We start from the raw sequence: 72,089 nt of genomic DNA, 5'->3' as shown, positions 1-72,089 counted from the left end.
GGGAAAAAGGAAACCCACACATAAGGCTTAAGTGTCCAAAGGAGATTTATTAAAGGATATTCTTTACAGCCGGCTGGAGACAGGAATGGGGATGCTGTAGGCCTCCAGATCTTCATCCAGAATGGGGGGGGGAGGTGGCAGTTCCCCAGATGGGGGTCATGTGGTGGCTCCCTCCAAAATGACTTCCCAGCTTTCACTGTTTGGGATGCCCCATCTCCAAGGTGTTAGAGACACTCCCCAACTTTTCTGAAAGATGTTTCGAAGGGAGCAAGATGTGTTAACCCATTAGCTCTGTTTCCAGAGCGAGGCTTCGGAATCTTTGAGCACAATAAATGGTTGAGGAGAATGAGAAGATGGGACTGATGTGCTCACAAGGGAGATGTGGAGGGTCTTATGTATGATGCTTTCTGAGCCCAGGTGAGTCCTTCATCTATAGAGTTACTATTAGGAAAAAAGGGAAAGACTTTCACAGCTGATTTTAGGGGTGAGTTTAAAAATAAGTGACTATAGTTACACTCTTATTATAATAATACTATAATACTGGATACATGTCCATTTCTATTAACTGTCAAAAGCCAGAGGAACCACCTTTGGTTGTTCTTTCAAGTGAGGAATCAAAGGCCTCCAGAAGTGCCGATATTTTCCACACTTTGAATGATTGAGTGGGGAGTGTGTATGTCAGGCGGTATAGGATGGGAACATACAACACATACATCCCAACATACAAAGACCCTAGTAAGAATACAGGCCTTAATTTTTAAGATGGCTTTATAGAAATGTGTGTCTGCATTATTGATTCATTTGCATTCTTCAGAGTGAGGAGGAAGAGCACTTAGAGTGACATTTTATGAAGAAACGCCAAATCCTCATACACGTCATAAGAAGAACAAAACTACAGAGAGCAGATATTATGGAAAACATCAAGAGATAAAGCTTCTTGCCCAGCAACAGCGTCAAATGTAGAAGAAAGATTTGAGCAGGATAAGAACTGAGGAAAGACCATCAAATACAAAGTAGATTCAGGACAGAGAAGAACATCAAGAATTAGGAGATCAGAAAAAAAGACTTTCTGAAGGAGACGGTCCCTGAGCTGAGCTCTAAAGGCAGCTCTGGATTCTGCAAAGAGGAGGAGAAGAGGGAGAGCATTCCATGCATGGGGAACAGTCAGTAAAAAGGCTGGAGAATGAATGTCATGGACAGTATGGGGATCAGTTTGATTGGAATACAGAATGCAGGAGTTCAGGCTTGTTGAAATATCACACGGGGAAATATGTAATCAGCCCAAAAGGATAGGTTGGAGTCAGAAGAGGAGTTTGAGTTTTATCATAGAGGGAAAGGGGAGCCACTGATGCTTTTTGAGCAGAGGAATGACATAGATGGATGTTTCAAGAATGTCTATTTAACAACTATTTGAAGGATGGTTTGGAGAGGGAAGAGACCAATTGGGAGGCTATTGCAATAATCTAGGAAAGTGGTGATAAGAGCTTGAACGAGGGTATTGACTGTAAATGGAAAAAAGGAAACTGCCCCTTTGATCACTACTCTTTGAAGCAATTTCTTATGCCTGAGCACAAAGGCAGAGGCTAGCCATTTCCTCCTCTGTTGGAGGGTATCCAGGAATACCACATAACTACCTTGTAACTCTCAGTGCCACCACATTGGGAGACAACATGTAAACAACTATGTACAAATACGATATCGATATCGATAGAATAAACTGGAGATAATCAACAGAGGGAAGGCATTAGCATTAAGGGGGATCAGGAAAGGCTTTTTGGCAGAAGCCTTAGGTCCTTGGGGGAATTTCCTTCTCAAAAGTTGTTGGGATCAGCTTTAGTCTACTCTATGAAGGAAACTCTTTAACTAGCATCTGGTCAACTGGACCCAGGTAGAGGGAATTAGCTAATTTCATAAAATCCCCAAATGCCCACATTGGGACAGCTCTCATTGTTAGGAAGTTCTTCCTGACATCCAACCTAAATTGGCCTCTTGGCAGCTTCCCCTCACTGATCCTAGGCCTGTCCTCTGAGGCCAAACAGAACAAGTCCAATTCCTTTCCCATATGGCAGCTGTAAGGATACTTGAAGACGATTTTCATATAATACAGCCTCCAGACCTTTCCCCAAGCAGGTTACACTCTTTTGGACACTCACCAGCCGATCTAAATTTTTGTGCCCAGAACTGGACCCAAATTCCATATGTGATCTGACAAGGTCAGAAGAGAAAGAAACTCTTACTCTTCATTCCTGGAGGCTGTACTCAATGCAGTCCAAGGTCTCATTAGCTTTTTCTGAGTTGACACATCACACTGCTGACTCATATTGAGCTTATAGCCTACAAAAAGCCATGAATCTATTTCAGAATGCCCAATGTCTAACCATGCCTCCCCCATCTTGTGTTTGGGAAGTTGATTTTTCTTATCTAAATAAAAGACTTTACATTTATCCCTACTGAATTACATCCTATTTGCTTCAGTCCAATGCTCTCTAGTCCATCAAGGTTCTTTGGTATTTTGACTCTGTCATATAGTGTGTTTGCTCTCCCTCCCAGCTTGGTGCCATCTTTAGATTTGGTGATAATACCATCGATACCTTTATGACTCTATATGCCTGATTAAAAAATGTTAAACACAGGCAAAGGATAGGTCCTTGGGACCCTTCACAAGAGGCCTCCTACCAAGTGGACACAGAAGCATTAAAAACTACTCTTGAGTTCAGCCATCCAACCATCTTGGAATCCATTGGATTGTCTTATTGTCTAATCTATATGCTTCCATCTTCTCCCCAAGAATAGCATGATACCTAATCAAAAATCTTGCTAAAATCTAGGCAAACTATATCTACATCCTATCCCTCACACTAACTTGTAATCCTGTCATTATAGGCAATGATATTGATTGAGTTCTTGATGAAGTCACATGGACTCTTTGTCATCGCTGCTTACTCTAGAGAGTCACCAACCATCTCTTTAATGATAAAATTTTCCCAGAAATCAAAGTCAAGCTCACAGGCTTGGAGTTTGGGGACTTTGATCTTTTCCCCAATCCCCTCAGCCCCACTTTGAAAATCAGGCTATTTTGCCCTTCTTTATCTTGTGGTTTCTCTCCCATTTTCCACAACCTTTCATATATTCCGGAGAGTAGCTCAGCAGTCACACCTGAGAGTTTTTTCAGGCCCCAAGGATGCAGTTCATGTGGGCCAGGTGACTTGAACTCATTAAGGGCAACCAGGCTCTCATACTTGTTACTCTTGGCCATCAACTCCCTGTCATTTTTGTTCTGTCATTTTTTTCAGTGCAAAGGTCATTCTCATTAAGTAAAGGTCCTATCTCTCCTTTGATTCTCCTATTTCTCCCAATATAGCTAAAAAAAAATCTTTGCTTCTACTCTAATCAATGCAATGATCCAAGACAATTCCAAAAGATCTGTTATGAAAAAATGCTATCTACTTCCCCAGAGAGGATTAATGCTGAGAGCAGATTGAAACACACTTTTTCTACTTTTTTTTTCTTATATTTTCTTGTTTTTTAACCATGGCTAATATGGAAATATGTTTTGCAGGACTTCACACATACCTTCTCAAGGGGCAGGGGAGGGAGGGATGAGAGGGAGAGAATTTGGAATTCCAATTTTTTAAAGTGAATGTTAAAAATAAATTTAATTTTTTAAAAAATCCTTTGCTTCCTTTCCTCACCTCTCGCCAGATCATTCTGAGCTTTTACATTCCTCGTACTACTACAGAATTGTGTCATACTTTTATATTCATCATCTGTTCCCTGGCTTCACTTCCATTTTCCTCACATTTTTCTTAAAAATCTAGTATGATTGGTGAGTTCCCAGCATGTCCAAATCCATATCTTTAGACAAATCCCATTTTCCTCTTCATTGGAATCATTTCCCTCTTTGTCTTCAGAATTTCAACTATGGGCATCTTCCATCTTTCCTGGCTAACATCAACTGTAGAATTTGAATAAATGGGATCCTACCTATTTTTCCTCTGAATTCTTTCCTGCTTCCCCCAACCACTAGTGCCTTCATTCTGTTGATTATTTCCAATTTATCCTGAATATGTACACATGTGCATTTTTTATATATTGTCTTCCTCATGAGGATGAGGACTATGAACTTCTTCCCCTTGCCTCACCAATCCTTACTTTCCATCTTAGAATCTTGTGTGTATAGGTTCTAAGGCAGAGGAGTAGTAAGGGATAGGCAGTGGGGGTTAAGTGACTTGCCCAGGATCACACAGCTAGGAAATGTCTGAGGCCAAATTTGAATCTAGGATCTCCCATCTCGAGGCCTGGCTCTTAACCCATGGAGCCACTTAGCTACCTTCCAGCTATGAACTTCTTGAAAATAGGAACTGTTTTTGCTTTTTCTTTACATCTTTGACCTCAAAATGGGCCCTGTCCTCAAGGGGGTTATGTCCTAATGACAGACAACATGTGCATAAGTCTTTCCAACCATGTACAATGCAGTCCTCACATGGACTTTGGAGAATGCCCAGATCTTTTATAACTGGTTTCAGTCTGCTAACCATATAAGGAGGCACCTTTTGGGTTGGCCACATAGCTGAACCTGGGGAGTGAATTGAAAAGGTACTCTTTCACCCAAGCCAGTGCTTTTTTAGCTTATTCTGGCATAACTGGTAGCATTCTGATGAGAGAAGAGAGACAACACCAGGAGGAGAAAGCCTTCAGGAGGGTGGGCAGTCCATGAATATGGATCTTGGTTCTTTGTCTTGGCTTCTATTCTTCCCAAAATTTCAGGTGACGTGTACTGAAGATGGTTATGAACTTGAGAACTTCCAAGAGTTAGTAGAGTGATTTACCCAAGGGTCAGAAGTGGGATCCTTGCTGGGTTTTGCAGCCAATCTAGCATAGATATCATTGGGACCCAGCCTATTGATAGCTGAGACACAGATTCACCCAGTAGCAATGCCACAGTTGTACAATGACCTTGGTGGAACCAATGCCATACAAAAAACATTCTCCTCAGAAGCTGAGGATAGTAGGCAAAGCAAGGCAAGGCAATAAACATTTATTAAGTGCTTACTTAGACTATGTGCTGAGCAAAGAGACAGTCCCTGCCCTCAAGAAGCTTATGGTCTAATGAGGTAAGGAAACGAGGGAGCTAAAAAGCAAGGAGGTGGAAGGGAATGGTGCCAAAGTCCAAAAAGTCAAAATTGGGGCCAAGAAGGGAATAAAGGTGGGTCTACCTGGCACCCCCTCCAAATGGAGGCCCCAAGAAGAATTTACCAATAGAAGAAGGGGGCCAGCATGGTAGAGGAATGTGCTGGGATGAGAAGGCAGCTGAAACATCACAGTTCAGAAAGTCAGAAGCAGAGCTGGGAGGGGGATCCACCAATCAATCAACTCACATCATCAAGCAGCTGACAGGATCTGAAAGATCACACAGAAGAAGCTGGTGGGGTGTGTTATACAGATGTTGTGCAGAATGGTGGCATAGGGGTGGATGAGTTCCGCTGCAACAAAGATATAGAATACGCCCTACATATGACAGATGACTCCAAATTCCATTCTCATGAGGATGAAATTTCCTCAATCAGAACTTATCCAGAAAAAGCACCAGCTAAATCTATTCCTAATCTAGGTCCAGGTTATGGGGCCATGATTCTCCACTGCAAAGCAGTGACTCCCCAAACTATAGCTTTCTCTTTGCATCATACTGAAACTCTGTGTGTGTGTGTGTGTGTGTGTGTGTGTGTGTGTGTGTGTGTGTGTGTGTGTGTGTGTGAACTGACTCTATAATCCAAATGGACTTGGGAAATTTTAAAAATAACTTTTTTTAGAAAGGAAAAACTACATACCATGAGAATATAGGGCAGAATGTGCCCTCCTACTCACTTCAGGAAGAAAAATATTTGTAGTCCTCTTCTTGCTATATCTTCAAAAGAAATATCCATTTGTAAAAGATAATTAATGTTAATCGGTTAAATGGAAGTGGGGAATTAATCACTGGCAGCCAAAAGTTGGGGGAGGGAGGCACACTAGAATGAGTCCTTAAGCCAATAACTTTAGAGAAAAATATCCCCAATCCCTCAGACAGTACCCCTAGGACCTTGAGGAAAAAATCTAGCTGGCCTCATTCTTGGAGTGTGAAGCCAGAACAATATTTACACATATGAGATAATATTTGTAAAATGCTTGACAAATCTTAAAACACCATATAAATGTTAGTTACTGCTATCATTATTATTATCATTATTAATATTATATATCTACACAAGATACTGAGAGAAGTAAGATAACCTTAGATGGGAGAGTTCCAGCAGTTGGAGTATTGTAGCAGAATTCCTCTTGTGGGTGGACCCCCTTGACCTCCAAAGAGTAGTCCTTGAAGAGGGTCCAAGTCATGCCCCTAAACACCAGTTCTACAATGACTGATAAGGTGAGATCATTATTCACACCAACACACCAGTGTGTAATGTGCCACAGCCCTTCTACAAAATATACCATGACCCCCTCACAAAGTCAGCAACAGGACTTCAACAAAATATGCAACATCATATTAATGCAAGTATAGACTGCTTTCCTAAATCAAAAGACCTGGATTGCCAGTATGATTTACACTGGAAAAAATCCTGCTGCCAAATAACTGGAGATTCTGAGGGGAAAAAATTCTCAGCGCTACCAGGATAAGCAACTGGAGTGATATAATTTACTGCTCCTTGATTTTTACAGTAGCAAAAAGAAGAAAAAAAAGCAAAGAAGGAAAGGGAGAATGGCTGAATAAAAGTTAATTAAATATTGATATTAATGCCATGTCATATTATTCCATTCCATAAGAAATGACAGCTCTGAGGAAGTCAGAGAAACATGGGAAGATCTATATGAACTGATACAGTGTGAAATGAGCGGAACTAGGAGAGCAATAAACATGGTGAAACACGTCCCCTGCCTTCTCTATGGTTAGATGGGAGAATTCAATGGGGGCATATTAGGAAATGACTGATATAAAAATAGAAGTCATTAATAAAGATGCCTTAAAAGGAAAAAAGCTATTGTTACTGGCATCAACAATTTATAATGAAAAACATTGATGTAGCCAAAACCTCCCTCTCCCAGCTCCCCAGTGTCAATGGATCCCTGGAAACTATCTGATACAATGCATTGAATATTCAACTAATGACATGAATGTATGGCAGAGCCCCCACAGATGTATGGAGTCTTCCATTCAGTCCTACAATCTCAGTACTACTTTGGTCCAATGTGGAAACTAATACTTTGTTTTGGCCTCTATCCATTGTATTCTTTCCCAATATGACTAATCAAATAGCAAGATATTTCACTGGAACAGAATTATGCAGGGGAAAAAAAACAACAGAAAAAGAAAATCAAGCAATAGAAACTTGATTAGTTCCAATACCTAAGCGTTCTCTCTTCTAGGCTCCCCAAATGTTCTAGTTTAATCATCCTTGGATCTCATCTACTTTCCTCCCACATTTGAGGGAAGGAAACAATTGCTTATAAGACCAGCACCCAGTGGGAAAATGCTAAGGTTTCAATGCTTTGAGTGGTGGCTCCACCTTGGGAACTGGCAAAGGCATTTGGCAAAGCCTCTATCTTGGCTCCTTCTGGAGTTCTGCAGGGACTGCTGGGTCTGGGAACACCATGGCAGCCTTACTCCATGCGGCTCCTCAGGCCAAAGTTTGGTTTGGATTTTCTGTGCACTCTGCTGTGTTGGCTGGTCCACCTTCCAACCCCCTGAGGTCTCCTAAGACTTCCTCCCAGTTGGAGTCTGTGACTCACTGGGCATCCACTTGCCCCCCACACATATAGCCCTCTGGGAAATGGAGTCCTGGGAACTCTTCCCGATGAGAGTTGCTCTCCTAGCATTATGGGGGATGTAGTCAGATGGGCCGGTCCCATCTGTCCCTTCTGTTAACAGAGCCATAACAAGCAATTCCAGAACCTAGAATGCATAAAGTTGAATTGAGAAGGAATGGGGTGCAGGGTGGGGGTGGGGTGCTGTGTAAGATCTAGATGCCCTTTTGCACGGTGGAGACTGACTGGAGGCAGACATCTTTTGGGAAGCTTTTCCTAGGACCTGGGTGGTGGAAATGGGGCAAAGTGTGGACTAGCTTTAGTCCTTGGAAACAGACTCAGTGAGTGTTCATGGAGCTCTGAGCTAGCTGGCACTAGAACTTAAAATGGAATTCAACTTCAATGTCTACCAAGGAAAAGAATGGGGCTGGAGCTGCAGGCATGAGGAGAGAGGAGAAAGTTTGGAGCAGCCACATTAGGAATGTGGCAGGGAGACAAAGATGAAGAAAACAGTTATTGTAAAGCAATGAGGAGCCCGCTGAGGTGAGAGAACAGGAATTTTTAGGGAACCTCGTCAGTATAAGGGCATGACTTCCTTCTTTGAGAAATGTTGAATTAAGGTTCTTTTCTTTTTTTATACCTATCATTATCTTTCCCCACCGGCTCTGTTCCTCCCTCCCAACCTCCCCCCAAAAAGAAGGATCCCTTGAAACAAATGATTGCCATCAAACAAAACAAATCCACACGATCATGTGCACAAGTTTATGCCTAGTACTATACAGAAGCCCACCAACTCTCTGCCAAGAGATGGCAAACCTGTTTCTGAATCAGTTCTCTGCAGTCATGATTGTCCATTGCCTTGATCAAAGTTCTCCAGTCTTTTGATATATTTTCCTTTGCCTTATTGTGGTCTTTGTATAAATTGTCCTGTTTCTGCCTCCTTTGCTCTGGATCAGTCTATCCAACTCTTCCTGAATCCAGTTTCTCTGAATTCTTTACTTGTGGCAAAGTAACATTCCATTATGTTCAGATCTCACAATTAGTTCCACCAATCCCAAATCAGTGGTTGTAGACTTTCCTTCTAGTCTTTTTTGCAACTTCAAAAAACAAACAAACAAAACAAACAACTTCATGACTCTTGTCTAGCTGGGAGTATTGTAGGAGCAGAGAAGGCACATGATGGGAGCATCTCAGGACTGGTATTTGCAGAAGCTCTTTTTAAAAGGGAAACGAAATTACCATTAGTGGCATAAACACTACATTGAAAATATCCATGTGGCCAAGGCTTCCCTTTATCCCCTCCCCCAATTTCAAAGGACTAAAGGACTATGGGATCACAGATTTAGACCTGCAACTTCTAGAATTGGAAGAGATCAGAAAAAATCTAGTGGACTATGGGATCATAGATTTAGACCTGCATAGTTCTAGAACTGGAAGAGATCAGAAAAGATCTAGTGTGATCCTTCTACTATATCATAGTACATTCCTGGTTTAAGGGTAAAGGACAGTGCCTGATTAAAATGGGTAATTATAGTGTCAACAATCAAGATTGTGAAAAGAATGAAGTGAAACCTGCCTGGAAGAAAGAGGAATTGACCAATCAGTCAATAAATCAACCAACATGATTAAACTTTTACTATATACTAGGCTCTAGAGATAGGAAGACAAGCAAAGTAGTTCTTAGCTTCAAGAAGCTTACATTCTAATGGGGGAGATAATATTCAGGCATACAAGTATATAGGCAATGCATAATAAGCAGATCCAAGGTTACTTACTGTTGGAGAGAGAACAGAAAAGCTCCAGTGGAATGAGATGGTGGAAGAGATGGAAGGCTGGGATCACAGGGATACATTTCAGAATTCAGTATCTCTTGGAAGTCCTTAAAGACAGAGAATGTTTTTTTGTTTGGTTGGTTGGTTGGTTGGCTTCGCATCTTCTCTCACAGTGCTGGCACATAACAGGTGATTAGGAAATGTTTGCCAGGCTTATTAAGTCAGTGGTGAAGCAATCTCAGTTGTGGCAAAATCTAAGATATTACTACTCCTATGGAAAGCCAGGGTGGAGTGGAGACCAAGGTCCCAGGATTCAAAGAGGCTGATGATCTGAGGGTTTGGGTTTGGGGTGGGGGGAAGGTTCCAGGGCAGAGAGTCAGCATGGTACAACAGAAATGGCACTGGATTCAGAGGCAGAGAACCTGGGCTCATATTCTGTCTGGACCACTTACCATTTGCATGAAATAGACCTATTTCATGTCTCTCTGACTGTTTTCTCATCTCTAAAGTGAGGTGGTTAGAGGTAGGATCTTATGATGAAGGCTCATCATAGTGTTAAAATAATTAGCTTTTTAAAGCCTAAAGGCCAATATAATGATCTTTAAGGTCCATTTGGTATCATTCTCTTTGGCTTTGGGGGAATTTATTATTGATGAAAAATTCAGAATTCAGTCCCAATGATGCCAAGCCCCTAATTAGGAAAATTTCTAACACCTACGTAGAGGCTGGGCTCTCTGCTTGGCCTTCCTTTTATGTTTCCTGGCCTCTTTGTGGTTGAGGCAAAATTGAGATTACTGGAAACATCTGGGTAACAAAATAGTGATTCTATTATGATGTCTATAGATAACAGACATCGGCGTGGGTCACTGGAGTACGAGCAGTCCTTTTCTTGGGACTTGCTTCAACCTAGATCCTCCTCTCTGGGATAGCCAGCCATAGAGCCAAGAAATCTCCTCAAAATATCCCTTTCTGCCATGGCTTAGTCTTTCCTTTGCTCCATGAGCTGCTCCAAATCTCTTCTTCCCTGATTCTGAAATAGCTTCTCCCTTTAATACAAAAGGCTCAGGGTATGACCTAGTCTCTCAAACAATGATTTTGATTGATTGAAGAGATGTAGGGGCCCAGTTTGCACTTTCTTACTCATTTGATTGCATTAAAAAAAATTCTTATCTTCTATCTTAGAATCAATGCTGAGTATCTGTTCCACTGTAGACTTGCTCAATAAGTGGCCAAGGTGCAAGCTGAATTCAGATCTTCCCAACTCCAGGTTTAGAATTCTATTTCCAGTAAGAATACTGAAGTCATCCAAATGATGGGGTGGAGATCACTTCACTGCCAAATGTGGGAACAGGGTGGGAGAGTGACCTGGAGATCTGTTGATAGCAGCATCAAGTATTGGGACAGAGCAATATAATTGGATAGTATAAACTTGAAAGTCTACGTAGGGATGGGGGAGGTATCTAGAAGTGGATGGAGAGAGCAAGGAGTCTGTTGTCCCTTCCCTATCTTCATCCCTTTTCCCCATTGCATGTGGTGTAGCCAGAAAGAAGCCCCAAGAGAAGGGAGCATGAGATGTGGAGTCTCTTGGAAGGAAAACCAGGTTTCTATTGGTGCCAACACATGGAGAGATGGTGAGAGGGAGGGCTTCAGGATAAAGGAAGGTCTATTAGTGCAATGGGCACTGTCCAGGGATCTATCTTCCTGACCCAAGGATGCCTTCTGACCTGATTGGGTCAGAGATCCTGAGGCAAGGCTCCCCTTATACTACCAAGATAGGACCAAAAGAGGAAGAAGAGTTGGATAGGGATGAGAGTTTAGGGAGAGTTTGTCAGGAAAGTGACTTTTGCCTAGACAGGTGGCATTTCTGAGTGACAGGGATTAGAGGATCAGAAGGATTTGCTGGCTCTGGGGAAAGGGAGTACCAAGGAGTCAGAAGCTTGTAGCTTAAATGGACCGAAAGATGCCAGCTGGAATGCTGGCAGCCTGAGTGCTCTTGCCAATGGTTTCCCTATCCCTAGTGGAAGTCCCTTAGAACAAGGTCCTCCACATACATAATAGGAGGTCAGATAAGGGTTATTTCATTCTCTGCACTGTTCCCAGTTCCTAACAAGGCCAGACACATAGTAGACACTTAATATGTTTGTTGATTGATTGATTGAATTCAAATATTCCAGGCTCTCAGAGGACTTGGGTCCCATCACCCACCAGAGTCTCTTAGCACAGGGTTCTATCAACACTCCCTAAATTGAATGTGCTCCAAGAACTGCAGCTAATCCACAGTTTGCCTTGTTTCCCCTACCTTGGTAGGAGTCAGAGGAAGGGCTTGAAATGTCCTCTTCCCAGAGACAGATGAGGCAACGGATGCTGCCAATTTGGCCTAATTAAGCATAGTCATAGAGACCCCAGGGCCATGCTGAGCTCAGAAACACACCAAAAATTGGATGGAGACTTCTTTGAAAATAGAGAGCAAAGCAAAAACAGGATGAATACTAAATACTGTAGAAGAGGGTTCAGTCCAACTGCCAGGCACTGTGCTCAGCATTAGGGATACAAAGACAAAGATGCCACAGCTCCAACCCTCAAAGAGTTTACCTTCTACCGGGAAGAGAGAGAAACAGCATGCACACAGAGAAGATGATTCAAAATATAGGATTGATAACAGTTGAGGGATCCATTAGAATTAAAGAATGTCAACTTAGAAGGGATCGTAGAGATCATTGAATCTAATGCCTTAATTAAACTAGAACTAAGTAAAGGGGAAATGACTTGCCCATGGTCACATGGCAAATTAGTGTCCTGTCTCTGGATTCCCAGGCTTGACCTCTTTCTACTAATACTTTGATTTAGGTGAAAATGTTGAAAGGAAAGACCTTCAGGACTGGATGATGTCCATCTAGAAATGTGTCTTTAGTAAATATTTCCTTTGATATTTGAACTGGGTTCAGTATTTTGGAGCAGGCAAAGACAAATTAGGCAACAGTCAGTGAATAAAATCTTAAAGGACTGAGATAAGTTGGGGAAACAAGACATTCCAGGATCTTTGAGTTGGAAGGGACCTCATAGGCCAAGCTAGTACTGTCCACATCAAAACACAAATCTCATCAACTTCATCCAAATAATCTACCATCCTGCACTGGAAGACCCCCAGTGATGGGGAGCCCAGGACCTCCTGAGGGAGACATTCCATTCCATTCCATTTTGAGACAACCTTCTTTGTTGTGGGAAGTTTTTCCTTACATTGAGCCAAAATTTGCTTCTAGGCATCTTCCCTCTATTGTTCCCAGTGCCCTCTGGGGCCAAGCAGGAGGCTGATTCTCCTTTCACATGACAGTCTCTTCAGATACTTAAAGAGAGCATGTTCCCTCCTTCCTCTTCCCCCACCACCCAGGAGTCTTCTCATCCCCAGACTAAACACCCCCAGCTCCTTCCCTCAAAGTGGCAAGTCTTTGCATCATCCCAGTCACCCTTCTCTGGACATGCGCCATTTTGTCAACGTCCTTCCTGAAACAGAGCAACTCAGACTCCATCCATTATTGGATATATTCCATATATAATATTCCTACCATGGTCTGATTAGGGCAGAGCACAGCAGAATGGCCGCCTCTCTAATTCTGGACGCCATGCCTCTCTCAACACAGGCTGATTAAATGAACTACCCTGGCTGCCATATTATACTTTTCAGGAGAACTAAGCCTGCCATCCACTCGGCACCCCCCAGATTTTTTTTTTTTTCAGATAAACTGTAATCTAGCTCTGCTTCCCCCAGCTGTGCTCTAAAAATCAAATCCACGGTACCATTTCTGAAAGAAAAACTTCCCTTCTGAAGTCCTTGCTTTGGATGAGCTTTGCTGAGGAAAAGAACTCTTGAAAGGCCTTCAGGTTCTCATCCAGGGCTTACCAATGCTTTCTAGATCACAAAATTTGAGAGCCAGAAAGGGACCTCAGCAGCCATGCAGAACAAGCAACCACACTCTCAGGAAGCATTCAGGCAGGAGCGTTTATGCCCATGTGAACCACCAGGAGCGAGTAGATTATGGCCATCTATTCACAAACATATATATCAGGCCCTTGGAAAGAACTAGAGTTTATGTAACACAAGGTCCCTGAACCTTGGAGCATATAGCCCCGTCCTGGAGACATTGAATGGTTATCTGACCCAACTTCTTTCACAGATGGGTAAAAAAAGAGTCTGGAAAGGTAAACAGTGTTCCCAGATGAAGAAACTGGGGCTGAGCAAACGGAATTAACTTGTGTGGGTCTGTTGAATGAATGAATGAATGAATGAATGAATGTGATTTGGCCAAAGCATACAGTTCTTTCATCAGTACTCTTAAAGAGACAAGAAGAGAGATGTGATTTCGGATCCTGGACCACTAACTAGCTTAGTGGCCTTAAGCAAATAATCTCTCTGGGGCTTAGTTCCCATTTCCTCCTTCTGTGTCCCAGTTTTCTCTTTTGTAGAATGAAGAGGTCAGACTGGACCATCTTTAAGATTCCCGGCAGCACTCCTCTTCTGTATTCTATATTCTAATACTTCATGTTCCAAAGCCTCTGCCAGCTCTAATATTCCATATTCTAAAGTTCCTCTTAGCCCTGGAATTCTCTTTGAAGGGTGTGTCAAGCTCTGACATTCATGTGGAAAAGAGAAGACTTATTGTGGGAAATAGCTCTGGATAGAACCCAACCCTTGAATCCCTCATAGCACACAGCCTTGTGGGAAGTGAAGAAGAGACAGGTAGGAGCAGCCACTAGACCTGGAGTCACAAGACAAGACCTGTGCTCAGTGGTTCCGTGGTGTCCCATGAGCCACGGCAGGCCCGATCCTTCTATCCTCCACTATCTCCCAAGTCTGTCCGAGCTCATGTTCGTGGCTTCTGTGACACTTTCTAGCCATCTCATTCTCTGCTGTCTTCCCCAACATCAAGCTCTTTCCCAGAGAGCCCCATCTTCTCATTATGTGCCCCACTGGGGACCCTTAAGAAGAGACTTTTGTCCTCACTGGGAGGTACCTCTGGGTTCTCGCCAGTAGAGTGACAGCTCCTTCCAAGCATCCCATGGGCTAGATCTGGAAGAAACTTGAGGGGTCTCCTCCCAGATTTTCAGGGAACTGAAACTCAGAAGAGGAGGCGCCTGGTCAGAGCCTGTCTGTTGGCACCAAGGCCAGTGCTTCCACCACCATGGCTCCCTCCTTTACCCAGCTGCTGAAGCCCTCTAGTCACAGCAGTTCATGGGTGGAGGGAAGGCCATGAGCCCCGAGGTGGGGGGGCCTCACAGTTGTGAAGTCTCATGGAGAAAATCCTTAAAAACTAACCTAGAGGACCATTGCACCCCAGCAGCCACTGCTCAGCAGCCTGACCAGGTTTCCTGGCAGTGGGATGCCCAGGAAAAATTCAGAGTCAAGGGTTTAGGATTCCAGCCCCAGCTTTGCCATTTACTGCCTGGATAATGTTGGGCAGATAAGGTCTTGGCTGCAGGCCTCAGTTTCTTCATTTGTAAAATGAGGGGGCCGCTGTCTCAGATCCCTTCCAGTTCCTGTCTGCAATCTCCTGGTCCTATGTCTTGGGTTTAAACCCAGCTCTACTACTTATTAGCAAAATGCACTTAGGCCCGGCCCTCTGCCTCCCTGGGCCTCAGTTTCTTCCTCTGTAAAGTGAGACTTGGCAGCATCTCCAAGTCTAAGAGGAGCCTGGAGCTCTTTGTCCTGCCCCGCGCCAGGCCCCGGCCAGCCCACCCAGGGAATTCCGCTTTCTCGCTCTCTTAGGACTTGAACTTGGTGCCCGGGCCGGGCTGGAGCAGTCCGCTGCCCGGAGCGCTCGGGGGGATGGGGGAGGGGGGCAGCGCCACGCAGCCCAGCCCGAGCCGCCGCCTCCTGTGCTGCTCCTCCTACCCGGCCCGGCCCGGCCCGCCAGCCCTCCCTGCTGCAGCGCCCCGAACTGAGCCATGCTCGGCCGCCAGGCTCCTTGCCGCCCCCTCCCCCTGGGCCCCCTGGGCCTCCTCCTCCTCCTCCTGGCCTCCCCGGCCACCCCCGGGCCCAAGGAGAGTGACTTCTACAACTTCAAGGTGGTCAATATCAGGGGCAAGTGGGTGTCCCTGGAGAAGTACCGCGGCTCGGTAAGTGCGTGGGGCACCCACGGGGCACTCCCCACCCGCCCCCACCCCGCCCCAGCTCCTCCGCCCTCCGCACCTCCCTGGCCCCCGCCTCAGGCCCCACTTCCGAGGAGCCCACGCCGGCTCTACGGCAGAGGCATGGCTGTAGGGCTCGGCCCAGCCCCAGGAATCGGACAGGATGGGGGGGGAGGGGGGAGGGAGGGGGATGGGCGCGCCTCCCGAGCGGCTCGGAGCGGGCTCGGATTTCCCCCCGAAGCCCTGGCCTCCTGAACTCTTCTCCACTAACTGCCCGGCCCTCTCCCACCGGCCTCTCTTGGCCGGCCAGCAGCACTAGAGTCTACGTGGCACGCCCCCATCCCAGGAAGGGACGCAGCCCCATTCCCACCCTCGGACTTTCCGAGGGGGTCAAAGGCCTCCCATGTCAGGGAGAGGGCCTTCGGGCCTCGCTCTGCCCTGGCCTTGGCCCTTCCCTGAGCCTCAGTTAAGGCATCTGTACAGTGGAGGTGCTGCTTCCTGCACACACACACCCCCAGCCCCCCACCCCCTCCCGGCTCACAGAGTTACTGGGAGGGTGACGGGAGTCACGTTTGTGCCAGGGCTGCAATGCCCGTTGGTGGGCAGATCACTGCCCTTTGGCAGGGACCCAGCTGGTTAGCTGGTCCAGTCCTTTGCCCCTCTCCCTGCCTGAGTGCAGCCCAGGCCAGGGCAGCAGGTGGGCATGCAGCGAGTGGCCCCCCTCTGGGGCACCAGGAAGAGCTGGGCTGCCCTCCCTCACAGGGTTCGAGACAGCCCAGGCAGGATCGGCCAGCTAGTTGGGGCCATGGAGAAGCTGGCTCTGCTTGAAGGCCTCCTGGAGGTAGGAGGGGAAGCCCCCACCCCAGGGGCAGCCCTGAGCCTTTCTGGATAGACTGCAGCTTCATGGCTCCGGAGCCCAGGGAACAACTCGAGTCCCCCGGATGGAGTGGAAGGAAGGCCAGGCTGGGAGTCTGGAAGAACTTGGCCTTGGAATCCCGGCTTGGTTCTGTGACCTCGTGACCCAGTCTGGTTTCAGTCTCTCGAATGTGACACGCAGCGGACCAGCCATTTCGCTCGGTGCTGAAGACGTAAAGGCAAAACCAAACATTGGCGCCCTCACAAAACTTACGCCTGCTGGGGCGTGGGGTGCAGACCCGGAACCGGCACCCCAACCCCTAGAAACGGAACCATTTGAGTTTGGAGAGAGCCCACCCAGGCACTGGACCAAGAACACCACTGGCTCACCGTACGCCCACAGAGCCTTGGCAAAAGCCATCAAGGACCTGCCCGCAAGGAGCTTACGTCCTCACTAAATATTACAGAAAAATCAGGAGGGAGAAAACTAGCAAATCAGTGCATCGGGAGACACGCCATAGTGAAAAGCATTGGAGTCTCCAAAGTTCAGCCACTTCCCAGCTGTGTGACCCTGGACAAGTCCCTTAACCCCCATCGCCTAGCCCATACCGCTCTTCTGTCTTGGGGCCAATACCCGGTATTGACTCCTAGGTGGAAGGTGAGGGTTTAAAAAAGAAAACAAAAATCGTGGAGGCCCCATCTGATATCTCTGTGACTTTGGACAAGGCATCTTCCTAGGTCTCTGCTTGTTGAATGAGGGGGCTAGAGGAGAGGCCATTTGGGGTTCTTTTCAGAAGGGTCCGGCTTCCAGGAATAAGGAGGTGACGGTCCCGCTGGCCCCTCCCTGGGCACGTACCCCACTTGGAGCATTGTGTTCCATTCTGAACACCACAGTTTTAGGACATGGATAAGGCAGGGGAGGAGCTGTCTAAAGCCCATATTCTATGAGGACAGCTTGAAGGAGCCTGGCCTGCTTAGCTCGAAGAAAAGGGTTTGAAGGGAAGCTGTCCCTATAGAGGAAGAGTGCCGTGGATTCTAAATTGCTCCAGAAAGCAGAACCAGAAGCCGCAGGCAGGAAGAACTTGTGAACAGAGCTGTCCCAAAGCGGAACGGGCTGCCTTCTGCTCAGCCGAGGCCTCAGAGGCTGGGTGACCGCTGCTTGGTGGGGATTCCTCCCCCATCCTAACCCCAGGCAAAAGGGCCACCAAGCTCTAACTCATGGCTTCCCTCTCCAAGACAGAATGCTAATATCACAAAATAGTAAAGCCTGAAGGGGCCCTAGATACCTCCTCTCTCTCCTCCTCCTCACTTTGTCAGAGGTAGAAACTGAGTCTCCAAAGAGGGTGATGGCTTTGCTTAAGGCCATACAGCAAATTAATGGCAGATTCAAACCCAGGTCAACTAGAATCCAGGCTCATTGTTAATTCAATTGCTTCCAACATTTATTCCACCTCTTGCTGTGGAAAAAGTAACCAGATCAGGAATATCTCTGCTGCTAGAAGGGGGTCTTCTTGCTGTTCCTCACACAAAGCATCCTATCTCCCACCTCTATGTTTTTGCACTGCCTCCCTCCTCCAGCAGTGCCTTGAATACATCCCCTACTCACTTCTGTGTAAGCGTCTTGAACACAGGGACAGTTTGGCTTTCGCCTTTAGATCCCAAGGACCTAGCCAGTGCCTGACACAAAGTAGTGACTGCTTGCTTTCTTTCTTTCTTTCTTTCTTTCTTTCTTTCTTTCTTTCTTTCTTTCTTTCTTTCTTTCTTTCAAGTAGCTACTATGTGCTAGGGGCCGGGATGAGAGGGAGAAAAGAGGCTGGTACTTTGCTGAGCAGTTCTCACACTAGATGCTGTATTCTACTCAGTCCTGGGTCAGTGGCCATTGCTGGAGGGCCCCACGGTCAGCTGCCCGAGGCCTGAGAAGAATCTTGAAGGGAACAAGTTGATCTGGTGGCCCAGCCTGTAATGTTTCCGTTTGCTTGCTCTGTTTCAGAGGATCAGAGCACATCCAGGTTAAAAGAGACCAGAAATCATCTAGGGAAGCAATATAGTAGAGAAGGAAGAAGGCTGGCTTGGATTTATGGGACCTGAGTTCAAAATCTGGTTCTGCCATATTACCAATGGAGACCCCTCTGAGACCCTTCCGTGAGTCTCAGTTTTTTTATCAGTAGATGTGAAGATTAGAATAGACGGCCTCTGGGGTTCATTCCATCTTTAGAGCTAGGAACTTCGCCCAACTCATACTTGAACAAGAGTCTTCCCAGTGGCATACTGGATCATCCAACAAGCATTTATTAAGCACTAACTGTATGAGAGAGACGGGCACTGTGCTAGGACTGGAGATAGAAATACCAAGAATTAAATAATCCCTTCTCTAGTGGAGTTACATTTTAATGGGATAGACAAGGGTATTTATAGCTACATTCAGAATAAATGCAGAGAGAATAAATACAGATAATTACAAAGTGGTTAAGTACAAGGTAATTTGGGAGGGAGAATGCACTAGCAGTCAGTCAACAAGCATCAAGTGTTTTCTAAGTGTTAGGCACTGAGCTAGGAGCTAGATATACCCAGAAATAATATGGCGCCTGCCCTCAAGGAGTTCACATTCTCTCAGAGAGGAGGCCACAATGTAAAAATGGCTAGGTCCATACAAGATCTAGGCAGTGGAAATGGAATCTCAGAAGATAACTTTGAGTGGAGTCTTAAAGAAAACCAGGGAAGCTAAGAGGAGGAAAAGAGCATTCAGGCATGGTAGATGGCAAGTGCAAAGGCAGAGGTTGGAAATAAAGTGTCCAGTGTGGGGAACAGCAATTATGCCAGTGTGGTTGGCATACATGGAGGGAAAGTGTAAGAAGACTTGAAAGGTGTGAAGGAACCAACTCATGAAGAGTTTGATATGCCAAACAGGACGCTATATTTGATCCCAGAGGTAACTGGGAACCACTAGAGTTTATCGAGTAAGGGGGAGGGGATGCACTATTAGATCTATTCTTTGGGAAAAGTCACTTTGGCAGCTTCCTGGAAGATTGATTTTAGTTCTCTGGAAGAGTCTGGGAAGCAGGAAACCTGTCAGAGGCCACTGCGGAGGCCACTGCGCAGGCCACTGCGCTAGTCCAAAGAAAAGGTGATGAGCATCTAAACTAGGATGGTGGTTGTGTGAATGGAGATAAGATGCATATGAGAGATGCAAATGTAGAAAGGAAAAGCCTTGGCAATGGATTGGATATGTGGGAGGACTATGAGCCAAGAGTTGAGTATGATATTGAGATTGCAAGCCTAGGTGACTGGACAAGTAGTGGTGCCCTCAAGAGTAATAAAAAAAAAATCTGGGAAGGAGGAAGGAAGGGAAGGTCATGACTTCTGTTTTGGACATGTTGAATCCTAGATGTCTACATGATATTGGGTTTGAGGAAAACCTTGAGGGAGCATTGTCACCAAATCTTAGAGAGGAGAGTGAATCCTGGGTTAAGAAGGTGACTGACTATTAATGTGGAAGGCTGTAGAGAAGCCGGGAAGAATGAGGGTTGAGAAAAGGCCATCAGATTTAGCAATTTTAAGATCATTGGTAACCTTAGAGAGGACATTTTCAGTTGAATCAGGAGATCAGAAGGCAGCTTGCAGGAGATTTAGAAGAGAGTGGAGGCACTGTGTGTAGACCCTTTCTCAAGGAGTTTAACTTTAAAAAGGAAGCCAGGAGGTAAAATAAGGAGTTTGGAAAGCTAGGTTGGGGCCAAGTTGTGGAGGCCTTTAAAGCTAAACAGAAGAGTTTATGTTTTATTCTAGAGGCAACAGCATGAGGATGAGAGTGGCATGATTGGACTTGAGGCAGGGGAGACATGGTCAGACAGGGGAGAGACTTGAGGCAGGGAGAAGTTAGGAAACTATTGCAATAACCTATGTGAGTGGTTCTGGGATCCTGAACCAAAGTGGTAGCTGTGTGAATTTATACTCAGAAGGGCCAGATGAAAAAGCTGAAATGGCATTCAGCCACACTTAGATGCTCCTTAAGAGAAGGACTCCATCCCCTCTTGAGGTGATCCATTCTGTGTCTGAACAACCGGGACTATTTGAAGAGCCTTATCTTACTCTTCCCAGCTTCCTTCAACTGGTACCTTATGTCCAGGATTCTCATAGATTTCATCTGATCATTTCAGTTTTTGGATTTGGCAAGGGGATCCTAGGGGAGAGAGAAAAAAATGAATAGTTAAAAGTGAAATTTAAGACATAGCAGCATCTGGATGATAGAAATAATTTGAAAGAGTAATAGAACCTTCCCAGTGGTCTTCCAATCATAATAGGTTTTTAAAAGGTTGACTTAGGTCCATGCTTCCAGGTACTTAGTGATTTAAGATGACCCTCTGGGCTAGGGATGGCCATATTTTTGTCTTCTTGACAGTAGGTAGCTTTCAGATCCCAATCCCAATCGAGAGGATGCATAGACTAGACCTTGCAACCCATTGTGACATGAAATGTACCCTATGAACCTTCATGAGCCCTTATAGTTGGGAATGTCCTCAGAAAGCAGCCAATCCAACCCCTATCCAAAGCATGAAGCCTTTTTATAACATCTTCAAGTGGTCATCCAGACTCTTCTTGAAGACCTCCAGTGAGAAGGAGCTCCACTTCATGTGGTCTATTCCATTTTTGAAAGGTTTTTCTGTCATTAAATCTAAATTCGACTCTTTGCAGTTCCCACCCCATGTTCCTATTGTCCTTTTCAGGCCAAGCAGAGCAAGTCTAATCCATTCTCCCCATGACAATCCTTCAAATACTTGAAGAGAGCTATTACATTCCCCTGGAGTCTTCTCCATGCTAAATAGTCCCAGTATTTTCAACTGACTTCATTATGGCTATGAGATCCTACCTAACCCTTCTCTGGACTCTTTGAAATCTGCTCTACTTTGATAAAATCTCTGTGCATGTCAAGTTTTTCTCTCCATCTGCATCACAAAGTCTAAGGTGGAGTTGTCACTTCCTACCATCTCCCACATAATCCCCATCTTTTCTACTCCAGCAATTGTCGAGAAGCCCCCAAACTTGTAGCCTAGAAAGATTTGATGAACCCCAGTTTACTAAACTCTAAGGTGAAAGTCTCTGGTTCTTCTCCTGAGGGAAAGTCCAACTTCACTAGTCTCAGACTAACAATAGGCCTTCTAGGAGTTTAGGTGGGGAGATGGCTAATCCCATCAGATTTAAGTATCTCTTTTGTCCCAATGGTTTCTCCCCTTATGCCAAAGTCCTTTACCTAAGTGGCCCAGCCCTCAGCTGGATTTTCCCCTTTTGTGTCCTTAGCAAAACATCCACCCCTCACTGTTATTCCTGTGGGGAACTCCTCATTTTCCTTTGTTACTATTGTAAAGTCAATCTATTGTCCCTCTCACCCTCAGGTCCCTAGAAAGGTATTTAAGCTTTCCCTAGAAAGGTATTTAAGCTTCCCAACTTTAATGGCTCTTCGGAGTCTTCATCTATTGAGGTGCCGCTCCCAGGGGTCAGGGTCCCGAGCATCCAGAGTTCAATCCTGTGACTCTGGGTGGGACAGCTCTGTGTGGAGGCCTCTCAGCCCTGTACCCCTTTCCTTAATTAAAGAGTGGCTTTTCTGACTGTTTAATAGTTCTGTGTTTTTTCCCAGTTAACACAACCAATTCCCCCTTGTTGGTGAGAACTGGTCAGTATAGACATTTCCTTCACTGATTTCTCCACTTTGGGGAGGCCAAAATTATTATATATTGTCAAGAAAGTAGGAACTGCTCTGCTTTGGGCAGAAAAAGAGCTCTTGCAGATGTCTTGAAGTTGTCCATCATACTATAGCATGCCTTTATGTGAGATCTATGGTCTGTTTCCCAAAGACCTTGGCTATTCCTTCTTTCTGCTGGTGGTCCATAGTATATTCGACCAATCATATTATTTCTATTTCTTCCTTTGTTAAGCTTTCCCAAATATTCTCTTTCATGTTTTCCCTTTCTGCTTCTGGATTTCCTCATCAATTAGCTTCTCTATATTTACATATCTATGTATACATATATATGCACATACATACATGATATCTTCTATCCAGATTAGACCTTCTTAATATATAATGCTGTACAAGGTCTTTTATCTGTTGTGTTGCCTTTAAATGATATATACCCACATACCAATGAAAGGGCCCATTTAGCCAAGTCAATGATATTGATGAGGTCGAATTTACTTCTTTGTGTTAGGGTCTCTAGTTGACTTTGCTTGTGGCCCATACTTGATGCTTCTTATGCTATTTGCACATAGATATCTGAGGCTATAGGTTTTATTGTTGGCTCTTTTTAAAAAGAAAACCTGTCACCTATGGACTGCTGGTATCTAAAGCTACTCCTTACATTATAAGCCTCTAAATTGTAGCTTCTCTCTACAGTATCAGCTTGGTGGACATTTTCTCTTCCCCCTGACCTCTTTCAGTTTAATTAGAATTAAGACTCAGGGCAAATAGATTAAAAGAAAAAAACACTTTACCATCAGTTTTAGAATCTACATGAATTATCAGTTCCAAAACAGAAGAGTGATTCAGTTGGGCTTAAGTTGGGCCCAGGTCACACAGCTAAGGAAATGTCTGAGGCCAGATTTGATCCCAGGTCCTCCAGACTGCAAGCTTGGCTCTCTATCCAAAGCTGCTCCTGGAAAAATAGTTTCTTATCTGTCCTTGGTAGGTGTACTTCATCCCTGATCAGGAGCAGGTCACTTTTGTATTTTAAGCTGTGGTCCAGAATTCCACGTCCCCATCTGAGGCACTGTATTTTGAACCACTCTGTCTTTTGGAGCCTTTGCCTTCTCTCACAGCAGGAGGGATGAAAATACTACCTGCCTGCCTAAAATCTTATTTATCTGCTTTCAAAGCTCCTTCTGAGAGTATCATTTATGCCAGTGGCGATCACCAGACCTGAAGGATAGTAGTTCTCCAGTTTGACAAGCTTTCTAAAGCTCTGTCACATCTTGATTATATGCCAAGGGAAGAAAGCAGACCTCTTTATTTTTTATTATCGAGTTAATAAATCATTGCCTTAGCTAGGTGGCTCAGTGGATTGAGAACCAGGACTGGAGATGAGAGGTCCTAGGTTCCAATCTGGCCTCAGACATTTCCTAGCTGAGTGACCCTGGGCAAGTCACTTTACCCCCATTTCCCAGCCCTTACCACTCTTATGCCTTGGAACCAATATACAGTATTGATTCTAAGATAAGAGGTAAGGGTTTTTTAAAAAATAGTTGCCTTTGTGCCCTTCCACAGGAAACCACCAACCACCGCTAATCCCCTATCTTTCTTCTGAATGGTGGTAGCTGGGCATTAACTAGATGATGCCCTCCAGCTCAGAAGGTTCAGCTTTTTTCCCTTCGGGAAGAGGCTCATAAACTTGTTTCCGAGCTCTGAGTTTCTAGTGTTCCTTCTTCTTCTCTTTCTCCTGGGTGTCACATTCTCCTATCCTCCGCCCTTTTGACACAAAACAAGATATTTATCTACCTCTCCAGAGAGATAACACCATTTGGCCTTGGTAGAGATGGAACCTCAGCTCCATTGCTCTCCATACCTGCCAGGTATCAGATCTCCAGTTCTTGGTTTCCTTGTTGGTAGATCCCCTGGAGAATTATTATCATTGTTATTATTATCAACATCATCATCATCATCAATCATCATTATTATTGGAAACCGTGAGGAATCTTTCATATTAACTTTGTCTTTTCTGTTTATAGCTCATATGTACCTAGTTATTTACATGTCATCTCTCCATTAGAAAGAGGGTGATGATTATTTTTGCCTTTCTCAGCACAGTGCTTGGCATATAGTAAACATAGTAAATGCCAGGTTGACTAACTTCTCAGTGTGTGTGGATCTCTTAACTTCTATAACACGTCTCTGCCTTGTTAACACCTTGACATCCACACCCAACTTCCTTTCCCTAGCCTCTTACCTCATTTGACTAACTTGTCTTCCTTGTTTCCTTAAGGTTTTTCTCCTTGAGTTTTGTGTCTCCTCTCCCTTCTCAAGTCCTCCTTCAGTTTGAGTTCTCAGAGTCACAGAATCTCAGTGTTGGTAGGGACTCCAGAGGCCATCTGGTCTAATTCATAACTGAACCTGAATCCCTTTTACAACAATGTGACTTACTGGTGTCCACTTGAAGACCTTCTTTGAGAAGGAACCATGACCTCCTGAAGCAGTCCACTTCCCTGTTAGCTCATTGATATTTTCCTGACACCCAGCCTAATCTGTATCTCTACAACTTGTACCCAGCTCTCCTAAATTTGCCTTCAGGTGTGAGGCAGAACAAATCTGATTCCGCTTCCATAAAAGCCCTTTGAGTAGTTAAAGCCAATTACCATATTCCTCTTGAAACTCCTTTTATCCAGCCTAAACATTTTTAGCTCTTTCAGACATTCCTTGAAAGTACTTTCTTGACTCATCTCAGTACTCTAAACATACTACAACGGGCCTATGTCTTTCCTAAAATATGGTGCCCAGAACTGAACACAATGTTCTATATGAAGCCTGCTCTCCAGTTCTTTAGCTCTAACTGCCTTTGCTCCTTCACAGATCCCTCTGCTTCAATCCTTCTTTTCCTTCAACTCAACTTCAAGTTCTCTTTCAGCTCAAGTCTGTCTTCTTCAGCTAACTCTTATCCTTCTTCAGCTCAAGCTTGCCATCTTAGCTTGAGGCTTACTTTCTTCTCATCCTCCTTCAGCTTCTTGTCTTCCCAAATTTGCCTTCCCCAAATTCCATCTCTGACTCTTCACAATTCTCACCCAGCCACAGAAGATGGGCTTATCTGGACAGCTTGCCATCTTGCCCTGCCACTGATCCTCTTCACTTCATTGGGAACAGCCACCTTTGAGCCATGAACTCCTTGAGGGAGTCAAGTCATTCTGCTCTGGGACTCTATCCTGAGGCTGAGCTGTTCTGATTGGTGAGCGGCTGAATGAGTGCAAACTTGCCTAACCCACTATGTACATCTAGCCAGCTCAGACCAGGCTCCACATTCCAGCCAGCCACAAGAAAATGAAACCTGCCCAAGGAGCTTGCTGTCATCCTCCCTGCTACTGTACTATGCATGGCCCTGTTTTCTCCCCTCATACCTCACCTTCCTGGATTTCTATATCTTACTGAGGGAACACACTGGTACAATAGAGAAGAGCACTGCATTTGGGATCAGAGAACTTGGGTTCAGTTCCTACCTCTGCCACTACTTGCTTGCTCTTGGGAAAAACATTTAACCTTTCTGAGGCTCAGTTTTCTCATCTGTAAAATGAGGTGATTGGACTAGATCATTTCTAAGGCCCCTTTTAGCTTTAGATTGATTTTCTGATCCTGGGCATAGAAACCAAATCCTGATTGTAACTACTTATGGAAAGGGAGGGAAAGGATAGTTTAGTTGCCCTATAACTCTTCTGGCCACCCCGGTGACTCAACAAACTAAAACTCCTTTCTTGGCCACCACTCCCTTGTATGAATTATTTTCCCCAAAATTGTTGTTTGTCCTTTTTTGGGGGGATGTTTGGTTTTTTTAAAGAGGACCAATGATGTTACTAGGTGATGTCTTGACTCCCATGCAAATTGGATTCATGTGAGGCAGAGCTGCTCAGTGAGGTCAGAGACTGCCTCCCTTTTGTCTTTGTATCCCAGCATTGAGCACAGTGCACATTTTAATCACTTAATAAATTCTCATTTGTCCATCCATCCATTCGTCCATTCCCAAAGCCCTTCAAGTCCCCTTCTCTTTTTTTTTTTTTCTCCTTTGGATCAAGTCCTTCTCCTGCCCTTTCTCCTAGAGAGCCTTCTCCACAAAAGCCAGAAGTGGGAAGCCCTTCTTCACATTGAGCTAAAATCTGCTTTTCTCTGATTCCCCTCCCCCCCTTGTTCATAGTTCTGCTCTCTGGGGCCAAGCAGAATAAGTCAAATCCCTCTTCCACGTGACAAGCCTTCCAGATACTTGCAGTGACCATGCCCTTCCCCCACATCCACCCTGTCCAACCTCAAGTCTTCTCCAGGCTAAATATCCCCTGTGCTTTCATCTTATTCTCATATGGCAGAGTTTCTGGTCCCCAAACCCTCCTGGTTGCCCTCTCCTAGACATTCCAGCTTATTAATGATCCCCTCAAAATTGCAGCTCTCAGAATTGTATGCAGTATGCCAAATGTGGTCTGACCAGGTCAGAGAATTGAAGGACTATCAACTCCCCCACTCTGGATACTGTACTTCGATGAACGTAGCCTAAAATCCCCTAAGCTGTTGCCTTGGCTGCTGTGTCTCATCGATGACTCATCTGGAGCTTGCAATCCAGGAAACCTCCAGGTCTTATTCACATGAATTGCTTTCTAGCCATGTCTCTTCTGTACTCAGGCAGTTGCTTTCTTCAATTCAAGGGTAAGATTTTACATTCTCTCTGCTTCTCAGAGATAGAAAGGAGCTCATCTTGGACAACCCAGTATAGAAATATTGGCTACCATAATTCCGACCTTATCCAACCATCTTCTGGTTATTTGTCTACCCTTTAACTGACTAATACCTTCAGTGTCAAGAAATTCATTTATCAGCCTGCCAAGAAGCATTCATTAAGCATGGAGGATGTGCCAGACTCTGTGCTACGTTCTGGGGCCAAAGAATGGCAAAAGCATAGTTCCTACCTGCAGAGAGCTTATTTTCTAATGGGGGAGACCATGTGTAAATAAGCAGGTGCATGCAATATGCATAAATAGTGTGAATGAAAGGGAATCTCAGAGAAGCTACTAGCAAGGGGCTTGGGGGACTACCAAAGGCTTCCTGCAAAAGGTGACCTTTGAGCTGAGTCTTGAAGGAAGCCGGGAAAGCTAAGAGCCAGAATTCGTGAGGGAGAGCATTGTAGGCATGAGGCACAGCCAGGACAAAGCAATTGTCCTGGAGGGGAGGAGGGTAACAGCATTAGGGGGGGAACATCAGTTAGGTCAGTATAGATCTGGTGAAGTAAAGTTTAAGAGAATTAGAAAGGAAGGAAGGGGCTAGGTTGTGAAGAACTCCAAATGCCAAACAGATAAATTTGGTTTGGGTCTTGAAGAAAATAAGATGGTGAAGTTTATTTATTTATTCTTTAAACCCTTACCTTCTGCCTTAGAATCATTGCTATGTATTGCTTCTAAGGCAGAAAAGCAATAAGGGCTGGGCAGTGGGGGTTAAGTGACTTGCCCAGGGTCACACAGCCAGGAAGTGTCCGAGGTCACATTTGAACCTAGGACCTCCTGGCTCCAGGCCTGGCTCTCCACCCACTGAGCCACCTAGTTGCCGCCTTACATTTTTATTTATTGAGTTTATTGAGTCATGAGGAGAGTTGACATAGACACACCTGCACTTTCTGGCAGCTGAGTTGAGGAGGAATTGGGGTGGGGAGAAATTTGAGACAGATAGACAAATTATGAAGGCTATTACCATAGTCTAGTCATGAGGTGATGAAGGCCTGAACCAGACTGGTGACTGTGTGAGTTGAGAGAAGAGAATATGTGTGAAGGATATGGAAGTGGAAATGATAAGATCTGGCAACAGATTGAATATGGGAAATGAGTGAAATTGAAGATTGAGGGTGATCCTGAAGTCATGAGCCTGGGTGACTGGGACAGTGGTGGTGCTATTGACAGAAGGTATTGGGGAAGAGTTAATGAATTCTATTTCAATCATGTTGAATTTGAGATGCCACTAATGCATCCAGCTTGAGATTTTGAAAAGGCAGTTAGTGATGTGGGACCATAGCCCAGGAGATAGACTAGGATTAGATATATAGATGGTAAGTATCTGCACGGAAATGATCTTTGAACTCATGGGAGTTGATGAGATATTGTGGAAAGAGAAGAGAAAATAGCCTAGGACAAATCCATAGGTTGACCCATAGTTAGTGGGCATGACCTGGATGAAGATCCATCAAAAGAGCCTAAGAAGGAGTAATCTGACAGGGAGAAGGAGAGCTAAAAGGGTTTAGAATAATTGAAAAGAGAGGAAATAAAGTAATTGAATGTAGACAGTTTTCATGAATAGCATAGCTGAGAATGAGATGAGAAATATGGGATGCTAGCTTGTGGGGATGGTTGGATCATGTGAGGGTTTTCTAAAGCTGGTGGCAGTTGGGGATACACAAGCATGTTATACAAAGAAAAATAGATAAGTGAGCGAGTGTGGGTGATGGACGGCCAATCTTCTAAAAAAGACAAGATGGGATAGGATCATTTGTGCATGTAGAGAGGTTGAGAGGTTTGCCTTGGCCAAGAGAAGGGCCACCTCATCATGCAATAGTGCAGATAAGAAGCCTTCAGAGGGCAGGGAAGCTCAATCTCCAACACCTCCCACCTACTGCTCTAAGATCTGCAGTAAGAGTCCAGCTGACTCTGCAACAGAGTACCTTGGTACCACCATGGCAAGCTCAGGGCTCTGACCTGGTAGCTGGCAGGGAGGCAGGTGGCAGAAAGGAGTAGATAGGAGGTCAAGGGTAACTACCTTCAGCCTCCACACCTTCACCTTCAGCTTCTGCTGGCAGCTGGAGAAGATCTGCTATCTATAAAACAAAATCAAAAGAATGAAAAAAATTGAGGAAAATATGAAACATCTCATTGATAAAACAACAGACCTGAAAAATAGATCCATGAGGGACAATTTAAGAATTATTGGACTACTGGAAAATTATGACAAAAGAAAAAGCCTGGGCATTATTCTACAGGAAATTATCCAAGAAAACTGCCCTGATATTCTTGAACAAGAGGGTAAAGTGGAAATGAAAGAATTCAGAGATCACCTCCTACATTTAATCTCCAATTAACAATGCCTAGGAATGTTATGGCCAAGTTCAAGAACTACCAGACCAAGGAAAAGATACTACTAGCTGCTAATGAGAAACCATTCAGATATCATGGAGCCACAGTTAGGATAACACAGGACCTGACTACATCCACACCGAAGGACTGGAAGGCATAGAATATGATATTCCAGAAAGCAAGGGAACTGGATTTACAACCAAGAATCAAATACCCAGCAAAATTGACTATATTCTTGTAGGGGAAAGTATGGCCATTTCATAAAATAGAAGACTTCCCAACATTCCTAAAGAAAAGACCTGACTTAAACAGAAAATTTAATGCCCAAACACAAAACTCATGAGAATCATCAAAAGGTAATTAAGAAAGGGAAAAAACCCAAAACTTTTTTTAAGGGACCCAATAAGTTCGAATGGTTTGTATTCCTATAAGAAAAGGTGATATTGGTAACTCTTAAAAATTGTTATTATCATCGGGGTAGCTAGAAGAAGTATGCTTAGAGGGTATAATAGGATGATATATAAATATTTATATAATGAGTTATTATTAGAATTGATATTACTTCACAAGGTAGCCTGTTCCATTGTTGGTCAACTCTACTTGTATTCTTTATATTGAGACAAAATCTGTCCCCCTTTAAAACTTCTGCCTATTGGGTAGTATTAATTCTTTCCTTTGGGACCACAAAGAATTAGTGTAACCCTTCTTCTATATGGCACCTACTCAGATATTTGAAAAATGATAATATTCTCCCTCGCCTCCAAGTTTTTTCTTCTCCAGGCAATAGATTTGGAGTTCCAGAGTTAGAAGGGACTTCACTAGTTCAACTCCTTCTTTTTACAGGGACTATAGCTAAGAGAAATTAAATGACTTGCCCAAGGTTACATAAGTAATTAAAGTATCAAATGCAGGACTCAAACCTAGAGCCTCTGCTCATTCCAAGGTACTAACTACAGTGCCTCTTGGAGGTTGTTGTTTTTTAGCCACTTCTCATAAGACATGGTTTTATTCCACTTATCATCCTGGTTACCAAAATCACAGAAGCAAAGCAATTAATCTCAGGAAGGTAATAGAGGCTACAGATGCCTCTGATGAGGAGGCCACTCTATCTCCCATTCCAATGCTGCAAAAGCAAGGAGAACCTCAGAGCTGTGGGTGCTGGAAGGAAAAACAGAACCAAGTTAGACCTCTTCATGATGGAGCAGTGTGGCTCCCAGAATCTGGTATTCCTGAAGATAGAAGAGAAGAGAGTGTGGAAACTCTAAGCCAGTGAGCTTAGCTTCAATTCCTGGGGAAATTCTTGAATGGATTATCAAAGGGATGGTTAGTAAACATCTAGAAAGGAAAGCAGTGATCACAAGGAAACAGGCTGTCTTCATCAAGAACAGATCACACCAAAATAAATAAATTTAAAAATTAAAAAAAGAACAGATCATACCAAAATAACTTTGTTTCTGTTTTTTTTGATAGAGTTGCTAAACTGGCTGATAGATGGGGGGAACACTAGAGTGTAGATTTTCAACAAAGTATTTGACAAGGTATCTCAGAATATTCTTTGGAGAGACTTGACTCAAGTAGATGCTGATAGGTGAATGTCCTCATGGCAGCAGGTTTCAATATATTTGTATTTGGCCTTGTGTTGTCTAATGTTTTTATCAATGACTTGGAGAAAGGCACGGAGGGCACACTCAGCACATTAGCAGATGACTCAAAGCTGGGAAGGAGCTACCATCCTCAATGACAGTCAGTATCCAAAAAATTCTTGACAAACCTAGAGTACAGGGCTGATGGGGATTCATGTAAAGTCTTACACTTGGGTTCAAAAAATTAATTTTGCACATACAAGATGAAAGAGGCACTTTCTAGCAAACTAGACAATAGTTTGCTAAAAAGAAAAGAAAAGATCTAGAGGTTTTAGTGGATTACAAGCACAATATAATTTATCACTGTGATGTGACACACACACTCACTCACACAAAACCAATAATGTTATTCTGGGCTTCATTAAGTAAAAGGAAGCAATTGTCCTTCTATTTTCTGCTGTGGTCATACCACATCTAGAATCTTGAATTTGGTTCTGAGCAACACATTCTAGGAAGGACATTGCTAAAATGGAAAGTGCCCAGAAGAGAGCAACCAAAATGATGAAGGTCTTTGAGACGACCTCATAGAAGAATCAGTTGAAGAAATTGGGGAAATATAGTGAGGAGAAGCTAAAACTCAGAGGGGACATGATCTCTATCATCAAAAATTTGAAAGATTGTCATTGGAACTAGAATTAGATTTGTTCTCTTTGGCTCCAGAAGGAGCCCAATTCCTGGGAAATTTTTGGAATGGATCATTAGAGAGATGGTTAGTGACCATCTGGAAAAGGAAAAGTGATTGATCTCAAAGAGCCAGCATGGCTAGTCATGCCAGACTACTTTACTTATATTTTTGCTGGGGTTCCTCAACTGGTAGATGTTGGGAAGCCTGTAAGCTCTAGATTTTAGCAAAGCCTTTGGTAAAATATCTCAAGCTGTTCTGGGGAAACACAGAGACGTGTGTGCTGTGTTCTTGGAGAGCAGAACCAAGAGCAATGAGGGGAGGGGAGAGAAGCAGATTTAGCTCATTGGAAGGACAAGCTTTCCCAATGATGAGAGCTGTCCCCAAGTGGAATGACCTGCCCCCTTCCCTTCCCCTCTCTTTGCCCCTCCCTGCCCTTGGAGATCTTCAAGCAGAGGCTGATGCACTTCTTCTTGGCTATGGGAGGTCCCTTTTGGGTGTGGGTTAGATTTGATGGTCATGGAGATCCTTTCCAACTTGGAAATTCTGTGAATGGCTTTCACTCCTACAGAGGTTTCACTCTTCTTCCCCATTCATTTCAGAGTTCCCACTCTTCCCCAGCCCCCCATACTTTGAGTATCCTGGTCTTCCTGTTCTTCAGCCTCTTCAGCTCCTATGGCCTCTGTCTGCCCAGGATCATTCTCACCTTAGACAGCCTCCCCACCCCCACTTCTATCCCCACAAGCAACTCCACTGATTATGCTCCAGGTGCCAGAATTTTCCATTTGGAGCAAGGGTCTCCAGAGGGGTGCAGTGGTCCCCCAGCAGCTGCTCCTTCTCAGGTCCCATCCAGGCACATCTCTGCCACCTCCCTTCCCTCCCAACAACAACCAAAAAAAAAACAAGGAGGGGGAGGGCATTCTCAGGGCTCCGAGAGGAGCCAGTGAAGCCGTGCTCTGCCGAACAGGAAAATAAACAGCATGTTCATGAAATCTGCAGATGTTGCTAAGTTGGGAATAGTTACAGACATCCCTGAGGATAGAACAGGAATGCAAATGGACCTTGAGAGGTTAGTCCCAGGCAGAACACTGGCTTGTTAGCTGCAGATGGAGCAGGAAGGACCTAGGCCTGGGAGCCTGGGAACCTGGGTCCTGGTCCCCACACAGCTTTCTGATTGTTGTATGCCTGGAGACAAATCACCTTAGCTCTCAACAGATAGACAGATAAAGATCAATAGATAGATCGAGCATTTAATAAGAGATTACTAGGTGCCAGGCACAATAAATAAATTCTAAGCAAGCCACACAATCCTTGCCCTCAAGAAACTTCCAATCTAGAGAGAGAAAATAATACATAAAGGAGAGCCAGAAAACGAGGGGGAGATAGAGCACCTACAGCAGATGAAGAAGGGGAGGGAGTCCAAAGAGAGAATCAGGGTGAATGATAATGAAAGGTCCTTCCTAACATGGAGAGGGTCATCAATCAGGAGAGGAGAATCTCAGGACAGAATGTTAATGAAGTAGGTGAGAAGAAGGAGGAGGAATCTGGAGAAAGGAAGTCCAGGAAAGAGTGTTGAGGTCAGCAGAGGCAGTATGGTGTGATGGAGAGAGCACTGGACCTAAACTCAGAAAGACCTAGGCACAAATCCCCAAATCCTGCTTTTAACACTAGCTCATGTAGGAGCAAATTAGTCATTATGTGCCTCAGTTTCCTAATCTTCAAAATTATGGGACTTGATTAGATGGTCTTTAAAGTCCCTTCCAGCTCTGGGTCTATAATCATCTTCTGAAGAATAGGAAGCAGAGAGAGATTGGATCACATGTCACCAAAAGTCAGAGCTGGAGGACCCCTTAGGTAGGAAGGGAAGAAGTTTCAATTGAGGAAACTGAGGCAGACAGAAGTGATACACAAGGTCACACAATAAGTTTCTAAAGCTGCATTTGAACTCAGGTCTTCCTGACTCCAGGCCCAGCATTCTATCCACTGTACAACCCAGCTACCTTAGAGATCATCTGATCCATTCCCCTTGTTTTCCAGGGGAGAAAACTGTGATCTCTTAAGCTCCCATTTCTGTGTTTCTCTAATTCTTTATTGGATGACCACTCTGTGCCCAAGCCTTATCCTTGAGGCTGTGGAGGATAAGGAAGAAAAAGATATACTCCTTGCCTCAAGGAGCTTAAACTCTGCTCATGGAGCTATCTTGTAGTAGAAAGGGCATAGGCTTTGAAGTTAGTAGCACCTCTGGGTACAAGGCTGAAATGACTACCTTGCTGCTGTTGTAGCCTCCAGGAAGTTGCTTTCTCTTTCTTGGCTTCAGTTTACTCATCTGTAAAATGGAACTGGATGAGATCACCTCTAAATTTTCTCCCAACATGGGATCCTATTAAACTAAACAATGAACTTAATATGCTCAAGGGCTCCGCAGAAGGGTCTATAGAAAGAGAGCTGAAAAAAGGGAAATGTCCCAGTCTTTGAGCTTGAACAGGACTTCCAAGACCATCTTGTCAAATTTTTGTTATTTGATAGATCAGACCTAGAAAGGTAAAGTAGGTTTCTTAAGACACAGAATGACCTGAGATTCAAACCCAAGTTCTTGGATTCCAAACTTGGTGCTTTTCCTCCTGTGCCATGCTGTGATGGAGAAGAGCGAAAAGGGCAAACTTCAAGGAGACTTTCCTTCAATACCCAATTCAGATGCTGCTTTCTTCATGAAGTCTTTGATTCTCTTCTCACAGATTCCTCTCTCACCATGCCTAGCTCTCTCTTCCATGCTTGTCTCTCCCACTCTTCTGCCATAATGATGTCTGTTTATGGGTTCCTTGGCTCTTTGGATTGTAAACCCCTTGAAGGCAAGACCCGTGTCCTCTTGCTCTGTGGAGTCCTGGTGCCTGGCCCCGTACATGGGAAATGGTGCTTGATAGCATGTGTCTTAAAGGAAGCAACTTTTGGGCACAGCTGGTATTTGAATACTCAGGACAGATGTGTGCTGAGCAGATGGATGAGGAGAGAATGGGGCTCTGTTCTCACACAAGGATGCTGCCTTCATTCATTATTTATGGAGTATCTCTTCTCTCCACAAAGCTGAGTGAGGCAGGAGACAGATACACAGAAATGGTATGCCTCCTGCTTCGAAGGAACCTATAGTCAGGTCAGAGACAAGACCTCCACAGGAGAAGTTAAATTAGCAAAATCATGGACCAAGGGCTGCTACAAGGCAATTGATATGGGATTAAATGCCAAATTAATGATATAAATTACATGCCATGCTTGGAGATTGAGTAGCATAGGGGATGGGGAAGTTAAGTGGCACAGCGGATAGAGTACTGGCCTGAAGTCTGGAGAATCTGACTTTAGACACACTGTGTGACCGTGAGCAAGTCACCTTGCCCTGTTTGCCTCAGTTTCCTTGTCTGTAAAATGAGCCGAGAAAGAAAATGGCAAGCCACTCCAGCATCTTAGCTGTGTGATCCTGAACAAGTCACTTTACTCTTTTGCCTCAGTTTCTTCATCTATAAAATGAACTGGGGAAGGAAATGGCAAACCACTGCAGTATCTTTGCCAAGAAAACCCCAAATGGGGTCACAAAGAATCTGATACAATTGAATAATTACAACAACAGCATAGTGAACTAGCCTTGTCATCAGGAAAAATTTAGGTTCAGAGCCTGCTTCAGGCCCTTACAATGTGAGCAAGTCCCTTAACATCGTTGAGCCATATTGTCCTCATCTGCAAGATGAGAATATTCCTCTAGCTCAAGATAGATGATACAGTGAGCCTGTGAGTTCAGAGGAGGGAGAGCTCAGTGAAGGCAGAGAGAGGAGAATCAGTGAAGGCTTCGTGTAGGAGGAGTTATATGACTTACTCCTGGATAGGTAGACAGAATTTGGATAGGTAGAGAGGAGAAAACAGAGCTGTGGATCTCCAATGATAGCCAGGGATTGGTGGGAGATGAACAGGTTGAGTGAGAATCAACCCACCAGGTAGGGGCAAGAGAAAGAGTATGGTTCCAGCATCACTCCCCATCTCTGAAAGAGAAATGATTCATTTGTTCTAGAAATCCACTAACATAATGGGTCCATGGGGCTAGACAGGAGATGACCAGAGTCTAGAAGCAGCCATTCCAAAGCTGGAGAATGGTAGAACGTTGATAAAGAACAAAGTCATGAGTATACCAATACACCAAGGAGGGTAAGGGGTGAATAGTGGTGACTCGAGAGCTGTCCTTTGTAAAGCAGCAGCATTAGAGAGTGTCTTTCTGTGTCGGTGACATGATAGCCATGCTCTTCCTTCCTCGCCCAAATGATAGCCATGTAATTGTATGCCCCTTCCTAGAATGCATCTTTCAAGCTCAAGGCTGTGGCATAGTGGGGTTCCATTGGGGGAAGGTTGTTGGGGATGGGGAGGGTTAACCAGCATCAGGAGGTAGGCTCATGTTCTCTCCTTGGACCCCTAGCCTTCCTGGCCTATCACATCTAATTTATATCAATTGTCTCCACAAGTCTTCTTGTCCATCTGTGCTCCCTGGGAGGCAGCTGAAAACCTGACGGATTCAATCCAGGTAGATAAGCCTATCACAGCAAAGTCTGATGGAAACTGTGGTAGATGTGTGGCAAGGCAGGTAATCCTGGTGGCTAGTGCTGGAATCACTAGCCAGCTGACTGATGAGAGCCTAGGTCAGTGATGGCGAACCTTTTAGAGGGGCGGTGATGTCCTCAGGCCTGTGTGGAGATGGGGAGGGGAGCAGCCCAGTCCCACATCCCTCTGGCTTTCTAGTAATGAACTCTGGTGAACTCTGTGCTGGGTGCTGGCAGGTGTGCCCACAGAGAGGGCTCTGAGTGTCCCCTCTGGCACCCATGCCACAGGCTCGCCACCATGGGCCTAGGTCATCTCAATGCATGAGTTTTATGCAGGCTTCAGGTAGCTCGCCAAACTTCATTTTCTGCTCACAGGATCTCCTTAGGTATGTAATGTCAGTTGGCTCCTTGATGAATATGTCCTTCCTTGTCTTGGGTGACATCCAGTTCCCTGGGGCACCTGGGACCGAGACAATCGGGACGAGCTCAGCCAGAAGGGACTATTGCTTTCATGTTGCCTGCCATTAGGAAAACAGTGTTTTTGGACAAGCACTGTGAGAGACAAGCCTGCAATCTTGCTGTTGCCCACCTATTTCTTTGCCTTGACATTGACTCTCGGACTTTGGACCACTGTTTATGCCTCTTGTCTTGCCCTTGGGGTTGGGTTATTCCATGATCTCTGACATGGATCACCTGGAGGAGAAAAAAAGCAGTTGTTTGAAAGCTGGAGATTCGGGACTATTTTGCTTTTCCCAGACTTTCAGAGTTGGGACTCGGCCTCCTCAGGCAGCCTGTCCCATTTCTGGATGGCTCTCGTTAGGAAGTTTTTCCTTACAGCGATCCTAATTCTGCCTTTCTGCAACTTCCATTCTCTCTTGGCTCATGACTTGGACGGGGCTATCCTCGTCCATGAGGGTTCATTCTCTGGGTCCTGGCTAATTAGCCCTTAATCACCCACATTTGACTACATTGACCTCACACCCAAACTAAAACAAGTTGTGCTTGGCCCTTGGGCTGCGGGGACCTGAACTGTTTGCCCCTTGCCAGTCCTTTATCTGGGGGTTCCAAGAAAATTGATCTTTCAGCTCTAGTTGGCGCAAACTCCCACAGAACTGGCGAGGCTCCGGGGCAGATTTTTGTAGCCTTGTAGGAAGCAGAAAGTGGTTCCGGAAGCGGGTGGAGACAGCTACCCTGCCTCCCAGAAGCACAATGAGTCCCCCAGATCTTTTTACCAGGAGAGCAGAGGACCTCCCAGTCTTTTTGGCCCAATTCAAGCTGTTTATAGATCTCCATCCCTGGGGACGCCCCACAGCTGGGGCCAAGGTGGCCTTTGTTATATTCTGGCTGGCAAAGCCGGCTGCCCAGTGGGCCAACCCCAAGCTCATGGGAAAAAGCCCCTGATTGGTCCATGTACTAAGGTTCCCCAAGGAGTCCAAGGCATTTCTTGACCCCTCCCAGCTATCCAGAATTGGCAACTACCAGATTTTCTGGCTCACACAAGGTAGACTCTTCCAGCTCCTTCTGGACCCTCAATCAGGACTTGTCCTGGAATACTCATTCCCTGGAAGATCGGTTTTTGAAAGGGCTGGCCGTGCCCATCCGCACTGTACAATCCCAGGGCAGGTAGCCACAAACCTACCCATGCTCAGCTGGCAGTGCGGCCACATCCCATCCTGTCTTTGGTCATGGCCAAACTATGAGGATTCCGCCAGTGTTCCTCTGGCTCACCCTCTGAGAATTCAATGTGCTGCCTATATAGGGAAGGCTGACCTCTCCCTGCCACCCAGACCTCAAACACTCCTCAAGTCCAAGGATATCTATGGACCACTCTGCCTTCCTCCTCCTACTATTCCTCAGGCCTTCTCCTAAATGTCACCCACGGCGATCATGAGAGTACTGACTGTATAATATGGTGGAAAAGACATTGGTTCTATTATCGGAGAATCTAGGCTCAAATTCTATCTGAATCAGCCTCGTGGTCTTGGTTGAATCCCCTCATCTCCTTAGCCTCAGTTTCTTCATCTGTAAAATGAGAGATTTTGACTAGTTGGCTTCTGACGTTCCTTCCAGCTCTGGACCGATGGTACTATAATCGCAAGTCCTTTCCCCGCCTTGTGACTCAGTTTCCTCAGCTGTAAAGTGAGGGTCTTTGACCAGATGACCTCCGAGGTCCCTTCCAGCTATGGATCTGGGATTCTAGGCTGATATTCTTTGCCCTCATGATCAAGCTTCCAAACCACTGGGTTCCGAAGCCAAAAAAGCTAGTGTGACTTTGGATTGCGTTTGGAGAGGCAGAATTTCCAGGAATAAAGTCCGGGTTATTCTCTGAGATTCCAAGCTGATCTGTGCTGGTGGAAGAACATTTCTCACCGGGAGTTCCCGATGTCAGTAACGTTGCAGGGGTGTCTGGCCGTCCCCCACCTTCCCTCCTTCCCTCCCTGCTCAGTAGTCTGCTCCATTCAATCTGATTTGGTTCCGTTCTGGGCACCATAGTTTAAGAAAGGCATCGATGGGTTGCAGAGCGCTGAGAGCCTGAGATCATGCCAGTCAGGAGCTTTGGAAGGATGCTAGCCTGGAGAAGGGAAGCCTGGCGGGGGTGGGGAGTGGGGGCAGGACCCATTATCGAGGACACCAGGATTTGAAGGACTGTCATATTCCCACCGAATTAGCCTGGCTCCGTTTGGCCCCAGGGAACTAGACCAGCGGGAATGTGGAGGGAGGGGGAGGGGAGAGTGGCAAAGAGGCTAATTTAGGTTTAATCTAAGGAGAAACTAATTGACACTGAGAACAGGATGGGCTGCCTCTGGAGGGAGGGACAGCTTTGGTCAAAGGCTGCTTGATCATTCTTCTGGGGGTGCCTCGAAGACTCTGAGTGTCTGTGAATTTCCAGCCCATGCAGGAGTCTCTTCTAATGACACTCCTAAAACTCCCTCTCCATGAATGATGGCTTCCATCCCCAGGTTCTCCCTGTTCTCCCCTGACACCCTGCAGTCCCTGGGTGAGTTAGACTCCAGTGTGCAGCGTGTCTTGCGGCCAGCCAAAGGTTTATACAAACCGGAGGCCAACTGCCATCTCCCCCCGCCCCCCCTCCATCAGCTTTAGGTGTTGGGGATCGGGTCTGGCTGCTTTCCTGAACCGTATGTACCAATAAATCTTCCTAGAAACAGCCAGGTTATTGTGGCTGAGGCAGAGCACTGCCTGGCCGGCCTCTCTGGGGGGAGGGATGGACAACGTTGCCAGGAAAGCCTCGGGAACTGGTTGGAGGTTGACCCTCCTTCGGATACAGGAGTGGTGCCAGCTTGGAGCTCAGACAACTGGGCTTGGGTGGAGGCATCCTCTGCCCGTGCTCAGGGATCCTATCTGGTGGGTCCCCCTGGAGCTGAGGGGCTGCTTGGTGGAAGGAGAGTCTGCAGGAGGGCTCTGGAGAGGGCAGAGCCTCCGGGGCTGGATTCTGGTTTCCTTGACAGCACACTTGTCTTGGAGTGGTGGCATTCCAGAATGGTGAAGGCAGTCGCATTATCCTGCCTAAGAAACAGCGGCTGGGGTGATCTGCCATTGGTTGGCAGGACTGGCAGTCCAAAAGGGATCTAGACTCTCAAGGTCTAATAATCCCAGCTCCTGGTGCCCTGCCTCCACCACTCTGTATTTCTTTTCTCCCTCTCAGTGTGTAAGTCATCCTTCCTAACTGAATATAAGCCCCTAGAGGAGAGGGAGTGTTTCGCTTTTGTCTCTGTGGCCCAGAGCCTGGCATAGAGCAGGACTTAACAAATGACTGATGGTCAGCCCGGATGGTATTAAAGTGTAGGGTGCCCTTCCTTCAGGCATTGCCTCCTTGCCTTGTTTGTGCTACTGACCCCAAGGGGCTTTTTTTTTTTGCTCAGAAAACCTAGCTTTTCTCCCCCAAGATCAACTTGTGTGGGACTTATGGGCAGTGAGGGTGGCATGGGGATGTATACCGTGAGGATGGCTTCCCACTGCAACCCTGGAGGGACCAACATTTACTATGAGCTACTTATTAGGATCAGGGAGAGGAAGACAGGTGCCACGGTAAGACCTGGAGGCAGAGATCTGGTTCACATCTTACCTTAAATACTTCCTAGCTCTGGGACCTTGGTCAACTTAGACACGTTAGTTAACTTCTCTGGGCCTCGGTCTTCTTAACTATAAAATGAGGAGACTAGACTCAGGTGACTCCTCAGGGCTTTTCCAGTGCCTGTGATTATCTACCCTGTAAGCTCGTAGAGAGTCCCCTCTTCGGTCTTCCATAGGATGCCGTCAAACATTCCACGGGTGGATGACAAACACTATCACAGTTGGAAGTTTAGGGGTGAAGGGATGGTAATGTTTTGAAAAGTCAGGGAGCCTCCTGGGTTGTCACCCTTGTAGAATAACGTCTACCCTGTAGGAGTCTACTTATATTCCTCATGAAATTCCATCTTCTCCTCCTTGATGGCACTTCTCTAGTTTGGCTTCCTTTCTGGTGTCGGCAGACATCCTGGAGGATGGCCCCGGCAATTTGTTGGTGGGATCTTGGGTGTAGAATTGACAGTCATGAAGTTTTATTATATAGTGTCTGCTATATGTTAGACTCTTCTAGAGGGAGGAAAGTGAAGAACACCCTGACCCTTGCCTTCAAAAAGCTTGTATTCTGTTGGGGGAGAGAGAGTTGGAGATCACACACACAAATATGATCCAGGTAGGGTACCCTCTGATGAGAAAAGGAGAGAGACATACAATGGACTCCAGAAACATTTGAGAAGGGAGATGAGACTATTTCCCTGTTCGGCCATTGGGTCTTGAAAAGTTGCATTTTGTGGACCTCTAGAAGGGTCCACTCCCCCCTCCCCAAGCTGAGGCACCCTCCTTGTGCCTTAGCACAGCCTAACATTGTTAGAAAGTTCCTCTTGATGCTGAACCTGTTGGCCCAGCTCCCCTCCATTGCTTCTGATTCTGCCCTTTGGGGCCAAACAGAACAAGGCTAACAGTTCTTGCAGTACTTGAAGACAGCTACCATGTTCCCCCTGAGTCATCTCTCCTCCAGGCTAACATGCCCAATTCCTTTAGTTAACTAATCATTATGGGAAGGCAGGGTGGGGAGTCAGCACCAGAGCCATAGCTAGTGTTTTTGGTGCCTGGGTGAGCTTCACAAAAGGAAGCAGGCACAAAGGACATGAAAAGCACCCTCACAACTTTTTAAGGACAATCATAGTGGGGTGGGAAGACAGAGACCTTAGGATACCTGGGTAGAGATCCAAGAGCTTATGAAGAGACCCTGGTGGTAACAAGGATAGGTGGCACTCACTTGGGGCACAGCAGCACTTCCCAGTTTAACACAAGATGCTTGCTGGCTACTCAGGTCAGTCATTTCCACAGATCCTGAAGAAGCGTAATTGCTAGCAGTACTCTTATCAATTTTGATACTCCAGGAAAACACTCCAGTCACTCCGCCCTCGTTACAGCTCTGGTCTTCAGTTTCTTATATGTTGTTCAGGGCACTGGCGAGGACGGAACTGTAACTCCATAGTGTTAAGTTGGAAAGACAAGGACAATTTCCAAGGGCAGCAAACAGTTCTGCCATTGTCTGAGATAGGGGGTGAGTTTGTTTATATTGGGGGCATAAGACAAGATTTTCCTGTCCTGCTCAATCTAGAGTGAAGCCACCAATGTATGTCAGGGATTTGTGGGGGAAGGAGGGGAGAGTGGATCAACAGAATGACAGGTTTGGAGATAGTCATTCTATCTGGGGGTTGGGGATGAGAAGGGCACAGTCTAAGCAGAATGTCCTGCTGAATTCAGAAAGCAAAAGAATGACCTGCTAGTTCTCTTGAGTTAATCCAGAAATCCATGGCAGTGGGTGAAGGAAATATGGGCTGAATGAAGAGCAAGATCAGAAAAATCATCTCACAAGAAATCAGCCCTAGGCAGCTCACATTGTCTTTGTACCACCTAATTGAAGAGAGTACCCAGCTGGAAGCTCCAACGAGGGCAGGCAAAGTTGGGCAAGGGTGTGAGCAAAGATGTAGAGGTGAGAATGGATCTGGCTCGATGCAATGTCATTACTCTTCTTTGCTCCTTGTCCTTACCAGGCAGCCCCATTTGTGCCCTTTTCTTCAGAGTAATGGAACAGAGCAGCTAAGCCTAATTGAAATCATTTCAACAAATGTGGGTTTGCTAAGTACAAGGGACTAGAGATTCAAAGACAAAAACGAGACCATCTCTGGCCTTCAGACACTTCCATTCCAGTGGAAGAATATGATGTGTTTAAAGATAAGTAAATTCAAAGAAATGCAAAGCAATTTTTGAGCAATATAGAGCAGTAACTAACAAGGAGAAGCTTTTTCAAGGAGTTGGCATCTGAGCTGAATCTTGCAGAAGGCTGGGGATTTTCAGAGGCAAAAGTGAGGAGGGAAGGCATTCCAGGCATGGGAAACAGCCTAGGCAAAGGCATAGAGAAAGGAATGTCTTGGTTGCAGACAGTGTCTAAGGCCAATTTAATTGGAATGGAGAGCGTATGAAGAGAAGGATGGACAAGGAGGCTGTTTCCCATGCCTGGAATGCCTTCCCTCCTCACCTCTGCCTCTGAAACCTCTTGGGATTTTTTTTGTATTCAAGAGTATTATTATATTATGTTCCATCAAAGTCCTTCTCCATTGCCCTGGGTTTTGGAAGGCTCTGCCATTAGAGCTCCAGTTCTTCTGGGTTCAAGTATAGCCCCAGTGACGCAGTTTATGCTTCTGGTGTCTGAGTACCAGCCTAGCTAAATGCTGAGAGCTTAATTACCAGACAGGCCTCAGGCAGAGAAATTTTTCAACCACAGTTACTTTCAAAAACCATCTCTCAAGCCTACAGGGGTTTTGATATGCATCTGTAGTAGGATGATCAGCACAGATGAAAAAGGATCATAGATCCAGAGCTTGGAGGGACCTCAGAGGCCATAGAGTCCATCCCTCATTTTGCAGATAAGGAGACTGAGACCCAGAAAAAAAAGGGGTCCTAGAGAAGGCAAAGGCAGAATTTGGACCCAAGTCTTCTGACTACAAATCTGGCATGTGAGGATACAGAGCACTTTGGGAGCAGAGTATCATGGATTCAGAGCTGGAAGGGACCTTAGAGGTCGTCTGGTCTAACCCCTTTATTTGACAGAGGAAGAAACTGAGATGCAGAGAGGTTTAAGAGACTTGCCAATTCTTACACAGGTAGTGGCTAAACCAAGTCTTCTTGACTCCAAATGTGATGCTTTCCCCACTGCACCACCCTGGCTGATGCTCAGATCCTGCTCAAGCCTCCCATACCCAAACTGGTTCCCTCCCATAACCCAGCAGTGGTGAGTCTCATACAATAGACCTGGTGCCTCTGTAAAGCTGTACACATAGTAGGCACTTAACAAATGCTTTTGGCCTCCTATTTGATCGGACTGCACACTTACAGAATTCTAGTTTCCATGAAAAAGACGTGCATTTATTCAAAGTCACACGCAAAGCATGCAGGGTATGCTCCGTCCTGCGGGACAGCCTGTTCTGCCCACCCTGTCCCTGCTGCCTCCTGAGCCTCCTTTGTCTCCTGGGTGGCTTGCTGTGGGGGGATGAGCAAAGGCAGGCTATCTCAGCCAGCAACTCCAGAGTTGTCGTTCCACGCTGGGTTCCCGCCAGTTTGGCCCCAAGTGAATCTGATTGCTAAACCCAACTTCCTAAGAACCATCTCTATTTATGGGTTTGCGCGGTCCCCCGAAATCGTGAAGGCCCGCGGAAGAGGGAGGGTTGTTTTCTTTCTCCCAGGAGGACCCTGTTAACAGAGAAGCAAGCTGGGGGAAAGCAGGAATGAGGTGACCAAGCATCATTTCCATCCATTTCCTCAATAAGAAGTCAACGATTCTTTATGGAGACCTGGCCGCAAGCCCAGCTCTGTGCGAGTTGCTATGGGCGAGACAGGAGATGGAAAAATCAGAGCATGCCAGAGCTGGATGGGACCTTAGACTATAGAACATAGAATGCTGGGGCCGGGAGGGCCCTCAGGACCTACGAGGTCAGGGCTGAAAGAAACTTCAGAACACATACTGCCAATGCTAAAAGGCTCTATAGAACACAGAAAAATGTTGTTAGACCATGACTGGGAGAGGACTTAAGACATAGGATATCAAAGCTGGGGGGACCCTGACAAGTGAGAATTTTAGAGCTATGAGTACTCCTACTCCCTCATTTTAAAGAGGAGGAAACTGAGGCCCAGGGAAGTTAGTTGGCTTGTCCAAGGTTGCAGAGTGTTAGACTCCAGATCTCTTGTCTCCAGCCTAGGCTTTTCCCTATCAGACTTAGCCATTCTTTGAACAAGTCTACACATAAGCCCAGTGCTGGGTATCATGAAGGGAAATGAGGATAAGTTAGACATGGTCTTTGCTCTCTGACAATTCTCAGAGCTGTTAGGTTAGTCAAGAGTTCAAGTCATGGGAAGGGAGTTGGGAGGAAGTAACCGTTCATGCAAATGTGTAGGGTTAAGAAAGGGCAGAGAGAAGTTTGGCTGGAGCAAAAAATAGGAAAGATAATTGTTGGGGAGCAGGGAAAAGCAGGCTGGGAAGAAGGAAAGGGCTAGATTATCCTCACCTATAAAATGAAGGTGACTTCCAAGGCTCTGTCTAGATCTAAATCCATGTTCTTATGAGATAAACCAGGACATGAGCCAAGACTGGAAACATCTCACTCCCCTACTAGACAATAAGCCCTATGAGAGCAGAGACTACGGATGTCTTGCCTGAACTTTGAACATCTCCCAGCACCTAAGCACACAGTGAATTCAATCTATCCAATCCAATAGATCCAATAATCATTTATTAAGTGCCTACTACATACCAGGCACATGCTAAGCACTGGGGATACAATGAATAAAAATAAAGACAGCCCCTGCCCTAAAGGAGATTACAGTCTAAAGGGGGAAGCAACACACAAAAGGAGGCATGAGAGCAGGTGAGCAGAGGGAGAGATGGAGATGGGGCATTTGTTAAGTGGTGTGGAAACCAGACTGAGCAGCAGATGCAAAGCAGAGTGAGCTGTGAGTCAAGTCAAATTTTTCCTCTTTACAAAGGAAGGCATTGGGAGGAGTTTTGCACTTAATCCCTCCAGAAAGAGGGAAGAGGAAGCTGAAGGAGGCCCTGTCTATCAGGGCTTGATTTAACAGCTTGGTGGTGAGATTGGAAGTGATGAGCTTATCCTGGTAGAAGTATCTTGTTCCGTGGTCTTGAAATCAGGCAGAGCTGCAGGAGCAAAGCAAGATTTTTTGGGGTAAATAAGTGAATTGGTGACTAAATCAATCAGTATGTAAATGGACTAAGATGGTGCTCTAGGCATAAGAGATGATTTTAACAAAGGTACAGAAGTAGGATGATTTCCTTTTCATTTTTGTGATAGAACCTGCTACCATTTTGGGTGTTTTGGGAGATTCACAGAATAGGTTCTGATGTTTGAGTTTCCTTTTAAGGACCAAGCAAGAGTTGAAGACAGGACAGAAACTCACTTGTATTCAATTCAACAAGTCTTTACTTGAATATGGACTGTGATTGCTGCTGAAAACATCTAGACAAGAACAAAATAGTCTCTGTTCTCAAGGAGCTTACATTCTATTGAGAGTAATCTCTAGTCATCTTGATGGAAGTTGGAATAGATCTGAGATGCTTTTTAAATGTTGGGTTCATAAGCTCTGTTTGCACATTGGGATAGTTATTCCATGGAAATGGAGAGCTACACATAGCACAGTCCAAAAATGAGACAAAACTGAGGTGCTGGTTTGAAGGGATGTGAGGGGGAGAGTATGAAACCCAAAGATTTCTTTTTAGGAATAAACCTCAGCAATAATGTGTATTTGTATATGTGGGGCATCTTTAACTCTAAATTTGTGCCAGATTGTTCCAACCTAGGAGAGGAAGGGCACTATCTTGATCAGCCCTCTACCATTGCCTAAATAGCATCATATCTCTGGAAAGGGACACATCTGTGATGATACTGCCCTGGTACCACAGGGCACTGTTTGAGTGGTAGTATGAAACAAGGAGATTCTGTGCTCCCTTAAAATGGAGACTCCATTCTTTATATGAGGTTTTACCTCTTGGAATTAGTTACTCTCTGACATTATGACCATTCTGGCAATCAACTTGAGGGAAAAGTATACATGAAACCAAGACATGGAGGATAGCCAGGTGAGAAGATAGTCCCAAGTGGACCTGAAACATTGGTCTTTACAATGAGTTGTTTCTGAGGATCTAGGAAAATTAAGATGTCAGCTGAGTTAAATTACTTCTTAAGGCCAACAAATGTGTCTTATGCCAAGTGAAAGCCTGAGGGACTTCTAGGAGCTGGCAAGAAGAGTTCTTTGAGTAGAAAACTTGAGCAGATGGATCAGCTGAAATGGCTTGAAAAACTTCAATGGGTCTTTTACCTGAGAATTCGTTTGTGGGTGGGCCTATAAAGGCCCTGTTGGCTTGTTGGGTGCCCCAGATATTCTAGAATCTAGAACGTCTTCAAGTTATCAAATGGATAATGAAGTATGTTCTAAAGGACATTCCAGTCATTAAAAAAATAATAAAAGCCCAGGGAGAGTAAACACAGATAAATCCACTAGAGACCTTCAGCATTGGCATGGAACCATTAATGACTGGTCTTTGGGTCCAGTCATTCACTAGTCCTGAATAAAATGAATAATACCATTACTGAGCCTGTATCACTCCATCTGGTCTTGAAGGATAATATAAAAGTATATAAAAAGTATATGTGGAGTGGGAGGAGTAGGGGGCCAGGATAGAGCTTTGGGGGACACCCATACTTAGGGAATGATGAAGGGATGATGATTCAGCATATGAAGAATGAAGAGTCAAAGTCAAGGAGAAGAATGAGGAGAAAGCAATGGCCCAGAATTCAAGGGAAGAGAATGTATCCAGGAGCAGGCAATGGTAAATAGTCTCAAAAGTTTGAAATAGAGGACAGGAGGCTTGGTGACATAGTGGATAGAGTGCTGGGCTTGGAGTCAAGAAGACGCATCTTCAGATATGACCTCAGACACTAGTTCTGTGACCCTGGGCAAGTCAATTAATCCTATTTGTCTCAGTTTCCTCATTTGTAAAATGAGCCAGAGAAGGAAATGGCAAATCACTCCAGTCTCTTTGCCAAAAAAACTCCAACTGGGGTCACAAAGAGTCAGATACAACTGAATAACAAAGAGGATGAGGACTGAGAAAAAGCCACTAGATTTGGCATTTAGAAGACCTTTAGTAAAGACTTTAGAGAATCATAGTTGGACTAGATGGATGACTTGTCAGGTCTCCTTTAATTCCAAGATCCTTTCAGACCAGTTCCAGAAAAGTGGAAGCTGGAAGCCTGGTCATTAGGTGGATGGGAAATGAGTGGGTGGGCTCCATAAAGTGGCACATCTATTCTGGAAAACAACCTGGAATTATGCAACTAAACCTTTTAAGCCACCAATTCCATGGCTGCATATATCCCCCAAGGAAGTCAAAAGCAGAAAGAAGGGCCCCATATGCACTAACTCTATAGCAGCACTCTGGTGGCAAAAAATTGGGAACAAGGTGGGTGTCCATTATTAGGGAATGGCTAAACAGATTGTGTTACATTTAGCAGATGTAGAACACAGTAAGCACTTAATGTTTTTTGACTGGCTGATGGAATGTAATGGAATAATACAATGCCATAAGAAACAATTACTATGGGGAATTCTTCAAAACATGGGAAGACTTATATGAAGTGGTACAGAGCAATGAAAGCAGACCCAAGGGAGCAACATACCCAGTGACTCCAGTAAAGCAAATGAAAACAACTCTAAAAAACAGGTGAATTGCAATAACTAATCTTGGTTCTAGAGAAGAGAAGATAAACACGTCTCTCCTCCTCTTGGAAGAGAGGTAGGCTGTTCCAGATGTAAAATGTTGCATCTAGGGTCATATGTAGTGGATTTGCTGATTGATTTTATTTCATTGCATTTCTTTGTTCCATGGCAAGATTTGATGATGGGAAAGGAAGTTTACAGGGGACACATAGAGGAACTCATAAATGATGGAAAACACCACCATCACCAAAAGTGAGTGGGTGGTAAAGAAGAAAGCTTTGGAAGTTTGAAAATGAAGATAAGAAAACAAGCAACTATTAAGCATGTATTATGTGCAAGGCATTGTGATAAGTACTGAAGATACAAATGCAAGCCAAAATGGATAGTGCCTGCCTTCAAGGAGGACCTTCTGAAGGGAAGGGGAGGGCATATTGAAGATGATAGTTTAAGGTGATATCCCACCAAGTAAAGATCTAAGTATATTTGTAGGGAGCATGGAAGAATGAATCAATCAACAAACATTTATTAAATGTTTATTATGTGGCCACGTTTTGGAAAGCCAGTAGAATGAGAGAGACTGAAGATGAAAGAAATGGAGGGAATGATTGGATGCTGTAGTTAGAGCATAGGGCTTAGAGTCAGAATGATCTCTGTTCATTTCTGACCTTATTAGCTGTGTGACCCTGAGCAAGTTAATTACTCTCTGCCTCGGTTTCCTTATCTGTAAAATTAGGATAATAATAACACTTCTCACAGTTGTTGTATTATATAGGCACTAGCTATTATTATTATTCCTGGGGGAAAGTCCTAGAAGATACAGAAACGAATGGGGTTGAGTGCCCAAGGACAGTTGTTGGCCTTGATGAAAAAGGCTACTCTTGCCTTGAAGATTGTCCATGCAAAAGAGGAGCCATAAAAGAGTTGAGATGTATGGGGTAGGGGAGATGAGGGAGCACATCACAAGTGGGCCCTTGATTTTCTTAGCACAGAAGGTGAAGCCAAATATTTTAAGAGGGATTGGGGATGATGTAGGGACCCTGCAAGAGAAGTATTAGAATAGTTGCAGGTGAGGGAACATGGATGGAGGACCATTGGAGGATAAGCAGGATTGCCACATGGCAATGAAAACTTAGTTGAGATTAGATAAAACAAATTTTGTGGTAGATCCAATAATACTCCCCAAAGAAGCCAGGTGAACAAAACTGAATGGCCTTAAATGTTTATACACAAATGAATAAACTAGCAGTAACCAGTGAAATGAAATAAAATCTACAGTGAGTGACCAATCATGACTTCAGAAAACTTGATGGATTCTACTTGGGCTCTTAATCTCATCCCCTTCTATATCCTCCATGAGTTTGTCCTATTAATTATACCTCTCCCTTTTCTCCCATCTTCAATCTCCCCATTATATTGTTTTCCTTGCCACCTATAGACATACCCAAGTTTCTCTCTTCCTTGAAATATCCTTCATGCCTCTTAGCAGAAAAATGGTGGACAACAGGTACAGGATGTGGCATATGTTTTCTGACATGGCAATTGCGTTGATTTAGTTTGTCTGGCTGTACTCTCACTAGCTCCAAATCATGCTACTGTGTAGTCATTTCTTCCTTCTAATCCCCCTTTATCTACTATCTTCCTCCACTAGAATATAAGCTCTCTGAAGGCAGGAACTATCTCGTTTATTTGTACTTGTATCTCTAGTACTTGCCCCAGTGCCTGGCACATAATATATGTTTAATAAACATTCTATCTTTCTATCACAAGTGAGTGTACTGTTGGTGCGTATGCAATTGGAAAGTGAGAGCAATTATTGGGGCCTCAACAAAACCTTCAAAAGAAAAAAGATACTAACCTCAAGAGGAAAATTCACCTTCATAGTTCTCACTAAGATTTGGTGGGATGATGCCCTGGTTTAGAATATCATTCTGGAAGGGTATCATTTACCTAAAATGAGCAGGATGGATGAAAAGAGAAAAAGAAAATACTATTTATTAAGAAGATTAAATTCATTTGAGGATATCCAGGAAGCAATTATTAGGGCAAAGATCAATGAAAGAATAAATTAAAGGAATACCGTCATTTGCATTTCCTCCAAAGCACAAAGAAAGAAGGCAAAAAGAGAAGAAAGTTTGAGAAACACATCTGGCATACTATAGTTGTGAATAGGACTTAGGTTATTCATCCATAGGTTGGCTCTGTCTATCAGACAAAAAGAGAGTAACTAAGAATGCCTTCCTGACAATATCATCCATCCTTCAAAAGATGGAGGAAGTGCCTAGAGAAATTTCCATTTTGGATCTTATTCTTAGTAATGAGGAGAAATTGATTGCTGGGGAGGAAATGATGGGTCTCTTGGGGGGCTGTTCAAAGGAAAACTATCTAAAAAGACTGATGTGGATGCACCAGGAGCTCACCAACTAACCAGTTTTTTAAAAGGATAAGTATGGGAAGTGAAAGTAAAAGCAAGAGACCAAGGATGAATTCAGATGCATGACAGTCCTAGAAGAATCAGCTTAATCTCTCTAAAGCTCAGAAGGAGCTGAGACTGGTGACAGATATTCAGCATAATGTCTCCCTTTATAATGCTTCCATGGAGCTATGATCTCAACAGTGTTGATCCTCTTTTCAACCTCATATATTATAACCCATCTAGATTTTCTTATCTCATATTAACTGGCATTTGTTAAATGGTTACTATGTGATAAGCTTTAGGACTTTTGCCTCTATGTCTTCCTTTAAATACTCTATACGGGGTCCATTCAATGCGCTGGAAGTCTTCTAGGTTTTTGTCATTATTTGGATATACTTAAAACATTTGGGGAAGCTAGGTAGCTCAGTGGGTAAAGTGCCAGGCTTGGAGTCAAGAAGACCTGATTCAAATCCAGCCTCAATTGCTTCCTAGCTCTGTGACTCTGAGCAAATAATTTAATCCTTGTTTGCCTCAGTTTCCTTTTCTCTAAAATGAGGATTAATAATAATATCTACCTCCCAGAGTCAATGTGAGGATGAAATGACAGAATGTTTATAAAGTGATTAGCACAGTGTCTCACACATAGTAGGTTCTCTATAAATGTTAGGTATGTATTATCATCATTATTATTATCACTTGGGCTTCATTTTCTTCACCTAGTCCTCCAATTCATCATCATGGAAGATAGGTAGGTGACCATACGTTCTAACAGGCAGGGTGCAAGCTCTAGCAGGTTCTACCATGTCAGAAAGGCCCTGAGTATGATTCTAGCAACAGATTGTATCTACTTTCTAAGGACCAACCCAACTAAGTACAGAGGAATCTCATTCCCAGTAAGCTTGGAATGACAACCCATGACCAAAAAAAAGTACAAAATGGCATTGGTTCTATGTGTCCCCTTCTTTTTTGTAGTAATGGTGTCAGAGAGGTAGGAAAGGGGATATAGGGTTCTATTTGAATCCCAGTTTTTAGACCATCAGTAATTAATGATGTAGATGTCAGTTCTCTGAATATGAGATCCTTGTCCAATGATTAGCATGTCATTTCTGCTGGAAGGAACCAGTTATATCCTCTTGACAATCTTTCTGCAAATGAAACCAGAAGAACAAAGGCAGCTGTAGCTCAGTGGAAGAATACTAAACAGGATTTTCATGAAGAGGAAAAGAAAGGAGTTATCAGGGTTGATTCTGTCCCATATCCAAAAGCATCTAGAACATCACTTCATGGGATACGTCCTGCATTGTAATGCTCATGACGAATATTTGCAACAAGACCACCATAAGGGTATTTACAGCTTAAATTCCAACATCTGTTACAGAGAATGATGAGGTAGATAAAGTCTACAGAGAGCACAGTAAGACCCTTCAAATTAAATGAACACCTAATATTTGGGGGGTTTGAAGGCCACATTAGGTATAAAGGAGGAAGACAGTAGGGAAAAAAAGTGTCTTATTTCAGGAGTAAGAAATGAGAGGGGCCAGTGGGTGATAGATACCTGTATTTCATGAATATTTTTTTGAGAAGAGAGCTGGAAAGTGCAGAACATCATGAGAGCTAAATTAAATCATAGATTTAGAGCTGGAAGGGATTTAGAGGCCATCCAATCCAGCATCTTCATTTTACATGAGGAAACTAAGGGTGAGAAATGTTAAGTGACTTGCTTAGTCTCATAGAGCTAGTAAATGTTTAAGGTGGGATTTGAAGTCAGGTCTTTCTTTACTCCAAGTCCAGTGCCCTACAAGCTACATGACTATGGACAAGCCACTTACCCTTGTTTGTCTTAGTTTTCTCATCTGTAAATTGGGGATAAAAGAAGTGCCTACTTCAAATGAGGTTATATTTGTAAAGCATCTAGCTAGCTCTTGGTATATTGTAGGTGCTAAATAAAAGGTAGCTATTATTATTATTATTATTAGTTATTCACCATACCACAATGCCTGTCATAGAAAATGAAAGTGATTAAATACTTATAAATAGGAAATGTCTGGTTACCAACATGAGTTCCTTTTCCAAATCAGCTGCCTGTGCACGTTCAATCCATAGATTTGTCTGTGTAAAGATCAAAATTAACACCAAATTAAAAGAATAAAAATAGGAAGAAGATATAACATTATTGAGGCAGTTCCAGCTTGACCTACATAAATAAGGTGTTGATGCCCCCAAAGAGGAAATGGATAAAAGGAAACATTGTTAACACAGATTATTATCATTTCTCAAGGATAGAAAATAAATAACCATATTGAGGATACCAAACAATCCTAGAAAAACCATCTCCACCAGCAAATACTTGATCTTCTTGTCAAGGGAAATGATATGACAGTCAAGAGCAACAATGGCTTAGGTTATATTTATACAATCCTATAAAAGATGATGATGGAAGAAACATTATTGCCTAACCAAATGGTAAGGAGCAATAGAGAAAAAAAATTTAAGGAGACGTAGTATCCATCAACTAGGGAATGATTGAACAGATTAGGGCACACAGACAGTGGAATGCTCTACTTTTAAAATTTACTACAGAGAATTCAAAGAATTCTGAGAAGACTTGTATAGACTGATTCATAGAAAAAGTGAAACAGAAGAGGATAGATGCTGACCCCCAAAGATGTCCTTGTTTGCAGATGACATTATGCTGACTACATCTAGCTCTGAAACATTGCCGAATCCCTTGACAATACTCATGCTAACACAAAAGACCTCAGCCTAACTGTCCACACGGGAGTCAAGAAGATGAAGGATACCTGATGTCTAAAATAAGATGTGAGATTAGATGGATAATCTGCCATTTAACCAAAATGGTCCGTCACTATATAAATCTTAGACACTGCAGATGGACAATGAACTGGGACCAGAAATGTACAAAAGGAAGAGTGGGCTGGGTTGACTTTGGAAAATTGTGTAATGCTTTTAATGACCTCAAGCTTTCCACTGAATTAAAAGCCCACCTTTTTTACATCAATATTCTTCCATGATGCTGTATGGTGTGAGTCATAGAATTAAAATTGTGGGTCACCTAAAATGCAACGGAGAGGCCTATAGGGGACATAAGCAGGATGCAACAGGTTCCAAGTTGCGTAGAACTGGCATAAAGAATATCATCAGAAAGAGGTAGGATTGTAAGAGGAATGGTTTAGTCATGTAAAGTAAGGGAAACTTTCCCCAAAAGTAAGGGAAACCAATGGCTAATATTATCTGGGTTTCATTGCTATACACAGAATGTCAAGCAGAATAACTTCATGATTTAAAGACCTATAATTTAGTCAATGAGAAATTCTAATCTTCAGTGGAGTCCCTCTAGGAGGATATATGGGACTACCATTTCTGAGGCTGAGGCAGATATAGGCTGAGTTTTTCTGCCTTAGCTAGAATGGTTCCTAGGATGTAGTATGGCCCATCATTAGCCCCTCCAAATCCACTGCCCTAGCCTTTAAGAATTGGGATGTTAGCTCTGTGCCTTCAAGAAGCCTTGGAAAAGGACTTCAAGGAAAGATCCATGTCAAGACACCCAATGAATGTCAGCTTCTAAGAGGAGAATCTTCCCTTTCCATTCTTCTGGGTCCATCATAAATGTTGGCTCTCTAGCTCTTCCTCCTCTTAGGAAACCTTTCCTGGTGCCCCCAGCTGGAAAGAATCTCATCTGATCATAGCACTTGATGCCCTTATTGCACACTTTTCAGTTTTCCTTTTGAGTTATGGTCATTTATATACATGTCATGTCTTCTGAGTCAGCTTGAAATTCTTTGAGATCAGGCACAGTGTTTTATTTGATTCTGCATTTCTCCTAATATCTAGTACCAGGTTGAACACCTAGCAAGGCTTATAAGAATTGAATGAGTGAAAAAAAATTCTCTCCTATGGGTTTGGTTTTAAATTTAATTTAACACATCTATTTCGGGACCACCATGTACAAAGGCAGCATGTGGTAGGGACAGCTTGGGCTTGGAGTAGGAGTACCTGGCCTCAACTCCTGGCCCTGCTCACTTGCATGATAAAGGGCAGTTCTCTCTTCTTCCCTCACTGGGTTTTAGCTTCCTGATCTGTCCATTGAGTCAGAATCCAAGGTCCTTCTCATCGTTGGCATTCTATGGTCTAAGACCCCACCCAACCCTGATGGTCCCCAGACTAAGGTGTATCTTAGATGCTTTGGTGCTTATCACAATGTTTAATAAATGCTTCTTGACTAAGGAAGGATCCACTCAGTTCTGACATTCTTTTTTAATATTCTATATTCTGAGGGTCTTTCCAATGTTATGTTCTAATACTTCTTCTGGCTTGGGCACTATGTTCCTTGTACCTCCACGTTCTATTTATGTTCTAAGACCCATTCCAACTCTGATAATATATTCTGAGTTCCCTCTCAGCTGAAAGTCCAACATATTCATCTCCCTTCCCATGCTAACAATTATTGATTGCCCCTCTATGAGGGCCATTGCAGCCTTGACCTTCTGGGTTCTAAAGTCCCTACTAGCTCCAAAGTTTCAGGTTCTCACATTTCCTATGCTAAGGTCTCTTCCAGTTTTGATGGTCCTGTGGGCCCTGGGGGCTCCAACACTCTGGGTCCGGAAGCCCCTCCCAACCTTGACATTCTAAGCTTGGCGTTCACTCCCAGCTGTGCTAGTCCATCTTCTTGGTTCGAATGCCCTTTGTTCTTCAGCCCCTGCCAGGCCTCAATCCTCTGATCCTATGATGTGGTGCCTGACATTCTTTCCCTGGAAATCCATCCCCCTCTGGGCTAGGCTAAGTCAGCCCCCTGCTTGAAAGCAGAGGCCCCCGCTGCCCTGCCTGCCAGTGACCAGGGCCCCAGGCAGGCAGCTCCCTCCCTCCCTCCCAAACCCTGGAACCAGGAGACCCTTCCAGCTCCCAGGCTGGGCCCCTGCCGCCATCAGAGGGTGCCAGGCCCATAAAGGCTGGGGAGGCCACCAGCGAGGGTTGGGAATGGGGCCCGCCATGGACCCTAGCACAGAAAAGGGCTTCAGAGCTGAAAGCCGCAGCTGTTGGGGCCTCCTGGCCTGGCCGCCCCGCCCTGGCGGGAAGACAGTCTCCACCCGTGGATGGGAGGGAGGGCGGCTGGGCAGCCTGCCAGGCTCCCCAAGCGCGTAGGCTGGGGAGGCCCCGGCGGGGAGGCGCTGGCTGGGGCCCTCCCGGCCAGCCCGGCCCAGCCAGACGTTTGCAAAGGCCCAGCGCCAAGGCCGCTGCCGCCCCCGCCCCCCAGCCCCCGGCCCCTCGCCTGAGATGGCTGGGCGGGGAGCCAGCCTCAGCCGCTCCCACAAGGCACCGCGGCACTGCGGCATGGGCACGGCTGGGAGGGGGGGAGCACTGCGGCAACTGCAGCTGCTGTTGCTACTCGGCTGCCGGCAGGGTCCGCCACGCCCTAATGCATCATTCCTTCTCTCGACCCAGAGCCCAGGAACAACCGTCCTAGGGTCTCTTAACAGCTGCCCTAGGGTTTCCTAAACAGCCAGGCCGGGGTCTCAGGCTCTGGGAGGTGGGGTCCGCAGGGCTGCGGGGTTTGCCGCCGCTGTGTAAACGGGTCCGCACAGTCCCCCGGCAGATCCTCCTCTGCCCATTTATCGGGAGTGAGTTTATCAAATTAGCTAGTCACACTAGTCCCCCCACTGGCTGGGGCCTGCAGACCCCCGAACCCCTCCCGGGGCGGGCCCAGCTGGTCCACTCCGTCAGAACCCCCTGATTGGCAGCTGCGGCCAACCGCAGGTGGCGCGCTCCAGGCGTCCTGACGTCAGTGCGGGGCCCAGCAGCCCAGGGGCTCTCTTTTATTAATAATTAATAACAGCACTCCCCCCACCCCCTGGCGCTTCCCGGCCCCAAGCGTTATTTTTGGCAGCATTCTTTCATTTGAGCCTCCCAACAGCCATGTGACTGGGGCGGGAGCCAAGGCCAGCAGGCAGGGGCTCTTGCGCATGCGCTGTCTGCAGGGCCAGCGTGGCAGCTGCTGCCACGGTGGCGGCCGAGGCTGCGGGTAGGCGGCGGCCACTTCCGGGGAAGCTGCCTTCCGGGGGGCGGGGGGCGGGCTCAGTGCAGATGCTGCTGTCACTCTGCGGCCAAGGCCGAGGCCAAGGACGGATGCGCACGCAGCCCTGCTACATTGACATCTGCTGTCTGAGCTAGATGAGCAGGCAGGCAGGCCCTAAATGGGAATAATGTAGGCCTGGAGAGCCCCTCTCTGGGGCAGCAGCTACAGGACCTCAGGCCTAGAGCAGCAAGAGACCCCAGAAGCCACCTAGTTCAGCCCCTCATTTTACATAGCAGGAAGCTGAGACCCAAGAAGGAGAAGAGATAGCTCAGTCCAACTGGGGTCACACTGGTGGAAGAGACCCCCAGAGACCACCTAATCCAGCCCCATTCATATTACCAATGGGCAGAAAGGGGATTATTCCAAAAGGCTAGGAGGATGATAAAAACATGGATAGAAGGGATTTCACAGGTCATGTAGTTCAACACCCCCCCCCAAAATTTTATACAGGAGAAAACTCAGACACTGAGAATGGCTTACCTTAAGGCATACTCAAAATGGCAGAGGCAGTATTTGAACCCAGGTCTTCCGACTCAGACCCAATGCTCTTTCCACATTACAGAACTACTGCCAAGCTGGCCTAGGATGCCTTCAACCCCTTTGGGGCTCCCCAGAGGTACACTGTAAGGCTAGGAGATACCTTGCCAGACTGGATAGAACCCACAAGAGGCACTTTATAGAGGCTGACTGTAAGCCTGTGAGGCTAACTACCCCAAAATAGCTCCTTCCTGCCTTGGCCATGGCCAAGTCCAAGCTCCACTATGAGACTCACTATTCTTTTCTGTGAAATGGGCATAATTGGCTACTGTCAGCCTCAGAAAGCCATGAGAAGAAAAGGCAAGGATTATCTTCCTTTTGTTATTATATCCTCAGGCCCTAATAGAGTTTCCCATCATAGAAGTTCCTAATGTTGATAGGTGGTTGATTAAGCCCAAAGAGTATTCTACTATTATATTAATATGCTATTGCTTATTAAGAGATAATAGAATTATAAAGTTAGAAAAGACCTGGGGAATGCATTCCCTTAGTCTAGGGGTTCTTAATCTAGCATACACACATGGAGAGATTTCAGGGAGATACAGGAACTCAGATGGGAAAATATCTATTTTTATTGACCTCTCTCTCTGAAATTTAACATTTCTTTGAATTACTAAAAAACTACAATTCTGTGAATGGGTCCATTGGCTTTACTGGACTACCAAAGGGATCTAAGATACCACCACAGTAAAGAACTCTACTCCAACCTGTTCAAACTCCTAAAAAGTAGCTATTCGATTGCTCCTTGAAGAAATCCAGGACTTCCCTCCTGAGGCAGTCCATACCACTTCTCAAATGGGTTTTTCCTATCCTCATCTCTTGGCCCCTTAGTGCATTCCAGCTACTCTTTCCAGTGACAGATCTTCAGAGCCTTGAACTGAGCTCTCCCATCCCCCATGGGTCTTCTTTTATCCAGGCTAAACATGCCTAGGTCTGTCCACTGCTTCTCATATGGGGTGACCGTCACATGGCATGGACTCAAGGCTCTTCACAAGCTTCGCCATTTATGGTCATGTAGTTGGGTAATATTATCCAAATAGCCACTAACATACCCTAAGCCTTACCTACTAAGTTATAGGCAGGTTGCAATCTGCAGCTGTTGGACAAAATCACAGGCCTGCCGTATTGTCACCCTCCCTCCTTATAAGGTAAAGTCGGGAAACAGGACATAGGATAGGGGAAGCAATTTAAAACCCAGCCTGTGCCTGAATGTGTGCTATTATTATTCTTTTTGACAGATAAATAAAGCAAGGCCCATTATGAAAATATAAATATACGTATATATAATATGTATAATACATAATATACATTATGTGTAATATAATAATTATATATATATATATATACCAAACAAGACAGTGTTTGGTTTGGGAGAGGTCAGATTTTGGCCCTGCCCCAGAGATCAGACTCCTCACCCCCCATCTCCATCTTGGAAGAGCTGGTACTGAGTAGAGAAGACTTCCTGAGTCTAAAGGCTATCCCTGAGAATGAAAATTTCTTTCTTTTTTTAATGGAAGAAGTGTAGAAACAAAGGAGGATCCAAGTAGAGTTGGTCCTGGTTGAACTAGAGGATTCCAGTTGTTCCTCCCAACTCTGCCAGCCATACAGTGATTCTGGGTTAGTCTGAGAATCCATTGGGTTGTCTATGTATGTATATATGTGTGCATGCTTGTGTGATGTGCATCATGTATATGACATATAAATGAACATGCTTACATATGTGTACAAACTTGGACTCAAAAAAGTAGTCATCCAGTTAGTCCTTGAAGAAGAGGGAGAATATTGTATATGTGTGGTTCCCACACATGTTTCTCTGTTTATAGGTATCTATATCTAATTAAACTGTGAGAGGCAGGGTGACATAATGGGTAGAGAGCTCTCTTTAGAGAGTCCAGAGAATCTGGGTTCCAGTCCTGCCTCTGATTCATCCTGGGCATATCACTTCAGCTCTCAGTTCTCCAGGCCACTCTCCAAGACTATGAGTTGCCAAGAACATGCCCATCTGAATTGGGAGACAGAGTTTCCTCATTTTAATTCCCTTCACCAATGAAATCCCAAGTCCAGCCCTACACATCTGGTGATATGAGAAGAAGTGCTGCACAAATAGATAGATAGAGATTCTCTCAGTCAGGAAGACCTTTAAAAAAACCTGTTAAGACCTGTTTCTAACATATCTTGGACCAATCACTTCTCAAGGGCTCCAGTCTGTCATTTGCAGAGCAGATGCTGATAGGCATGAAGAAAGGAAAGTCCTGGTTAATAAATGTTGAAGTTAATATGTCTACAAGACATCTGGTTGGAAATGTCCAATGGGTAGCTTAAGAAATAGTTCTGATATTCAAAAGAGAGATTAGGGGTAGGAGTTCTTTGCATAGAGATGATAAATTATATGTATATATGGAAATATATACGTATATGCCTAGATCTATTACATGTATTATGTGAATATAATATATAATGAGACAGTACATAAAAGATCATATTTATAAAGCACTTTGTAAACCTTAAAGCCTGATATAAGTGCCAGCTATTACATATCTTCATGTATGTGTGTATAGCTATAAGCCCATGTATATTAGTATATATCATTTATGTTTAGTATATGTCATTTACCATTGTGTCTCACACTTAGATGTATTTGTGTCATGAATCTGCAAGATGGTAGGCTCCATGAAGACCCGGACTGAATCTTATTGAAACTATTTATCTCCCTTAAAGCCCAGGAGAAGACTCAGTGACAAGAAGACCCTTTAGAATGTTGTTTGTCATTGCTCTCGTACCTGTGTCTGTATTTATGACTTCATATGAAACTATAGCTCTTCCCTTGTGTGTTATTTGGTCATCTGACTCTGGTTTTGTGTCAGTCAACAAGCATTTATCCTCCTTTCCCAGGTGTCACTGGTTGTCAACGTGGCCAGTGAGTGTGGCTACACCGACCAGCACTATCGAGCCTTGCAGCAGCTGCAGCGGGACCTGGGGCCTCACCATTTCAATGTGTTGGCCTTTCCTTGCAACCAGTTTGGCCAACAGGAGCCAGACACCAACAAGGAGATTGAGAACTTTGCCAGGAAAACCTATGGTGTGTCCTTCCCAATGTTCAGCAAGATCGCTGTCCGTGGTGCTGGGGCCAATGCTGCCTTCAAGTATCTAACTGGTGAGCTGCCTCCCCTAAGGAACTCCCCGCCAGTCTAGTCCAAAATGAGGGCTCCCAAGGAAATCATCCCAGAAAAGAGTGTCTCAGGTTTCTCTGGTCCCTTAGGGTTTACTCAAAACAGTCCAAGAAGCATCTAGAACACATCTATTACACCCGGCTTCTGCCACAAGCTGGCTCTGTAACTCTGGGCCCTTTAGTCGCTTCCAGCCTCTTATTTTCCGTTTTGCCTTCGTATTCATATCCCCAGTGCCTGCCCCATAGTGGTAGGTGGTTAAGTAAGTTGCATTAAAGTTCTAGGGTCTTCCTTTCATCTTGATTCCCACACCCCTACAATCTTTCAGTGTGGTATAGAACCAAGAATACTTAACTTGGAATCAAGAGGCCTAGGTTCAAATCCCTGGCCTGTCACATACTAGCTGGGTGACCCTGGACACATCCTTTCACTTCTTTGATGGTAATAATACTTGAACTACCCACCTCAAAGGCTCATAGTGAGGAAAGCACATTGCAAACCACAAACATCTCAGAAATGGGAGTCTGTGGCATTCTTTCTACTTCTCTCTCACCAGCCAAAAATAAAGGGGAAAATCCAAATCACACAACTGGAAGAGACATCAGAAGCCACTTAGTCCAACTGGTATCTGATCTGGAAGCTTCTCTAAAACATCCTTTTGCATGTAGTCACCTTCACTATCGAGGCATGTTTGCAGAAAAAGATCAGAAAGACACTCACACTGAGGGGTCAGTGACCGAGAACAGAATGATTTACAGTGTTCTTCCTATCAGGACATGGAGTGCTTTTCTCACAGGTTCAGAGCTAGAGGGATGAATGCTAATGGTGAAATTCAAGGCATGGAGGAAATGGGAAGTAAGTGAAGAGAGTAGAAAGTCCTATCTATGGAACATAGAAATCTTGTCCCCACCCCATCACAGGAGGTGAAGACTTACCTGAGCTTATGCACTTTTCACTTTTCACTCTTTTGTCCAGAATCCTCCGGGGAAGAGCCAACTTGGAATTTCTGGAAGTACCTAGTAGCCCCAAATGGAAAAGTGGTGGGAGCCTGGGACTCAACTGTGTCGGTGGAAGAGATTCGGCCCAAGATCCATGAGCTTGTGGGGAAACTCATCGTGGGGAAGAAGGATGAATTATAATCATTTCTGACTTTCCCTTTGACCTCACAATGCCAGATGTGAATGCCAATTTTTCAACAGGTGCCTTGCAGGGAGAGATTCCTCCTTCCTTCCTTCCTGCCTTGCTACTCAAACCCAGAGAGAATACTTGAGTTTTCAGTGATGCATTTTCTAGGGGGCAGTTGGGTAGCTCAGTGGATTGAGAGTCAGGCCTAGAGACGAGGTCCTAGATTCAAATCCAGCCTCAGACACTTCCCAGCTGTGTGACCCTGGGCAAGTCACTTGACCCCCATTGCCCACCCTGACCACTCTTCCACCAAGGAGCCAATACACAGAAGTTAAGGGTTAAAAAAAAAGAAAAAAAAGTGATGTATTTTCTACTTTTAATCTAGACAGAGCCAATAAGAACCCAAAGCCAATAAGAACTCAGAAGCTTATAAGAACTTGTGGCTACTAGTATCTCAGAATCTCTTTCAAGTAATGACTTGAGACCAATAAAGACTCAGCAGCCAATAAGAACTTGAAAGCCAGTAAGATCTTGAGACCAATTAGAGCTCAGGATCCTATGAGAATTTAGCAGCCAATAAGAACATGAGGCCACTAAGGATATTTCATCAGTCAAAAGATTATAACTTGTAACTAAGATTTCAGTAGTTAATAAGAATGTGGAGTCAATAAGGACTAAACAGCTTATAGAAACTTCTGATCTAAGGTCAAGAGGCAGTAAGAACTTGTGGCCAAAAAGAAGTCCTCTTCGGCCTATAAGAATTTGTGGCTATTAAGTTCTGAGTAACCAGATTAGAACCTGTGGTCAACAAAGATTCATCAGCCCTCTTAGAATTTGTAGCTAATGAAGTCCCAGTAAACAGCAAGAATTTGTAACCAATAAGAATTCCTCATCAGCCCATGAGAACTTGTGGCTCTTAAGAACTCAATAACCAGTAAAAACTTGGAGCCAATACTCATCAACAAGAAATAATAAGTTCTCAATATCCAATAAAAACTCATGGGCAATAAGGAACTTATAAACCAAAAAGAACTTATAGCCAATAAAAACTCTTTGACCAATCAAATCTCACCAGCCAATAAGAATTGTAATCAATAGATATTCACAATTGATAGGAACTAACCAGCTAGTCAGAATGTTCTGTCAATAAGAAACACCTACCAGCTTTGAAATGTTGATGTGGTCAGAGCTGGGAGCAAGTGCTAGAGGAAGTAGGAAAGACAGTACTCTACTACCTGAGGGAGGAGGAGAGGGAGAGAAAAGGAAGGGGGTGAAGGACCCTGATAAATCACAGTATCAAAGTCCCAAGGGTGATTCCCACTACTGTGAAAATCAAGACTTAAGGAAGCCTGGTGCTAATCCCAATTCTGGGACAGACACAATCTCTCTCTGATTTTGCATGTGATCTTGCTCTGCACTTCATTTTCCCCACTTGTAAAATGGAGCCTGATTGAACTAGATGGTCTTTGATGTTCCTTCTATGCTTTACATCCCAAGGATTCATGGCAGTCCCTCCTTACCCTTCCTTCTCCTGACCTCAGCTCTAGTGTGATCAGAAGGGAGATTGTTGTGGCTGTGAAACCAATGTCCTCCCAGGATCTCTTCTTACACCAGGGCCCAGGAAGGTGGGTAAGGAGGTTGTCTGCCCTATTTGGGATCCAACTCAGAATTATTCCTGACATGTTACAGTGGGGTGGGGGGACCCAGAAGACCATGCAGTCCAAGCCTTTCCGAATCTCCTCAGCTCCTCTGAGCTAGAAAGCCCCACAGAGACTATGTGCCATGAACAAGAGTCACTACCATTAATGTGGCTGCTGTAGGTGTTTTAATATGCCACACCTACACGATCTCATTGGATTTAGTCCAGTCTATACCTGGACATGAATCGCCTCTCTAACATCCTTGACAGGTGGGATTTTACAGAGGGGAAACTAAAGCCCAAAGAAGGGAAGTGCTTTGAGTAGTCACGCAACAAATCAGGGGTAGAACCAGGACTTAGACCCCAGCTTCTTTGCTCCCAGTTCAGGGCATTTGACTGAGCCAAGGCTTGCCTAACCTGCTCCCCTTTCCCCAACTCGGTTGCTGAGGAGGTAATCCTATTCATTAGCTTGTTGGCACCACTTTGTTGTTATTTTAGGAGAGGGGGAGGAGGAGCCTGGGGGCACCAGAGGGAAAGAGCTTTGGGCCAGGTCATGTTGAGTCAGGAGAGAGGTCTATCTGGTCCTAGCATCCCTCCCTCTAATCTCCAATACCGCCTCCCTTAATCCTTTAACAATAAGCTAAATGCTACCTGCCCGTAGCCATGGCCACAATGACGGTGCCCAGAGAAGAGCCTGCCCACCCGCCTGCCTGACTGCAGGCCCAGCTCTTCCTTGGTGCTGATTTTACCCTCAGTGATGACTCATTCCTTGTGTGCAAACACATCCATTTTGATAATAAAGGCATATGGAAAACAAAACCAGCCTACAGTTCTCCAGTCCTGTCCAACTCAAAGGAGCAAAAGAGACCATAAGAGTCAGCCTGGCAGAGGGAGATGGACCTTAGGACACTGGGGAAAAGGGCCAGAACTATTAGTGCCCTCCAAACCCCAGCGCACAAATGGCGGAGTGAAGAATGGCCTTTGACTGTAGAAAGCTAAAACTTAGACATTTAGACCTACAAGCCTTAAAATTTAAAAAATTAATAAGCCTTAAAATTTAAAAAATTAATACACGAGAGTTCAGAACATAGAACGTTAGGACTAGAAATGAGAATAAAATGATAGAACATGGAATATAAGAGTCATAAATGACATAAAACATTAAAACACAGAATATTAAAATATAAAATGCTGCCTTAAAGGTAATACAGAATATTAGAAAATAAAATAGGAGAGTGGTAAATGACTAGTGTCTAAAATATCAGAACATAGGACGTTAGAACATTAAATATTAGGACTAGAAATAACCTTAGAATGTAGAATGTTAGAACACAGAATATGAGAGTGGTAAATGACTTTAGCATCTAAAGTATTAGGACGAGAAATAACTTTAGGATATAGAATGTTAGGATATAGTATATGAGAGTTGTAAATGACTTTAGAACATGGGATGTTTGAATATAGAATATTAGGACTAGGAGTGACCTTAAAATGTAAAGTGTTAGAACATAAAATATTAGTTGTAAATGACCATAAAATATTAAAACATGAGATATAAGAATATAAGATGCTGCCTTAAATATTATATAGAATATTAGAAAATTAAAATAGGCGAGTGGTAATTGACTTTAGTATCTAAAATATTAGAACATAGGATGTTAGAACATAAAATATTAGATCTTGAAATAACATTTGAATATAGAAAGTTAAAAATAGAGCATTAGTGTTGTAAATGACCTTAGGACCTAGAATATTAGAACATAAGGTGTTAGAACATAAAATATTGCAGCTGGATATACCTTTAGAATATAGAATGTTAGAGCAAAGAATATTAGCATTACAAAGCAACCTTAGAACTTGTGACATTGGAACATGGAGGGTTAGAACATAGAATATTAGGCCTGGTGATAACCTTGGAATATATAGTGTTAGAACCTAAAATATGAAAGCTGTAATTAGAGCTTAGAATTTGGAACATTAAACAAAGGTTATTATACCATAAATTATTAGAGCTGTGAATGGCTTTAGAATATTAGACTTAGAAGGAATCTTTGAGCATAGATTGTTAGTATATTAAATTTAATAGCTAAGAAGGACTTCAGAATAGTGTTAAAACATAAAATGTTAGAACTAGATGTGACATAGTCCAATTCTCTCATTTTATAGCCAAGAAAACCAAGGCTCAACAAGGGGGTGATTTCCTCAGAATATTATTGGCAGAGTTGGGAGTATCCCTAGGTCTCCAGGCTAGGTTCTCTCCATCATATCATGCTTCTCTGTCTTTCTTTTTATTCTTCCAACAAATAAATGTCCTTTGACACAAATGACCTCGGGAACTAGGATGACCTGAGACAAAAAGCTGTTGTTTCTCTGTGAAGCCCATCTTTACCCTTTGTTTGCTCCTTTTCTCCCTCCTGTTTTGGTTCCTGCTTCCCCATTCACATCTTGTTCTTTCCCCCTATTTGGCTTTCCCCACCAGATGCTCTCCTGAAACTCTGTTTTCCTAACTGTGAAATGTTTTCCTGGGGTTTCTTTCCCAGAAGTGTCTTTCCTTTAAATGAACAGTAAAGAAGCATCATGAGGTTTCACTCCCAATTTTCTTTGTGGCCTGAGGCAAGTTGCTTCCCCTCCATGATCTCAGCTTCCTCTTCTTTTAAATAAGAGGGCTAGCTAGATAATCTCTAAAGCTCCACCAGCTCTGACATTTTGTGAATTCTCCAATAATCTTTGTGACATCTGACTGGAAATGGATGGGGGGAAAAGTCTTTTTATGGGTTGAAGAACATTTTGGCTCCACTGAAATCCCATCAGTCTTTCCCTAAAGGGTTGCATCCCACTGTGCCAGAGGTCAGCCAGGGCTGCTACAAAAGCCCTCATGACCTAGGCAAGGGGACTTGTGGTAGGTACTGCTCGACCAACTCCAACAGTTTTGATATTTTCAACAGGTATTCTTTCTCCCCTCCTCTCCCTTTAATAAAAGACACTGGCATCCTTTACTCCTCCTTCTTCCTCATCTCTGATATCCAATAAGTTGCCAAGTCTGGTCAGTTCTTCCTATATAACATCTCAAATATGTCCACCCTCTCTCCAGGCACACAACCATCACTGTAAGTTCAGGCCTCATTATCTCTTCATGGACTACTGCAGTAAGATTCTAATTGATCTTCCTCTGTCTTTTCTCCAATTCATCCTCCATATAATAGTCAAAGTAATTTTTCTAAAGTACAACTACATCCTTGTCATTCCTCAAGAAACCTCGTTGGCTCCCTATTGCCACTAGAATAAAATACAAATCCTTCTTTTTAGTGTAATCCTGGATTACCCTGCTCTTCCTTCTCTGCCTGAAGGCCAGGTATGTTACATTTCACCCCATACTCTAGAATTCTCCATTAAAGGGGTTTGGGTTCTATGTCTAGACCCTCTGTAATGGCTCTAGCCCTTCCCAATGGTATTCCCTCAAAGATAGAGGGTGGTCTCTTGTCCTCCAGTTCCATTTCACCTTTAACAGATTAGCTTTGCAAAAGAATGTTTACTTCAAAAGTTATAATCACAAATATACAAATTTGCTCCCTGATACATGGGGTGTAATCTTTCTTTTCACCACTTCAGGCTCTGGGAGGGGGAAAGGATTGGGCATAGGTAAATGGCCTGGGTTGTTTGTTTTTTTTTAAGGAGGAAGTGAGTAAAGACTTCTTGAAAATAAGAATAGGTGAGCTAGAGTTCCATTCCAGGTAAAATCCCAGCCAGCTTGGGTGGTCTGCGTATACACCAAACCCCTATTATGTGATCTAGTAAGAAGTTTTCCCTGGAGAGGTCTGTGGAGAACACACAGCAACAGTGGATGTTTATATAATGCTTTAAAGTTTGCAAGGTGCTGTACATGTGTTATCTCATATGATCCACTCAATGATGCTAGGAGGTAGGGGCTATTTTTATTCCCATTTTACAGATGAAGAAACTGAGACAGAGATTAAATGAATTGTCCAGGGCTCCACAACCAGTAATGGTCTGAAGTGGGATTTGAACTCAGGTTTTCTTGACTCCAGAGGTCCAGCACTATACCACACATGGGCTGTTGGACAAGGTCAGTGTGCACTACCACCAAGAAACCAGAGGCTGGCATATTTTCTGGGCCTCCATGAAGACTGCCAAGAAGAGAGTGGAACCCTCTGTTCTCAGGTCCTCAACCCTGGAACTTGATCTGAAAGCTCATTCATAATCAAAGGGACCAGATGGGTCTGGTGCCATTCAAGGAACTAGAAAGAGCCCTGGATTTGGAGTGAGAAGAACTGGGTTAGAATCCCAGCTCTACTACATACTTTAACTTCCATGGGCCTCAGTTCCCTCATTTATAATATGAAGGGAGTAGACTAGATCACAGGGATCTATGTTTAAAACTAGGAAAGATTTTCACATTTATCTATCTCAAAAGATAGGTTAAGTGACAACTGTCTTCTCTGGGTATACTACATGGTCACACAGGTGAAGGATCAGAGTCATTGGCCAATCTATAGAGCCCAAAGATATCTCTACTGGAACATTCCCAACACATAGTTGTCTAACCTCAGGCCTGACAGACTTTAGAGAGGGAAAAGCCATTCCTTCCTGAGACAGCCAACTCCACTTTTAGACAGTTTTTCTTGTTAGGAAGTTCTTCCTGGCATCAGACTTAAATTTATTTTTTTATAACTCTTCTCTTCAACCCCTCACTTTTAGTTCTGCTCTCTAAGATCAAGCATAGCAAATCTAGTCACTCCTCCATGTGATGGTTCTTCAAATACAGATTATGTCTGGAGTCCCTTCCCATCAACCTGTCAAGTCAACAAGCGTTTCTTTATGCACCTACTACTGTATGCCAGGAATATGATACTAAGTGGGGGGTTACAAAGAAAGGCAAAGTTACAGCTCCCAAAGAACTCCAAGTCTACCTTCTCTCTTAGAATCAACACTAAGCATCAGTTCCAAGGCAGAAGAGTGTAAGGGTTAGGCAATTGGGGTTAAATGACTTGCCCAAGGTCACACAGATAGGAAGTGTCTAAGGTCAAACTTGAACCCAGGACCTCCTGTTGCCAGCCCTACATCTCTATCCATTGAGCCACTTAGCTACCCCTGAAGACATTATAGTTGAACCTAAAGTTAATAGGGAGCCACTGGAGTTCTCTGAGTAAGGAAGTGACATGATCAGAGCTACAGTTTAGAAGAATCACCTTGGCAGAAGATAAATTGGAGTGAGGCAAAGATGCTAGTTAGAAGGTGACTGCAGACATCTGGGTGAGAGCTAATGAGGGCCTCTGGAACTAGGGAGGGTGGGGAGAATGGTGAGAAAGGAACACATACATATAAAGAGATGCTGTGTGAGTAGAAATGGCAAGGTTTGGCAATGGATTGGTTAGGAGAGGTGAGTCTTCTGAGAAGCTGAGGATAATGTTTGGGTGGTAAGTCTAGGTGACTTAGAAGATGGTGGTGTCCTTCAATAGGGAAATCAGGAGGAAGGGAGGGTTTGCAGGGAAAGGTGGATTCTGTTTTGAACATGTTGAATTCTAAATCTACATATGATCTAAGTCCTGTGTAAATGGTGGATTCCCATCCATGTTGACTCAGACTTTGACCATTAGAACCAAGAGACCCTATCAATGGCATCCAGTCCAGCCTCTTCACCTTTAGGGAGACAAAATAATCCCTTTCTCCTCTATCATCATAGTCAGCCCACATCAGAAACATTATGGGCAGTTCAACAGAGGAAAGATATTTCCAAGTTGGAGAATTCTGAGGGGAGGAGAACTAGAAACAAAATAGAATAGAGAATTAGAATATTCAAGACTATGCTAAAGGAGCCTTGGGATGGTCAATATGGAGAACAATTTGGGATGGGACTTACTGGGGGAGAAGATATTGTTTTTCAGTATTTGAAGTTCTCTTGTGGAAGAGAAATTAAACTTATTTTACTAAATCCCAGAAAGCAGAACCAGTAGCAAGAGGGGGAAGTTGGAGAAAGGCTGATTTTAGGTAAATGCAAGGAAAAACTTCCTCAAGTCGGAGTTGTCCCCAGAGAAGATAGGTTGCCCAGTAGCCCCATCCTTGGTGTCTACAAGAAAAAGTTAGAGGGTCACAAGTCAGGGATGCATGGAGGGGAAGTTTGGTCACATGAGAGTTGGACATGGCTTCTCCAAGGCCACCCAACTCAGACAGCTTGGGATTCACTTCCAATGCTGGCTGATTTACATCCATCCCTACTAGGAGAATTGACTCTCAAATGCAGTTGAGATGATAGAGAGAAAGGCAGAGAGGCTGTGTAGCCCCGCATCATCATAGAAACATCTTGGGCATCTAGGAACCTTTGCTCAACTCTTAGACTGGGATCTCAGCATCCTTCATCCAGATTCACAAGCCAGCTGTGTGATCAGCATGGAGCTAGAAGAGCCCTTGGGGCTTGTGTTAACCATAGCAAACCTTGCTTCTCCATTAGGCTTTATGGCTATCAAAGAACTTTTATATATAGCCACTCATTTCACCCAGTTAGTAATGCAAGGCAGAGTTTATTATCCTCACAGAGATAAGGAAGCCAGGACTCTGAGTCCAAGGTCACACAGCCATCATGCCCAGGGACTGGAATTCAAACCTGGAATATCTCTGTCTCTTTCCCTTACCCCATTTCTCCCCCAAATTTCTTTCTAACAATCAGAGTTGTCCCACAGTGAAACGAGTGAGTGATGAGCTCCCTCTCCTTGGAGGTCTTCAACCAGGGGCTGACCTGGGTTGGACTCAATAGCCATTGACCCTCAGAGACTTCGATTCTGGAACCTTGGCTTCACCACATGTAAGAATGGTTGACATTGATGTGGTCCTGTAGGGTTTGCCAAGTGCTTTATAGGTGTTATCTGATCTTCACAAACAACACTGTGGCATAGGTGATTTCAATGGTCTCATTTAACAGAGGAGGAGACTCAGGCTTAGAAAAGTCAAGTGACTTGCCCAAGGTCACATGACTGGTAAATGTTTGAAGTTGGACTTGAACCCAAGTCTTTCTGATATCAGGTCCAGGATTCTTTCCACTCTAACAACCTAACTGCCTCAATGTGAAGTAAGTATCTCATCAACTGAAGGTAACCAGCTCAGCTCCCAGGGGATATTCACTACTTCACTCTCCTTGCACCTTAGGGGACTCAGCTTATAAGAGTTCCTGAGATTTAGAGAATCTGAGCAAGGGGTCTCTGGGCCACTGCTGTTATAGGAACATAGGGGTGGGAGATGTGGATGCTATCAATTAGTCATCTTTTATCTTGGGGCAGGTAAGTACCAAGCTCCCACTTCCCTTATCTACATGTTTCCAAGACAACGTCACCTCTGCTAAGGTGAAACCATCACCTTCTCATCTTTCTGCCCTCCCATGCCTGTCCAGCTCTGCCCTACCTTAGCCACAGTCCATGGCCTCCTCTGACCTCTCTTTCCATTACATTTTCAGCCCCGTTGCTGAGAAACCAGCCTTTCCCTGGTTTTCTTCCTTTCACCCATTCTGTCCTCTTGCGCTAATGGGAACCTGGTTGTCCCCAGGAGACACTGTGTCCCTGCACACACCTGCAGTCGGCCAGCCAATAAACATTTATTAATTACCAACTGTATGTCAGGCGCTGTTCTAAGTGCTGGAGATACAAAGAGTTGCCAAAACAGCTCTTACTCTTGCTCTCTAGGACCTCTCAGTCTAAGGTGGGGAAAGACAACATGCCAATAACTATGTACCAATAAGCTATGGACAGGATAAACTGAAGCTAATAAGGAAGTAGAATTAAGGGGGATCATCCAAAAAGAAAGGGGGATTTTAGCTTTAGCAAAAATAAATGTAAATTTAACCAAAACAGAGATGGTCCTTACCTTAAGGAGCTTACATCCAGGTGTGAGAAGACACCATGAGAACAACTACACGTATACAAAATGCATACAGTGTAAATGGGAGCTAATCTCAGGGAAAGTACTGGGGGAAAAGAGGGTCCAGTTGGGAATGACTGACTTGTCTTAAAGAAAGCCATGGAAATCACAAGATGGGGGTGAAGAAGGGACACTCCAGAGATTGGGAGGGGGTGGGAGGACAGTCAGAGAAAAGGCACAGAAGTGGGAAATAGAGTACAAAATGCTAGGAACAAGGGCTAAAGCTAATATACATCGATAGATTGAAGAATACACAGGTTAAAGTGTAGAAAGACTAGAAAGACAGATAGAAATCAGGTTATGAGGGGCTTTAAAAGTCACTGATAGGGGCAGCTGGTAGCTCAGTGGATTGAGAGCCATGCCTAGAGACGGGAGGTCCTAGGTTCAAATCTGGCCTCAGACACTTCCCAGCTGTGTGACCCTGGGCAGGTCACTTGATCTCCATTGCCCACCCTTACCACTCTTCCACCTATAAGTCAATACACAGAAGTTAAGGGTTTGAAATTTTAAAAAACCTAAAAAAAAAGTCACTGATAGTTTTCTATTTGATTCTGTAGGTGACAGAGGTAGATAGATAGCCACTGGAGTTTCTTATGGTCAGGAAAATCACTTTAACAGCTGAATAGAAGTCCTGAAATGAAGTCAGGAGAGATTTAAGGCAGACAGACAAAGCAGAGGTCTATTGCAATAATCCAGGTGGGAGGTGATAAGGAAGAAAGAAATTAATTTGTGAGGAGAAGAAGAACTGCCTTTCTGCTGTGAGGTTGCCATTGAGATTAGATAACAAATCTGTATTGGACTCAGTTAGCACGCTTTCCTGATTTCTTCTGGCTCTAGCCAGCAACAAGTGAAAAGCATCAAAGAAAGTAAATGGCTACTATAATCCTTAGTTGGGGCATGGAAAGGCATGAGAAGAGATAGGGTAAGAGGGCAAGGGATTTGAAAGCAGAAGGCAGTGTAGGATTGAGTTGGCTCACCCAAGAGGTCAGAATAAGGGAATGAGAAGAAGGAAGCCAGTGGGAGAGTGATCACCTGGGACAAAGCTGAAGTAGGGAGAGAAGAAGGCCATGATGAGCACAAAGAGTTAAGTAGGAAAGGAAGAATGATAAAAAGATAAAGGTAAAAGAAATTTTGGCAAATCATAACATAATCCTTGGTGTACTACAAGGTTAACAATGAACCGTTAACTACTTAATCTAGCAACTTTTCATCAATCT

General features: G+C 44.4%; 1 protein-coding gene across 1 annotated transcript; it reads left to right on the top strand.

Moving 5' to 3' along the window:
- The first annotated feature begins 15,497 nt into the window (after window positions 1-15,497).
- On the top strand, window positions 15,498-61,549 carry GPX7 (glutathione peroxidase 7). Its single transcript, XM_044674807.1, has 3 exons — window positions 15,498-15,668; window positions 59,911-60,172; window positions 61,161-61,549. The coding sequence occupies exons 1-3, from the start codon at window positions 15,498-15,500 to the stop codon at window positions 61,322-61,324; spliced, it is 597 nt and encodes a 198-aa protein (XP_044530742.1). The 3' UTR covers window positions 61,325-61,549.
- The last annotated feature ends 10,540 nt before the right edge of the window (window positions 61,550-72,089 follow it).

The sequence above is a fragment of the Gracilinanus agilis genome, chromosome 4 (genome assembly GCF_016433145.1).
Source record: "Gracilinanus agilis isolate LMUSP501 chromosome 4, AgileGrace, whole genome shotgun sequence".
In the NCBI taxonomy this organism is placed as follows: domain Eukaryota; kingdom Metazoa; phylum Chordata; class Mammalia; order Didelphimorphia; family Didelphidae; genus Gracilinanus; species Gracilinanus agilis.
This window is presented reverse-complemented; position numbering and strand designations above follow the sequence as displayed.

What these genes read in the sequence shown, in the direction of transcription:
- GPX7 (XM_044674807.1), top strand. Translation starts at nt 15,498, where the DNA reads ATGCTCGGCCGCCAGGCTCCTTGCCGCCCCCTCCCCCTGGGCCCCCTG. An exon ending in TGGAGAAGTACCGCGGCTCG is followed by an intron (nt 15,669 to 59,910) that starts GTAAGTGCGTGG and finishes CTCCTTTCCCAG; the next exon opens with GTGTCACTGGTTGTCAACGT. An exon ending in TGCCTTCAAGTATCTAACTG is followed by an intron (nt 60,173 to 61,160) that starts GTGAGCTGCCTC and finishes TCTTTTGTCCAG; the next exon opens with AATCCTCCGGGGAAGAGCCA.